At 37.6% G+C, this 72089-nt stretch overlaps 2 protein-coding genes and 2 long non-coding RNA genes across 4 annotated transcripts in view; 2 read left to right on the plus strand and 2 right to left on the minus strand.

Annotated features, from left to right (window-relative positions):
• The first annotated feature begins 19770 nt into the window (after window positions 1-19770).
• On the plus strand, window positions 19771-23203 carry LOC110886045 (purple acid phosphatase 2). Its single transcript, XM_022133804.2, has 7 exons — window positions 19771-20047; window positions 20188-20388; window positions 20612-20723; window positions 20904-21133; window positions 22180-22318; window positions 22389-22731; window positions 22867-23203. Exons 1-7 carry the CDS (start codon window positions 19877-19879, stop codon window positions 23060-23062), a joined length of 1392 nt encoding a protein of 463 aa, XP_021989496.1. The 5' UTR covers window positions 19771-19876; the 3' UTR covers window positions 23063-23203.
• A 7299-nt stretch (window positions 23204-30502) lies between these two features.
• LOC110886047 (chromatin remodeling protein EBS) lies at window positions 30503-32954 on the minus strand. Its single transcript, XM_022133805.2, has 5 exons — window positions 32783-32954; window positions 32345-32690; window positions 31531-31599; window positions 31297-31432; window positions 30503-30796 (listed from the first exon to the last, which is right to left on the minus strand). Exons 1-5 carry the CDS (start codon window positions 32853-32855, stop codon window positions 30761-30763), a joined length of 660 nt encoding a protein of 219 aa, XP_021989497.1. The 5' UTR covers window positions 32856-32954; the 3' UTR covers window positions 30503-30760.
• A 7441-nt stretch (window positions 32955-40395) lies between these two features.
• LOC110882963 lies at window positions 40396-41283 on the plus strand. The gene is made up of 3 exons (XR_002560312.2): window positions 40396-40507; window positions 41072-41140; window positions 41219-41283. It is a non-coding gene; the product is annotated as an uncharacterized LOC110882963 (long non-coding RNA).
• Window positions 41284-66433: 25150 nt separating this feature from the next.
• Window positions 66434-72089, minus strand: part of LOC110882964 — a 7585-nt gene continuing 1929 nt past the window's right edge. Inside the window, exons 2-3 of the long non-coding RNA XR_002560313.2 lie at window positions 67246-67312; window positions 66434-66639 (exon numbers count right to left, since the gene is read on the minus strand). This is a non-coding gene — a long non-coding RNA (uncharacterized LOC110882964). The remainder of the gene's footprint in view (window positions 66640-67245; window positions 67313-72089) is intronic.

The raw sequence follows: 72089 nt of genomic DNA on the forward strand, positions 1-72089 counted from the left end.
TAAAAATATTACACTACACACGCATCATTGGCCATGTTCATTTGAACAAGACATTGTAGAAAAGATACGCATGGCATAAATAACAATAGTAACCATGGAAATAATGCCTAGTCTTCGTGATTTAAGTACGGATAAGTAAGTTTAAGAAGAGTGATTTTAGTTGTAATAATAAGTCCTTGAATGATTATAGTATGCGTATGGTAATATATCGACCCCTCCTATGAGCTTAAAGGTAATCGGAAGTAATGATAGTAATGGAATGTTTAGGATGGCTCATAGTGAACAAAATGAAAGATAGCATATGGTGTATGAGTAGTATGAAATAAATCGATTTATTTCGATTAGTAAATATATGAATGTAATATGTTTAAATATGAAGTTAGAAACAAGCCATAGACTTGGTTTGCACGATTAATAATTGTATACAATTACAATAAATTCGATGAATGAAACGCTAGTGATGGTATGCGCTAGGAGCTAGCATTATAAAGTAAAAGGCACTAATAAGAGCTCTAGATCAGACCCTGACCCTTGTGTGATTATGAAAGTAAATTACTAATTTAAGAAGATAGGAACAATGCGTACGATTATATTTATTCATGAATAAGACTTTTGTAAAGACCCCGAATGAATTATGTTGTAGTGTGCCCTTTCAATGAGTACATGAGAAAGATAAGAGTAGGAATGAGAAAGGTTTCGGGGACGAAACCTCCTTTAAGGGGGGTAGACTTGTAATGCCCCGAAACTCGAATTTATAATTTGATAGTATGCCTTCTTATGTAGGGTGTGAAATGTACTAACTAAGTTATTTAACTTAGTTAAATACATAAAGACTAAGTATAAATGAAATGGTGATGTTGGTTGTAAATAACCAAAGGCCTAATTAGAGGGATTAAAAGTAGCAAGTGGGGCAAACTTTATAAAAATTCAGATTTTATAAGAATGAATGTTTGTGTGTGTGCGTGGAACATCAGGAGAAACACAATGGGAGCCAAAACCCTTGTTCATCAAGAATCACCAAATTGGTGATGAATTTAGGATCCAATCTTATGCATGAATGAAGAATTATCATCATCTCAACCTTACAAACATGTGGTAAGTTGTAATTTTAGATTTGGTGATCTTGTATGAAGTGGGTTTATGTTTAATCCACGAAATTGAATGAAATTGATTATGTATGTGTCATAGAATCACCATATAAAACATGGGTTATGAAGGATTTTGAGTAATTTGATGATTGAAGATGAAACCCACCATTGGTGGTGAAGGTGGCGACATGGGTGAATCACTCATGTCTAATTCTTGTTCAAACTGATGTATTTTGTAGTATGTGACGTATACTTGTTATTTAGATTGAGTATGATATGGAAATTTGCTTGAAATTTACTTGTGTTGATGAATAGAAGTGATAAGTATGAAGGATAGCATGAACTACTTGTACATTAGGCTTAGAAAGTAGTACGCACACCAAGTGTTTGATGAAATGTCTAAATAGAAATGATATGTGAAATTGTATGCAAGTAATAGGTAATTATATATAGAACGTTATAATAATGTATTTTATAGTAACCTATCATGAGAAGTCCGTTTTAGATATAGTTCATGCGGAGACTATGTTGAAATGATGTTGGGTTAGCTTATGAGTTAAGGTGTTAGTTGTGAAGATATGAAAACGCTAGTGTGAAAGGAATGGATTATGTATGTATATGTGTATATAATTAGGTGATCATGTAGTTGAATATGTCATATAATACGATCATGAAATGCGTATAATGTTAATACTATGCTCTACCATATTAAGATGGATACATGTTCATAAGTTGAAAGTGTGTAAGTAAGACAGTTGACTTTCTGAAAGTCAACAATGAATGAATAACATGGTTAGCCTTTCGGACATAATTATAATAGTAGAGAAGTAATGTGTTATGTACTAGATGATCTACATGTCGTGTACGATGATAATTGAGTTGCGTGAATGTGGAACAAGGTGACTTTTAGTCTATGCCTTATGTATGTGGTATTTGGTTAATAAAAATGCAAGTAATGTATGAATGGAAGGAAATGAATGCTATTATGAATGAGCATTTGTGCTAACCATAATGTGTGTAATGACATGAAAGGATAGGGATCACATTAGCATGGACTCAAGAACGGAATGCTAACGGGTCAAGAGGAGGCGAGGAAGCAAGCTTGAATACGAACGCTTAAGATAAGTGATTTCCGCAATCACTTCTTAGTTGTTTACGTAGAGTTATGTGCTAGTTAATTAAGTATTATAGTTATAACATTTGTGTAAGTTTTGGGTTAAAACGAATGAGTAGTTTGACGAAAACATGAACGGGTCGAATAAGTGAAAGCGGGTATATAAAGCCGAGAGCTTAAGTGAATATTTTCCTTAAACCGGATGTTGGATTTTAAGTTCATATGATAGAATGTGAATTTACAAGCATGTAGGAAGAAACGGGAGGTTAAACGGGTAAACGGTTCAAAAGTTATGCGCGTTTTAGTGCGTACGGACGAAGAAACGGAGCTGCAGAAAAATGCATTTTCTAGAGGGCGTCGCCGACGGGCTCTAGAAAGTCAGTTTTTGGCTGACGGGTTATTTGGCTGTCTACGGGAGTTTTGGGCTACGGGCACTAGCAAGGGCCGTCGCCGACGGCCTCCCCATGTTCGAAAACCTGAAATTTGTTATCTAAGTTGATTTGGGTATAGTAGGCTTCGGTTTGTTATCCGTGGACCACGACAGGCCTCCCAAACATGATTTTGATCGTTCCTTTCACGTTATGGGCTATAAATCTAAGTCTAAGTACCATGTAATTAATGTATGGATATATAAGAGGTATGTAAGATCTTGAACGTGTACGTGGTAATGTATGTGCGTAAGTAGATGTGTATTTATGTATATGTGAAGATACGTATGTGTATATGTATGTATGTAGAGACGTAGTAATGAATGTGCGTATGTAGATGTGTATTTAGGAATACATGAAGGTACGTATGAGTGTATGCATGTATGTAGAGATATAGGAAGGTATGTATGTAGATGTGTAAGTATACATGTAAGAATGTATGTATGCATGTAAGAATGTACGAGTAATACGTTATTAATAGTGTGCTTTGAGAATGAAAAGTAATGCAGGTACATTACTGGAGTCTCACCAGGATATGGATACGCAGATGAAATGCTTAAAGATTATGAAGGATAACGAAATGGGAAGTTGTACGAGAATGAATCTTGGGTATATATTGTGTACTAATGTTATGAATGTATGTGGTGAGTGCAGGTTGTACAAATCACGGGTGGTTATCACGAGGAGTAGAGATCGAAGACCGAGTCACAAGATAGATTGTATGGGAATAATTGAGTATGTACTTTAGTAAACAGGACTTATACTTTCTTTTTGTAAAAGATACATATTAAAACGAACTTTCAAGTAAGTCAAGACGTTTGTAATGAAAGAAATTTTATGGCACGAATTTGCACTGCGACTTTTTGTCAAATATGTATTAGGGTCTAACAATTACCCTTATCAAAACCCCCACTAGCTAAAGACTTATATGTGTCCGTGCGGGCACGCGTGAACACAGAGGTCGAATCCAATCTGCCCAATAATGGAAGAGGACTTACCTGGAATATGAGAACGGTATAACAATGCGGCATGGCACCGCATCTAGTGTATGAAAACGGTGTACGCATAGCGATGCGGCCTAGCACCGCATCCTGTGAACACTTCTATCAATACAAGGAATCTGGATAACAGCAACAGTCACCACAAGTGGCGATGCAGCCTGGCACCGCATCCCACAGTCTTTTCCAGAAGGACAACGCGGGAACAATGGCAGTTACCGCAGGTAGTGATGTGGCGCGACACTGCATCCTGCCCACGAGGCAAGTGGGACTGCCACCACAGTGCAAGTGGCACCAATGACAGTCGCCTGTCAGGCCATACGTAAGCGACAGATTGACACTGCAGTAGGACGTGGCTTCACCTCCACAACCGACAAGCCTGACACACCTGCATAAGGGCTGCACGTCGTCAGTCCGTCCATTCAACTCCTCCTTCACTCCTCGGCTATAAATACCGACCCCAAACCAGGTTTGAGGTATCTCTTCACAACTCTCTCACTACTACTACGAACACACTTTGCTTCCTAAGCAAACTACTGATTCTCACGCCGGAGAGTGGTAACAAGGAGCACCCCCCACCCCATCCTCCTTGTTACGAGTCACGGTTTGTTTCCTTGTGCAGGAGATCAACCGGCGGACGATCCAGCCAGCAATCCTCGAGAGGAAGGGATTAACCCTTCTTGACGAGACCAGTGCGTTAACCCTGCCCGGTTAACCATTGTTTCATCAGGTGCGGACGAAAAATTTCAAAGGGTGCGGACGGGATTTTCGATGGAACTTAACACTAAATTTTTTTTCCCCGGGGTGCGCCCGCCCACCTTGGACAACCCTTAAGTCCGCCCCTGGATCAACATGAAAAACCATAAAAATGATCAACACAATCAAACTCCATCTACATTATATATACTATATACTGAATTTATCAACCAAATGATCAACTAAAAACTATAATCTACTATAAACCTAGATCATCAAAACCACAGTTATTGTTAACAACTATGACCTAGGTCTATAACATGGTTGCAAAAGTCGCTAGGCGCTTCCTAGTCGGTCGACCGGGGAGTTGAGAGTACTCGGCATAGGCGGAGAGTACTCGGACATGTTAAATTATAAAGAAATTAGTTTTTGGAAGTTAAATATATGTCTAATAATATAAATTTACTAATATTTATAACAAAATACGTGAAAATCATATTCATTGTTTAATTTGATAGTCATATAAATTATGTTTTATTATTTTTTAAGTCAAACTCAGCCCGAATTGACCTACTAGATCCGATTTTGGTCGAGTTTGACCGTGTTTGATCGATTCCGAGTAATTAGGCGGAGTTAGAGAAAGTCGTCTCGGCAGCCTACCTTGTAGCGACTACTTGGGGAGTCCTCGGCCTTGGAAACCTTGTTTTACAACCATGGTCTACAAGAGACCTAGATTATCTCAAAAAAAAAAACAAAAAACAAAAAAAAAAAAAAAAACCTTTAATGTTAGCATAATTAGGCATCATGACCATACGAAATCTTCGCTCCTACTCGATCCGTTTTTCACTCATGTGTTCCCCGTCACGTTCAAACCAGGCTTTCGGGTTCAGGTTATTCAAGAACCTCAGAACCACATCAAGTGCACCACGAAGTTGGTTAGGGTATCGTTCATCCTAGTTCCAGCTACAAAATGTTCAATTTCAACAAGTATCATGTTCAAGTATGGTGATTATTAAGTAAACTACACTAATCACGAACAAGTTATTACCTCTAACCGTTTGTGTGTCCATGTACACCTCCACGGAAAACGAATAACACATGTTGAATGTCAGAGGTGGTGGTCGGATGACAGATCGTTTGGAGAAACGATGAAGTTGGGCGATCGGAGGTGTGTGGTCGCGTGGATTGTCCGAGGTGGTGGTCGGATGGTGATCGGAGTGTCGCGCTCCGGTCAAAGATAATATTTATATGCCCAAATTACCTTTAACAAATAGTTAGTGGTAGTAAGGTGTCGAACCACGAAGAGTATGTGGTTTGCGAATGGACTTGATTGATTTTATAGGTGTGTCACAATTTATGAAGTTTACTAGCTTGTTTTTATGATTTTTGTTTTATTGAAAGATGTTGAATTAAACTAACAAAGTGGATTGGAGTGATTACTACTAGAAATTAAACAATTGCAAGAAATGTAATTGATGGTTTAAAACAAGATATGTAAACAAGGTTCACACCCGATTCAGTAATTGCAATCCTAGGGTTCTTACACGTTTTAGACTTGATTCAATTGAATATGTTATTAACGGATTTCTATCACGAAGTTTAGGTGCCAATTGCTATCAACGCGTATAACGGACCACAATGCACTTCGTTAATTCGGACAAGAAAACCTTTTGAATGACAAAGCATAAATGCACAAACTTGTTTCGCAAAGTCAAATTTCATATCTCATTCGACAATTCACAAATATAAATGCAAGACAATTATCAAAAGATTCAAATACAAATCAATTTGTCACAAAATCAAACTAATAACATTGTTCAAACCCTAGACTTACAATAACCTACACCGGGGTGAAACCTTCGGGAATTTAGCCGCTCATGGTATGACGGATGCGATCACCGGAAATTGAGAGCTTGAACATCATCGTCTTGAAGCTTTGGAGTTGTGGAGATGGTGGTTAAGGTTTGGAATGGTTGATGGTAATGAATGGATTGAAGGATGATTGATGATTAGGGTTAGGGAATAGGTAGTGATTATGAAATCGAATGATGGATGGAACGATTGGATGGATTAAAGATGGAATGGTGGTGTATCTTGGCTCCAAGAACAAGTTCAAACTTCAAAATGTTGTGTAACTCCCGAAATGGGTCAAAACAAGCTTTAAAACTCGTCACCAACCAAGAAAACAACAAAAAACCCGTCAGGCATCAGGAGGTGGCGTCGCCTACGCCCTTGGTGACGTAGGCTAAGCCTCACAGAAAACCCATTTTTCTGTTTTTGTGTTTCTCGCTTCCGATTGACCCGTTTCGCGTTCCGATGGTCCTTTTCGTCCCGATAGTCCATAAAGCTCCCGAATAGCTCCTTAAACTTCATCAAACCTTCAAAACACAATTTTAATTAAAAGTAGGCTATTCGAAATTAAAACCCATGTAAAAACATCAAGTTACACCAATACGAACACCAGTTTTCGACCACGTATCAGATGGCTGAAGATTTGAAGGGGAAATGTGGGTGGGTCGTGGGCGATAGGAGGTGGGTGGTCACATGCATGGTCAGACAAACTTAGGGGCTATTTGTTTACCTTTTAATTAGGGTTGTAAACGAGCCGAGTCTAGCCGAACTAGACCCAGCTCGAGCTCGGCTCGAACTCGATTCGAGCTCGGCTCGAACTCGATTCGAGCTCGGCTCGAACTCGATTCGAGCTGGCTTGGCTCGAGCTCGAATTTCAAATCGAGCTGAGATTTGAGGCTCGAGCTCAACTCGATTAGAATTCGAGCTAGCTCGCTCGGCTCGGCTCGATCTAGCTCGAAGTAACAAAAAACCGCAAAATTTACTACTTAAAAAGCCCTTAAAAATGAATTTCTTCATAGACTAAGTGCTATAATTGCCATTTAATTTAACCATATGGCTAAATATGCAAGTATAAATAGTTAATTCACTTTGTACATTGTCTTTACCTTCTTTCATAGGGGAAATACTCACTTAGTTTTGGTTTTCTAAGCGATGTGGGACAAAAAAAATGAAGGATGTAAACCTTATCGAGCTAGCTCACGAGCCGAGCCAGACCAAGCTCGAGCTTGGCTCGTTTACAAACCGAGCCGAGCCGAGCTGGCTCGTTAACAACCGAGCCAATTTCGAGCCGAGCTTTCTTCGAACTTTTTTCGAGCGAGTTTCGAGCGAGCTGCGAGCCACGAGTTTTTTGAACACCCCTACTCTTAATGGGGCTCTTAATGGTTCAGACCTCTTATTGGGTCAAGACTTAATGGTTCAGACTGTTTGTTTCGCGAGCACATGTCTAAATGGTTCAGACATTTGCCTCTGAATGGTTAAGCATTATACTAAGTCTGAATGATTAAGACCTCTAATCTGAATTGGTCAGACATTTGCCTCTAAACGGTTAAGCATTATACTGCCTCTTAATGGTTCAGACCTCTTAATGGTTCAGCACTTAATGGTTTAGACCTTTTACTGGTTTAGCACTTAACCATTCAGAAGTTGCCAAACAACCCCTTAGTCGAAGGAGGTGGTGGTCGTTTGGGGAAACGATGGGGATGTAGGTTGTGATTTTGTACAAAAAGTAGTGTTCAGTTTGGGGTTAGGCAGAGGCGGACCTAGCATAGAACAAGGGGTAACCCCCGTTGCCCCTAAACGCTCCGGCGGTAGTGTAAAATTAGTATAAATTTTGGAAAAATTTGATGTTTTTTCAATTTCGTTGCCCTTTTTTATAGAAACGTTACCCCTTTAGTTTTTTTCTAGATCCACCACTGGGGTTAGGGTTGATTCTAAGGTGAAAGGACAATTTTCCCCCGTTCCAGAATATATAGCTAGGCATATAATGAATATATTAATGAAAGTTAACTTGAGGAACTTAGAGTGTAGCAAAATGCAAACTACAGGTAGTGATATTTTTAAATTAGGAATGTAAGTTGATTCCGTCACCATATCATATGAACACAAATTGCATTTTACTCTATTTTTTATATTTTATTACATATGTAATTTTATAAACATGAGATTTGAAAGTTTATTGGTTATCTTCTATAGGCCATTCATGTTTTTTTTTACTAGTTTCATGTTTTTTAACTTTTTTTTAATATGGGATTAGCTTACTTGGTAGAGGCTCATGCCTCTTACTAAGAGTTCTTAAGTTCTAACCCAAACAAGAGATGTAACATTGGAGCTTGGGGTTTTACATAAGGGATTCCTAGATGTTGTTCTCTTTTTCCTATGGGTCTCCTGGTGTTGCCGTTCAAAATGAAAAGAAAGGATATTTTTAGGCTTAATTTAATTATGTTATTATTTCGGATCTATTTTAACTAATTTGAATTTAAAACGAATTCAAATGTCTGAACCTGACTCGATTTTTTAAAATATAATTACATTCCGAATCCAACTTCTTTTAAATTGTAATAAATTGATTCGATTAACTGGAGGAACACCAAATTATATTCAATAAACATCTGTATATATTAGGGATATGCATGGTTTGGTTTTGAGGGTTTTAGATCAAATCATGAGCCAAAGTGTTAGTAATGATTTTTTATTATCGTAAATCGAAATCAACAGTTGGAATTTAAAATCGAATCCATACTAACAGTTTGGTTTCACGGTTGAAAATCATTGGGGCTTAGTACCATTTATCCTAAATAACTCTAAGCTTATTAGTGATGAGAGCAAGAATAGAAATGAATTGAGTGAGTAGCAAAATATTATACACCAATTTCGAAGTTGGATGATACCCGTTATTCGATGGAAGATCGATTAAGCAACAAGTGTTAAATGAACTTATGCAAGGGAGCAATTTAGAATTATTGGTATAAATCCAAATTCCAATTGTCCTCTAATTATTAACGGACAAGAATCTTGCTTCAATGTGGGCTCAAGGCTACCAATTTCAAATCAATTAAACTAATCTTAAGGAATCCCGGATTTATTAAATTATAACATATAAAGTATTATTTAACAAGTGGCGGCCAAGGATTTATTTTTATGGTGGTCAAATGAGAGTCTTAACTAAACTTTTAAGCGGAATGATCAGAATTTTTTTAACAGATACATTGAAGTCTTTAAGGGGGGTGCAGTCCCCCACCTTTACATCTAAGTCCGCCCTTGATATCTACAACATAAAATTTAAAAAACTTAATATATATTAGCAAACCTTATGGTCTAGTCCGGTTTTATATGGTTAGTTTTTGATATAAATCGTGAACCAAACTTTCACCATGATTTGAAATTTTTGAAACCGACCGACCGAAAGTTAAAAAGAAAAATAGGTCATGAAACCAAACTGATAATCAATTTAGACGGTTTCATAGTTTTAAACCAAACCATAAACACCTCTAATAGATACCCTCACTTTGTGTTCCATATAAAATAACCCTTTGTATATGTTTATTATTTTTTCGTATTAACTTGTAAATTATTGTAAAAGCTTTATTAGCTTTCTATAAACATACGTATACAAGTTCTACAAGGGAGTTAATACATAAATTTAACCTAGAGTGTAATCTTGTATGAACTTATATTATAGCCATTGATTATTGATGGAAATTGATATAATTACCATCGTAATGGGTTTGGAAGATTATCCAAGGTTTAATAGTGAAAATGATGATTTTAAATGGAATTATGAGAACCCATATTGAAACATACATGCCCCACCCACGACCCACCTATTACACACACCGCTCGAAGCACGATGAGATAGATTGTTTTAAGGTTTTTATAAAGAAATAGATTGTCTTAAGGTTTTTATAAAGAATTTTAAGTTAATTATAAACCAGCAAAAATATATTTATATACTTACGTTCTCAGACTTGGATATTTTTAGTGAATTTGTTAAAATATACTGTCAATTTATAATCCATATTCATATTATCCTCTAGTTATTTGATTATTTTGTTTTATGCAGGTGGGCTTCTAATGTTTGGGCTCTCTAATCCCAAGTATGTGGGCTTTATTTTGGGCTCCATGACAATTCCATTTGTTCCCATCCTTGCAGAAGACGCCTCAATCTTTTTGGATCTTTCCTAAAATTATGGCCGCCCGTTGTAGGTTCAGTTCCTAATTTCTCGCAAGAAAGAGTGCTCCGCCCCTTATGTTCGTGTATTTATAGATGGTCGTCTCTATGGTCCGATTAATACAAAATCGGTGGTCTCAACCTAGTCTTGCAATCAAGTCTCTCTATTCTATATTTCTTATTTTTCTCTTGTAATTGAGCATTAGTCTTTGAAATAAATTATACCATTTCAATTTTTGACATGGTATCAGAGCTTGTTACTTGTGTGAGTCGGTTCTGATTATATAAGTTTTTTGGTTTTTCGTATTATCCATTATGTCTAATATAGGCTTCTCTTCGAAGTTTAGTCAAAAACTTGAAAATAAAAACTTTTTTAAAACTGGTCCAAACCTGAATCTGAAATGCACACATTGTGATAGATTTGGACATACCATAGATCATTGTTTTGAATTAATTGGTTTTCCACATGGTTCCAAGAGCATATCAAGACAAAATCGGTCACAAAATATAAAAACGGGTAGCTCAAGTAAACCTAATGTGTTTTCTACCAACTCTGGACTACCATTTAGTGCTGAACAAATCTCTAAACTATTAAAACTTATAAATGAAAAAAACTAAAGAAAAAAGCTATAATATTGAGAATAACTCTATATGTGTCTTTAACGATTATAGATACAAAGTCTTTAGTTTTTCAAGTGGATCATGTACCATTGGCAGAAATGGTTGGGTTGTTGACTCTGGTGCTAATCAACATATGGTTATGTCAGATAAGAACATGTTTGATGACATTAATGTTTCGGAATTTAATATAAGAGTTGGTCATCCGAATGGCACCAATGCCAAAGTAGCTAAAATTGGCTCAATCAGGTTAAGTAGTGACATTATTTTGAAAGATGTTTTCTTTGTTCCAGAATACTGTGTAAATCTTCTCTCTGTTTACAAGTTGGCTAGGGATAATCATTTAAGAGTATTATTTGATGAACGTAAATGTTATCTTCAAGATTCACATACAAAGAAAACTTTGTTAACGGGAAACCAATTTGATGGCTTATATTTTTGTGGTGATGCATCTAGACCTGTAAAGGTGTGTTTTAATAGCTATGATCAATTAAACTTGTGGCACTCTAGATTAGGACATCCTTCGGATCAAGTTTTAAAGGAAAATTTAAATCTAAAACCTTTCAATGATTCCCAGCCTTGTGATATTTGCCATAGAGCCAAGCAACATCGTGAACCATTCCCTTTAAGTGATCACAAGTCATCTTGTTTAGGAGAACTCGTCCACTTAGATGTATGGGGTCCATATCGAGTTCAAAGCAAAGAAGGTTTTAAATATTTCTTGACCATTGTAGATGACTGTTCTAGGGTTGTATGGGTGTATTTAATGAAGTCTAAAAACGAAGTTTTTTATAATTTAGAAAGTTTTTATAATTTGATTAAAACTCAGTTTAACAAGACCATAAAAACTTTCAGAAGCGATAATGGTACTGAATTTGTGAATAATCAAATGCACGAGTTTCTAAGAACAAATGGAATAATTCATCAAACTTCATGTTCATACACCCCTCAACAAAATGGTATCGTAGAAAGGAAACATAGGCATCTTCTTAATGTCGCTAGGACGTTACTATTTCAAGGGGGTACCTCTTAGTTTCTGGTCCGAATGTGTCTTAACTGCATCCTATCTTATCAATAGGACACCATCTTCTGTTTTAAAAGGGAAGTCTCCATATGAATTGTTGTTTGGTTTTGAACCCTATCTTTACCACTTGAGAAATTTTGGGTGTTTATGCTTTAGCACTATTCTAAACGAACCTGATAAATTTGCTTATCGTGCTGAAAAATGTATTCTTCTTGGATATTCAAATAGTAAAAAAGGATATAAGCTATGGAGTTTGGATAAAAAAAACATGTTATTTTCTATAGATATGTTAAATTCTATGAAAATGTTTTTCCATTAAAAAACAACAATTTGTTAAATCAGTTTGATTCAAATATGGATAATTCTATTAACAATTTGAATTTTTTTGATATCTTTGAACCCCAAATTGTCTCAAGTGGTGAAAGCTTAGGTCAAGGCCCTATTGAGGAGATGGTTCTAAATGACTCTATCAGTTGTGATCCTCAACCTAACTTAGGTGAAGGTCGTAATGAAAATAACTCAAGCAATGAGGAAAGGGTTCTAAACGATACTATCAATTGTGATCATCCACCCAACTTAAGTGAAAGTCCTAGTGAGGAAAGTAACACGGATAGCTCTAATGCTAGCCCTTCTGAAGGTGTTGCTAAACCAACCCAAGCTAGGAGATCTACTAGAAATATTTTTGTTCCAAAAAAACTTGAAAGATTATGTTATTGAAGGGAAAGTAAAATATGGCTTAGAAAAGGTTATTAACTACTCTAAATTATCTTCAGAAAACCTCTGTTTTGCCACTGTTTTAAATAAAAGTATTGAACCAAAAAGTTTTAAAGACGCTATTTCTGATGTTAATTGGGTTAATGCTATGAACGAAGAAATGGAAGCTCTTAGTCGAAATAAAACTTGGGAACTTGTTGATCTTCCAATAGGTCGGAAGACTATTGGTTGCAAATGGGTTTATAAGATCAAGTATAGGTCAACAGGTGAAATAGAAAGATATAAGGCTAGGCTAGTTGCGAAAGGTTATAATCAAAGAGATGGAATCGATTTTGATGAAACATTTTCTCCGGTTGTAAAAATGGTGACTGTAAGATGTGTTATTAGTCTAGCCGTTGAAAAAGATTGGCCCTTATATCAACTTGACATAAACAATGCATTCTTATATGGTGATTTGCATGAAGATGTTTACATGAGTTTGCCAGAAGGATACTTTTCACAAAATGAGTCAAAAGTATGTAAGTTGTCAAAGTCCTTATATGGTTTGAAACAAGCTCCTAGAATGTGGAATGAAAAATTAGTTGGTGTCTTGTTAGAATTAGGCTTTAAGCAAAGCAAAAGTGATTACTCCTTGTTTGTTAAGTCCACTAAATCTGACTTAATTGTTTTACTTGTTTATGTGGATGATATTGTCATTACCGGTAACAATCCTTTGGAATTAGAAAATGTCAAAAAAAATTTGCAATCTAAATTTCTTATTAAGGATTTGGGCTTGTTGAAATATTTTCTTGGAATAGAGGTTGTGCGGTCTGAACATGGTGTGTGTCTTTCACAAAGAAAACATTGTGTTGATCTTCTTGCTGAATTTGGATTAACTAGGTGTAAACCAGTTAATACACCTATAGAACAAAGTCATCTTATTTCCTCTTTTTGCAAAAAGGATGAAACTGTTTTAGAAAATATAACTGGCTTTCAAAAGTTAATCGAAAAACTTATATACCTGTCTCACACTCGTCCTGACATATCATATTCTGTTCAGTTCTTAAGTCAATTTATGCATAAACCTACTAATTCTCACATGCAATTAGCTCTACGAGTGCTTCGGTATCTTAAAAAATCTCCAGGTAAGGGCATTCTATTGAGCAAAGGTACGTCTTTTCACCTAACTGCATTTGCTGACTCTGATTGGGGAAAGTGTTTAGATTCTAGAAGATCTGTTACTGGATTGTGTATTTTTTTTTTTTTTTGGGGTAACTCTTTGGTCTCTGGGAAAAGTAAGAAGCAAGGGACTGTGTCAAGGTCCTTAGCTGAAGCTGAGTACAGAGCTATGTGTGCTGCCACATGTGAATTATCATGGTTAATCAATGTTTTAAAAGAGCTACATGTGAGTGTAACATTGCTAGTAGAACTTTTCTGTGATAATGATGCCGCTATATCTATAGCAGGAAATCCCGTTTTTCATGACCGAACCAAACACTTTAAAATAGATCTCTTCTTCCTTCGGGACAAAATCTCAGCTGGGGTAATTAAAACCATACCAATTCATTCAGACAACCAACTAGCTGATATACTTACAAAAGGTCTTCTTGTGACATGATTTTTTAACCAAGAAACTTAGAATGCATGACATGTTTGGATTATTTGGATTATCAAATTGAGGGAGGGGGGTGTTAAAATATACTGTCAATTTATAATCCATATTCATATTATCCTCTAGTTATTTGATTATTTTGTTTTATGGAGGTGGGCTTCTAATGTTTGGGCTCTCTAATTCCAAGTATGTGGGCTTTATTTTGGGCTCCATGACAATTCCATTTGTTCCCATCCTTGCAGAAGACGCCTCGATCTTTTTGGATCTTTCCTTCCTCTTCTCCTCTTTCCAGCTGCTGATTTCTATGATGGTCCTTAAAATTATGGCCGCCCGTTGTAGGTTCAGTTCCTAATTTCTCGCAAGAAAGAGTGCTCCGTCCCTTATGTTCGTGTATTTATAGATGGTCGTCTCTATGGTCCGATTAATACAAAATCGGTGGTCTCAACCTAGTCTTGCAATCAAGTCTCTGTATTCTATATTTATCATTTTTCTCTTGTAATTGAGCATTAGTCTTTGAAATGAATTACACCATTTCAATTTTTGACAGAAATTCTTAACAATGTCTTTTCAAATAAGTTTAGTTTTCAAATAAACTAGTGCTATTAAATCCGCGCGTTGCGCCGGAAATCCTCGCGTTGCGTCGTGGGTGGGTATTAGTTCGTTTAACTTCGGTACTGACACTTGTTATAGCAACCAATAGAGAAAAAACTAAAAAAAAATCATGATATGACCAAAAATATACCAACACAGCTGGAATTTGATCGGTATTGGTTTGTTTTTTTACGCCACCTACACTCGTTACAACAACCCATAAAGAAAAAAATCTTGATATGACCAAAGAATACCGACACGTGATTTACATGGATAAAAAAAGCGCAAGTTATATAAGATATATAAAAAACCAAATCTATACTATATAATAAAAGAAACCAATTATGGGACACTTGTCATTCATTGAGACTATCTATTTTTTTTTATTAAATTAAATAATTTACAATTTTGAGGATAAATGTTGATCATCAATTCTCAATTAAAAGATAATATTAAATCAAATCTAATCATTATTATATAATACTAAAATTATTGATTATCATCAATTCTCATTATTTTTATATAAACAAATCATCATCCGTAAACATTTAAACGGAATCATATTAACTTACGTTTTAATATTTACAAAAGTAGATTATTTATTTACTTTATTAACTTATAACTATTATTTAAAAATCAATCTAAATTTTCTGAAATACAGAATCCAATAATCTGTTTTAAGTATTACATATAAACAAATATTAATCAATACATAAAAAATCCATTTTAAGTGTTACATATTTTTATATAAACAAATATTAATATTAATCAAACATAAAAAAACAATAACGGATACATTCAAATTGCTTTTGAAACAATTAATTTACTATTTAATTAACATTTTAATAAGCACTTTTATTTAACTAAATTCCATGTTAACTGGTTAGTAAACTATCATGATATAATACAAAAAGAAAACTATTATTTTAATATTAATGCTTGAAAAAAAAATCGGAGTGTTACAAATTTAAAAAAGAGACAAACCAAAAAGCCAATGAGAGAAGAGAGAGAGAGAGTAAAGAGAGAAAAGTTGTATGCGAGTTATAATTGTAACATTTTATTTCTCATTACATAAATGTAATGTAATACGTAAATACAATAATAAGTATTATATAATATATTTATTTTTGTATTATTTTCAATGACAGTTTGATTACATGTTTTTTGATGAATTTTATAATACTAACATACATCATCTTTATATTAAATCATTTATGTCAATTTAGTATATAAATGTCTTCGTCTTTGATTTGCATTTACAAGAAATATTTATTATAAAGTTTAAATTGTTTAACCCGTGTAACACACGGGGAACTAACCTAGTAATACATATAAAAAACCACTAAACAAAACATATAAAAAAAGCCTTTAAAACAAATAATTATGTTTGTTTAGTTTCTTTATTAATAGGATAATAATTCATTTAGTTTTTTATTAATAGTATAATAATAATAATAATATATACAACTGTTCATTCTGTTTGTCTATTATCATATATGAATGAATTATCAATTAAATAAAAACAAAATTGATATCTGGCATGTATTGTTATTAAGAAAAAAGCCATACATTCTCATCTTTATATATGTCTATGATTTCAAAATCATTTTGTAAAAGCACATATGATTTTTTTTTTTTTTTGTTAGTATCTCATTTTCTAGCCACATCCGCAAAACAAGTGAATCGGTTAATTGTAAAATATAGTTTATTTTTTTTTAAATGCGCATGCTAAGTTGTTAAATGACTATATTCAAGTTCATAACAACCATTAAAATTAATATTAATAGGGGAAGGTTTAAATGAAAACCAATAGTTAACGTTAAAACTCAAAAACTAACTAAAAAAGCCTAAAAAACATACTAAAATTTTTTTTTCATAATAATTTTCGCTATTTTAGGTATACAAAAAAAAATACTTTAAAAAATTTTTTTGTTGTGCATATGTGTAATTGTACACATGTGCACTACAAATTTTTTTTTTTTTTTTGAAAAAAAGGTTTTTTATATATACAAAAACTAGCAATTTTTAATAAAAAAATGGTGTTTTTTTAGCCTTTTTTTAGTTAGTTTTCGTATTAAAAGTGGTTTTTATTTGAACCATCCCCAATATTAATATTCTCTATATTTAAATACAGCCAAATAATCCCGTGAACTACATATTGATGTGCGTTAGGTGTAATATTATTTTTAATGTATATTTAAGCCCTTTTTACACTTTTAGCCAAGTTTTTAATTTATAAAACACGATACTCACTAACACTAAACACACATATGGGCAAGTGCACCCATCGTGGACGTAGTATAGTGTTGGTAAGATACCGAGGTCGTCCAAGGACACAAGAGCTTTTAATACCGGTTTATCCTCAACGTCTAACCAAATCAAAAAGTTAGAAAAATGTTTTAAACTAAGAAAAATAAAAACTAACTAAATGCTGAAAATAAAAATAAAATAAAAAACAGATAGACAAGATGAATCACTTGGATCCGACACGTGTATTAGTATAACCTTTGATTATTTTTGCACTTTTGCACTTGTTTAAGAGATTATCTTAGTTATTGTAGTAGGCCCCTCTTTTGAAGGCGACGTTACCCTCAACCCAGTAGTTTGAGTCAGCAAGGATACAATCCTAAAGGGTCGGATTATTGAAAGATAATGAATTAAGTTATTAATGCAAATTATGGTAGGCCCCGCTTTTGGCGGTGACGTTACCCTCGGCTAAGTAGTCTGAGTCAGCAGGGATACAGTCCTAAATAACCGGGTTATAGTATTAATAGTAGTTAACTTATGAGGGGGTCAAAGAGTTTGGATCCCCGCCATCCAATACCTATGGGCATTGAAGGAGATCCTACTAAATTTGACCCAGGTCCCAAGCAGGACCTCTAAACGCTGAACAAGGGCAAGACCCTTACCAAACCGTTCCCTTAACCCCCGACCAGGTAGCCAACATACCTCCATATAGACCGTGGAGATATGAATGGTGAAAATCTTTTATTTTATATAGACAGTAAAATAATGCCAAGACACCACGGACAAACGATAAGAAAAGATCACCTTCAACATAAGTAACTAGTTATTAAAGTCATTAATACAAAACCAAATAAAAAGTGCAAAAGATTAAAAATAAAAAGTATTATACTAAACACTTGTCTTCACCAAGTGATGTAAGAGACTTAGGCAAACATGGCCTTGATTGTCAAGAACTCTTACGATCAATCTTGGATCCCGAGACGACTCACACACTCTACGATGGACAATGGATGATGGTGGTGGATGATGGTGTTATGGTGGTGGTGGGTGGTGGATGAGGTGTGAGAGAGGTGGTGTGCCAAGGGATGAGAGAGAATGAAGCCAAGCTCCTCTATTTATAGGCTGAACAGAAGGCTGGACACGGCCCCGTGTCCGCTGGACACGGCCCCGTGCCCGCCTGACACTCTCTCTCCTCATTAATTGTAATTGCGAATTACAATTAATGCGCCTGCTGTACTTTCACCACGCCCCCGTGCCCGCTGGACACGGCCCCGTGGTGGGCGATGGAAGCTTCTACTGGTTTGTCTTTTCTGCTGCTTCCTGGGCACGCCCCCGTGTTCGCTGGACACGGGGCGTGTTCAGACTCTGTTTCTTTCTTTTTGCTTTGGGAGGTGTCGATGAGGGTCCGGGCAGTCTACTTTTGTTCCTTTTCTTGTATTTATGGTAGAATTAGTGGTCTTTTTGCTTCTTTTGTGATTTTGAGCTCATTTCATCCTGAAAATACAAAAGGAAGACAAAAACACTCTTTTTTCCAACATTAGTACTAAAAAAGGGTTGGTTTTATGCCTTAATTGATGTGTTTTATATGTTGCATTTTACACACATCACATATATAAAATCACTACAATGCTCAAAATGAAATTAATTTTTTTTAAATATTCCAAAACAATATGTAAAACCAGATTAAAATTTATAAAGCTAACAAATCAGTTAGACAAAAGTATAGCGTTTTGAAAACCAAACAGGAAGGTTGGTCCATCGGATCTTTTATAAGAAAGTCGACGAATTTAAAAGATGGCAAATCCGAGAATCGTTGGTTTGATTATGTGCTAACCGACCATACAAAAACATTTTTTTAAGGGTGACTTTCAATATGTACATGGACCATTGGTCACTGGGTCCCCGTCAAGGACGGTTACCTGTCAGCCCAGCATTCGCAGACGCGATGTTCGATAGGGCCCCGGCTGCCGCTCTGACTGACCTTCGCCCGGAAACCATACCGCCCCCACACGAGAGACTCGTTGGGGTAACAGCTGGATGAAAACCGGGTTGCCCTCAGGACCGCACCATACCTCGGTAGGAACGATCCATCATTGAGACGTCCTCCCCCATAACGCCGCAGCCGTGGATCGAACCGGTGACCTCCAAGGAGGAACCGGGCCAACCCCACCACATGGGACCAACTGGGCTAGGGGTTCGGATGACCATACAAAAACATACCAATTAGTTTTGAAAGCATTTAACAAAACAAGCAAAAATATTTAAGTTTATCTACGATGTTTACTAGATAATCTATTTATAAGACCAGACTGACTAGTTACATTGATGACAATAACTAACAATCCGGTTTTTAAAACATTGATTATATCATTTTACTCTTAGATATGGCAAGCTTAGTTTTTTTAGAAAAAAAAGATGTGAATATCAGATCCCTTAAAAATTAAAGCTAAAAAATCCAAATGTGTGATTTGTAACATAAATAAAAAAAATAAACAAAATTAGGCAAAATAATAAATCATTATTATTGAATGGATGGATCACATGGAAAGACAAAACTCTTTTGTGATTGTCCAACCAAACATATATTCTTAAATTATTAGATAAATTATCAACCTCTTGAATATAATACCAAAAGTGTTGACTCAACTTCTCATCTAGTTATAAAATGCCCACTTCTTGCATCTAAACCTTTGTCTCAAAACCAACAAAAACACCAAATACCATCCACTGTGTGTTTCACTCCCACAAATGGGATTATTATACATCTGTTTCTCCGTCATCGTGTTAACCTTGTACCATGGAGTAGTTGTCAATAGCGGAATTACGAGCTCTTTCGTTAGACAAGAAGCTAAATCCGTCGACATGCCTTTCACTAGCGACGTATTTATTCATCCTCCCGGTTACAATGCCCCTCAACAGGTACTCTTAACTCTGTTTTAGACACGGTTTAGTTCGTTGTAAAACTCTTACATAGCAGAACACGAACCCAGTAAATAATAATTATTTATAACTTGTACCTTGTGTATTGATTGTTGTAGATTTGTTTGCTTTGGTGGTAGGTGCATATAACGCAGGGAGATCACGTGGGTAGAGCAGTGATCGTGTCTTGGGTGACTCAAGATGAACCGGGTTCATCCACTGTGGTCTATTGGGCCGACAAGAGCCACCAAAAACAAAATGCCACAGGCAGAATCACCACCTACAAATACTATAATTACACTTCTGGATTCATTCATCATAGCATAATCAAGAATTTAGAGGTACCATTTCATATCCAATGTTACACGGGCCGTATGTAAGGGTAAAATAGTCATATACGTCGCATGATAGCCAAATCATACAACCCGTATGATATATTGACTGACAAACACATACAACCCCTATGGCATTTTTCACCGGTTTTATGATGTGACAGGTGGGCTGGTGTACATTAACATCACTCATTGCAAATTCATTGGTTTAATTTGATACAAACTTATGCAGTTTGACACCAAGTACCATTACGAGGTTGGAACCGGTCACACGACAAGGCGGTTCTGGTTCATGACTCCCCCAGCAGTCGGACCGGACGTCCCCTACACTTTTGGGCTCATGGGTAATTAAGCTTTAAATTCAAACTCATGATAACCCTTCATTTAGATTGACCAAATTTTATGCAACCTCTCTATTCCTACGAGTAGAGGTAAGGTTGTCTACATCTTACAGTCCTCAGACCCTACCTTAGTTTTGCTATTGCTGGGATTTACTGAGTATGATGATGATAATGATTATGCAGGGGATCTTGGACAAACTTACGACTCGAATCTTACACTCACACATTATGAAATGAACCCGGTGAAAGGGCAAGCAGTGTTGTTCGTTGGGGACCTGTCTTACGCCGATCACTATACGTTCCATGACAATTCGAGGTGGGACAGTTGGGGGAGGTTTGCCGAACGGAGTACGGCTTATCAACCGTGGATTTGGACTGCTGGCAATCACGAGCTCGATTATGAGCCCAGTATAGTAAGTGCCACTAGCAGTAAAATAAGTGATCAATTATTGAAAATACATGATGAAGGGTTTTGTTCTTTTGTTGGAAACTTTAAGGTTGAGATAAATAATATGCATAGATATTTAAGGGTGGGTGGGGCACATTTAATAAGAAAAAACTGATAGAAATGTAAGACTGAAATAATGGGTGCTAGTCAAATAAATTTAGTTAAATGGGTCAGGTCAACCTAGCCTAGTTGTGTGTTAACTTATTCAACATGTCTATTTAAAAAATATATATGCTTTTTGTCACTTAATTGACTGTGTATTTTGTGTATTTTATGTAAAAGTTTAAAAAGTTCAAACAGAAATTAGTATCAGTATTAATCACGTACAAATTTTGGTGTATAAATTTAGTAGAAAAGAGAATATTGGTTGTGAATATTTAGTGCAAAAAGTGTGAGGAATGAATTTTTAAAAGGTGGAAGTTGAAAAGTTTTAAGGTAGCGTTCGTTTCATGGAATGGAATAGAATGGAATTAGGAAGTTTTTCTTTGTAAAATTGATCTTGGTTGGGGGAGGGAGGAATTTGAAATCCCATGAATTTCTTTATTCAATGAAATTTGTGACTATTTCAACATTCCATTCCATTCCTTCATTAGAGTGAAGGATTTCTAAGGAATGTTGAAATAGTCACAAATTTCATTGATTAAAGAAATTCATGGGATTTCAAATTCCTCCCTCCCCCAACCAAGATCAATTTTACAAAGAAAAACTTCCTAATTCCATTTCATTCCATTCCATTCCATGAAACGAACGCTACCTAAATGTTCTTTTATTGAAAAGGGGGTATGAAAAATAAAAATAGGAGGGTGCATTTAGCCATACCCGTATTTTACTACCCATGTATGATGTATCTATTAGTAACAAGTGTCCTTAAGAAGATGTCTTGACGGTGCTCTACAATCAAAAGGTTTAAAATTTAAATTCTGCAACATGTGTAGTGTATTTATCCTAGAAAATGTAAGAATCATGGTTCAGAATACATCTATTGGTAACAAGTATATTTGTACTTTTTAGGGTGAAACCAAGCCGTTTAAGCCGTTTCTTCATCGATACCGAACTCCCTTCCGATCGTCCGGAAGCACCGAACCGCTTTGGTATTCAATCAAGCGAGCTTCGGCTTACGTCATCGTATTGTCTTCCTACTCAGCTTACGGTACGAACTCGGCTCTCTCTTCTCCAAATATAACATGACTTATGAGAAAGACATAACATGGGTTGTGTAGGTATGTACACCCCACAATACCAATGGCTACTTGAGGAGTTCCCAAAGGTGAATAGAAGTGAAACACCATGGTTGATTGTTCTTATGCATTCACCATGGTACAATAGTAATAGTTACCACTTCATGGAGGGTGAGACCATGCGAGTCATGTTCGAGCCATGGTTTGTGCAGTACAAAGTCGATCTTGTGTTTGCCGGTCATGTTCATGCTTACGAACGCTCAGAACGTATATCGAATATCGCTTACAACATTGTGAACGGGGAATGCACACCGGTAGTTGACCAATCTGCCCCTGTGTATATAACCATCGGCGATGGCGGTAACATTGAAGGCTTAGCAAACAAGTAAGAACATACACTACTAGAAAACAGACCATTTTCCTACGAAGACCATTTTCCTACGAAGTATATACTAGAAAGTTTAAAAACATTTTTTAAAATTTTATACGGTCGTTTATTTAACATTTTAACTATTTGTAGCATGACCGAGCCACAACCGAAGTATTCGGCATATCGAGAAGCGAGCTTCGGGCATGCAACGTTAGAGATAAAGAACCGGACACACGCGTATTATAATTGGCACCGAAACTCAGACGGATACGCAGTTCGAGCCGACTCGGTGATGTTCTTCAACCGATATTGGCATCCCAAAGACGATTCGACTTCCAAAACCTAATCACACTAGACAACAAAAACAAACGGGATCAATAGCAACATAGATTATGAGTCAATTTTTATGTATCTTTGCTATAAAATTTCACATAAATTGCATGTTTGTGTTGTTGTATCTCTTGTTATCAAGATGCATTCGCCTCAATTGTATCGTTATCGTTATTTAGGTGGTGTAGAATTAGAGAGTGTGTCGCCGTTAACTAAAAAATCGAAAGAAAAATAAGTTTGACCATGAATGATTTTATAAAAAAAAGAGAGAGAGAGAGAGATGTTGAAAATGATGTGATTAAAGGCACACCACAAACGGCTGAGATAGGTTCGGGTTTGTGGCCCAGGCCGCACACGATTCTGGACCACCGGAGGGTGCACCCTTTTCCCTTCTTTCCCAATAGGAGCACCTTTTGTCCACTACACCATATGTTATAAGCATCTAAAACTTTGATTCTATGCTATTTATATCATCCGATTCTTTTATTCTGATTGCACTTTTTTATTAAAGGGTCAACTTGTGGGTTGTTTATTTGAAAAGAAAAGGAGTATTAATAATGTAACTAAGTTTTTTTTTTATAAAATAAGGATAAATGTGATTTTAATGTAAACTTTATTAAAACAGCAACCAAACCCACAAAACGGGGAGGCCAAACCACAACAACTTTACATAACTACAAATTTACACCAATTTGCCTAAGAAAGGGACATTAACTTAGATCTACTTCTAACCCAAAGGAACCTAATCGACTTGACTTCTGAGATAATGTCTTCTATTCGCACCACCTTACATGAAAACTTCAACTCGTTCCTAGCTATCCAAATGCTCCAATAATCGATCAAAATAATCCCTCGAAACACACTTTTGGCTGGTTCGTTCAACCCGACATGTAGGGGTGAGCATGGTGCGGTTCGGTTCGGTTCGGTTATTGCCTAAATTGAAACCATAACCGCACACTTCGCTTATCAAAAACTCATAACAGTTTCGGTTAATGTGGTTTCGATTAATCAATTATTGGCGGTTAATGCGGCTTCGATTCAGTTATTGGTTGGTTTTTTCAATTTTTTTAAAGTTCGGCTTTAAATGTGTGGGTCATGCAAAATTGATACGCAAACAATAAATATACACAGTTAAAACTTGTAGGATTATCATTTATATTTCACTACCACGTGGTTAAACATTTAAAACGGTGACTTAAAAATCTATGGTCTTATGGATTTGGTCATGTTTAATATAAGAAATTGATCAACCATGTTATTTCTCAATGACAAAGGATTACATATATACAAATTGTAGCTATAGACTAGGAACTAATGAGCTAAAATTAGGGAACTAAACAAGCTAGGATCTTGACCAATTAATTGGTAAGTTACAACAATAGAATTAATTTGAATTTGAAACTTCTTTGGTAGGAGATTCGGTTTTGACCGAATGTGTTCTAATATGCCCCCGCAAGATGGACAATCGTGAGAGGAGACCAATCTTGAAGGTGAGAAGTTGAAACCGTTGTCGTAGTATTTAAGAAAGAGAAGAAGTTGAAGATGTAAACGGAGATGAAGTAGATGAAGCAAAAGAAGATATATTTTGTGGTTTTTTTTGTAGGGTGAATGCAATAAAAGATAGAAGATAGAATGATGGTTGCGGTAGTGACAGGATTATAGGTTTTGCAAAACCTAACTGATATTGACAGAGAAGTTGTGTTTGAAGAAATAACCATGTCTAATGGTGATGTAGGTCGAAGGTTTTATTTTTTATTTTAGGAGAAGATGGATGGAAAATGGATTGTAGGTGACAGCGGGTGGTGGAGATGAGTAATATTTTGATTGTAAGAGATATTACTTGAATATAGAAAGAAGAAAGGGGATTTTGAAATTTACGGAAGAAGAGAAGGGTCGGGATGTTGAAGTGGGAATGGAGGAGAAGTCTTTGCTAATAGTAGAATTGTTTAGGAGTGTTGGCCAAAGAAATGATGGTTGCAGGATCAAGAGCTTCTCGGTGGAGATAAGTGCTCTGATACCATATAAGAAATTGATCAACCATGTTATATCTCAATGACAAAGGATTACATATATACAAATTGTAGTTATAGACTAGGAACTAATGAGCTAAAATTAGGAAACTAAACAAGCTAGGATTTTGACCAATTAATTGGTAAGTTACAACAATAGAATTAATTTGAATTTGAAACTTCTTTGGTAGGAGACGACAATGATAGGATTATAGGTTTTGCAAAACCTATAATCCTATCACTACCACAACTATCATTCTCTCCTCAAACTCCACGACTCTCTGTTACCTACAATCCATTTTCCATCCATCTTCTCCTAAAAAAAATAAAAAGTAAAACCTTCGACCTACATCACCATTAGACATGGTTACTTCTTCAAACACAACTTCTCCATCTGTATCAACCTTCTCAACAACTAAGAGATCCATTCGAGGAACACGGGGACTAATTGAAGTAATGAGCCTCCCATACTTCAATTGCGATAATGAAAAATCATTTCATTTTTTTTATTTTTTAGTTGAAATTGTCGGCAGTTCTCTAAAAAAGATAGCAAAAAAAATATGTGGAAGTATCAACGTAATTTCATAGAATCATTCGGTCCTATAGTAGATGTTAATATGAATAAGAGAAACTCTGTTATAGCCATTTCTGTACATTCAAGGTACTCTACGGATAGAGGAATACATAGAGTTGAACATAGTAAAATAAGAAATTGAAAGATTTCGTTGAAATTGTTCGTTTGGAAATTTCCCGAAAAGCTAATCATAGGTTCCTCTCTCCATCGGAACAATAGGGCCGTTATGCTCATTACTAAACTTGTTGAAGAGATGAAATATAACCAAGGTATATCTTTATCATTCTCTCCTCAAACTCCACCACTCTCTGTTACCTACAATCCATTTTCCATCCATCTTCTCCTAAAAAAAATAAAAAATAAAACCTTCTACCTATATCACCATTAGACATGGTTACTTCTGGAAATTGATCAACCATATTATTTCTTATATTTAAAACACTCGGTTCGGTTATTTTCGGTTACGAAAAAGAAAATAACCATAACCTAACTTCAACAATCAGTTATTAAAAATATAAATAACCGACCCTTTGGTTATTTCGGTTTTCGGTTATTTCTGTTCGGTTATGATTCGGTTTTTCGGGTAATTCAGTTACGGTTCAGTTAAGTCGGCGACATGGTTATGCAACTCCATAAGGTCCCTTGAACAAGAATACAAAGAAGTTGGCAACACGACACCAAACGCTTATATGATACCAGAGAACTGATCAGGTAACCATACAAGACGTAAATACCAGTGATTTTATGAATGGTTTTTACTATTCTCACACCCCTAAATCTTATTTTTACATTCTTTTTCACTCTATCTCGATAGAGAGGAGGAGGGTTGTGAATCTTATGAATATCACATTACACATCTTTGACCATTCAACATATAAAAAAAATCATTATCATATTGATTATAACTAACCAGTAATCACTTAATAAATGTTTTTTTGAAACGTGGTGATATCCTTTGTAGATTTGATGACAACCCTTTTTCCTTTATTCATCATGACGCCTAACTTTTGAATTGTCAATGATTATTGGATCACTTTTAGCTCATGAAACAAGAGTTTATAAATCTTTTTTCTGAAAAACAATTTTATTAGCAAATACTTCAATTCAACCTTTGTAAGTGCATGGCTTCACATGTAGGGTCAAAAATGTCATTCTCCAATTCAACATTGTCCCCATCTCTTGTTGAGGAGCCATTGCCATTACCTGAATTTGAGTTCAGACAACCTTTGTAAGTGCATGGCTTCACATGTAGGGTCAAAAATGTCATTCTCCTATTCAACATTGTCCCCATCTCTTGTTGAGGAGCCATTGCCTGAATTTGAGTTCACACTATGGGGGTGTGGGGCGTGGGTTAGGGCGGTGAAGGGGGTTTAACGCCGGTTACACCACCCTGGCTGGCTCAGTGTTAGGTTTGGCGTTGTCCGCTTGGCGTGAAGATTCTGCCTGCCTTGGGGGGTGACATGGCGGGCTGTGGTTGGTTGGTTCAAAGTAGCCGTTGGGGGTAGCCGTTGCTAAACGCTAGTTTAAAAAAATTATTTACATATTATACAAATATATAAATACCCACCATTTTTTTACAACTTTACCACTTCTCTACTTCTTCTACCATATCTCTTTATTTTTTATAAAATCAACCCACAATATCCTATAATGTATCCTTATAACCGCGGCTACGACCCAAACAACCCCTTTGGATACCAAGAAAACCCGAACCCTAGCCCGCCACCAAACCGTCCATCGCACCATCAACGAAAACCCGAACACTAATTTTATTTTAATTAGTGTTATTTTTATTAAATGAAATTTTAAATAGTTTAAACAAAAAAAAAATCCACATGGCTGGCCACGCCCCACCACACCCCTAATTTTTGAATATTAACTTGTGGGTCTCACCATCGCCACGTGTCAAGCAATACCCCCAACCCAAACCCCATCGTATCCCATAGTGTTATATTCTCGTTTTAGCCTCAAGTGCGTTTCCCACTTTTTCAAATATAATAATTAAATATTGCTTCAAAGATTTGTTTGAAAGATATTTACTTTTAAAAGAGCTAAAATAAAAAAAATAAAAAAAACTCAAATTTGAATGAAATGAATTCAAAATTGAAATTATACTAGAGAAACTGAAATTTGTAGAAAAATTTGCATTTATTTATTTGACAAAATAGTGAGTTTAGTTTGTTTATTTTTGAAAAAGTTGAAAATGGTGATAAGAGTGGTGGCATAAAAACTATAGAGGCAACGAAGGTAGGGGAGATATTCCATTTCTTTATATAATGTTGAACTAGTGGACCGTGTGTTCCAACGGCTCAAGTATGAATAAAAGTTATTTCGAAACGCAAGTAAACAAAAGTATGACGCAACAATAGAAGTAGTCAACTGAGTTTTGAACAAATTTGTTTCTTGATTTGGTAATGGCTTAATATGTAAATAGAAACCCCTATGATGAAAAACTACCACGTCGGGTTTGGAGAGAGATAGGACCGGGTATATAGTAGGGGGAGCATATGCAAGTTTTTTCATTCAATAGCCGACCAAATGACTACAACCGGTTATCCTACAGCTTAATCCTCCAGAACTACAAGAATCCTTAGTTATTATCAGTCGAGGGACCTAAAAGGAGGTGGTTTTGGTTGAATTAAAAGAAACCCCAAAGAAATCAAGGGGAAGGGGTGAAAGTATGGAGCATGGACCACCAGGCTACACCCTAATTTGTTTAATCCGTCTCAATGTATATATAAAGCGACTAAAAATAGACAACCAAATAGTGTCGCATAACACTTTTCATACTATATATAATCTCTTTACTCAAAAGCTACCAATTAAACTCATTTCAATTTCAATTCACTCTCACTCTATTTTGTAACCAAACATGCTCGCCATTTAATTCTTATTCTAAATTTAACAAATTCTTTAAACCAAACAAATAGAAGTTCCATGGAATTCTATAGCCGACCAAATGATTACAGTTGGTTCTCCAGTAGCTTGATCCTCTAGAACCACAAAAATCCTTTGTTGGAATCAGTCGGGAGACTTGAGAGACGGTGGTATTATTTAAATGAAAAGAAAACCCAAAGAAACTAAGGGGAGGGGGATTTTGCTACTGAGAAAGCGAATAGGCAGCACGGAAGTTCAAGACTTAGCCGAACATCAGCGAACCTAGATTCGAGTAGTGGGGCTAAAGCCTTAATAAAAAGGGCAATAATGCTGAGCCAAAGACACTCTGCCTTATCTATATAAGCAATCAACTGACTTCTGAACAAATTCGCTCTTTGATTTGGTAATGGCTTAATATATAAAAAGAAACTCATATGATGGGAAACTACCACATTGGGTTTGGAGAGAGATAGGATCGAGTATATAATAGGGGGCAGATGTAAGCTTTTTCTTTCAATGGCCGACCAAATGACCGCAGGTGGTTCTCCTGCAGCTTGATCCTCTAGAACCACAAGACTCCTTAGTTAGAATCAGTCGAGGAGTCGAGGGGCCTGAGAGGCGGTGGTTTTAGTTAAATTAAAAGAAACCAATGGGAGGGAGTGAAAGTATGGAGCGCGTACCACCAGACTACACCCTAAATTGTTTAATCTATCTCAACATGTATATACAAAATGACTAAAATAACCAACCAAATAATGCCACATAGCACTCTTCATACTATATATAATCTCTTTACTTAAAAGATACGAGTTAAACTCATTTTAACTTCGGTTCACTCTATTTTGTAACCAAACATGCTCGCCATTTAATTCTTATTCTAAATCTAACGAATTCTTTAAACCAAACACATAGAAGTTCCATGGAATTTTATAGCCGGCCAAATGACTACATATGATTCTCCTGTAGCTTGATCCTCCAGAAACACAAATATCCTTAGTTGGAATCAGTCGTGGAACCTGAGAGACGACGGTTTTAGTTAAATTAAAAGAAAACCTAAAGAAACCAGGGGGAGGGAGCTTTTGCTACCAAGAAAGTGATCGTCAGTATGAAGGTTCAAGACTTAGCCGAACATCAGCGACCTAGATTCTCATAGTGGGGCGTTTAGAGTTAGCGAAGCGCTGCAGTAGGGTCGAAGCCTTACTAAGAAGTGCTATAATGCTGAGCCAAGGATGGTCCGCCTTATTTATAGAAGCATTCAATTGACTTGTGAAAAAATTTGCTCCTTGATTTGATAATGGCTTAGTATATATATAGAAACTCCTATGATGAGAAACTACCATGTTGGGTTTGAAGAGAGATAGGACCAGGTATATGATAGGGGAGATGCAAGCTTTTACTTTCAATAGCCGGCCAAATGACCACAGCTGGTTCTCCTGTAGCTTGATCCTCCGGAACCACAAGAATCCTTAGTTAGAATTCTCGAGGAACCTGAGAGGCGGTGATTTTGGTTAAATTAAAAGAAAACCCAAAGAAACCAAGGGGAGGGGCGAAAGTGTGAAGCGCGAACCACCAGACTACACCCTAATTTATTTAACTTATCTTAATATGTGTATATAAAACGACTAAAAATAACCAACCAAATAGTGCCACATAGCACTCTTCATTCTATATATAATCTCTTTACTCAAAAAAAGTTACCACTTAAAAGTTAAACTCATTACAGTTCACTCTTTTCAGTAACCTAACATGCTCTCCATTTAATTCTTATTCTAAATCTAATGAATTCTTTAAACCAAATAAATAAAAGTTCCAACAAACCACCCGCATCTAAGATATGGACAATCTCAATTATCATGGGTTGTATAAAGAGGTTATGTTGGAAAATCTGATGTTTTAAGAATTAAATCAAAATTTTTAAGGTTATACCACAAATGTTAATGAAACAAAAACAACAAGCAATGAAGGGTACAAGAAAAGCCTTACAGACACATTCAGCTACTCAAAACATGCAAATAAATAACCTAATAAAGGTACAAATTTATACATATATATGAGGTATACATCATAAACACAACCATGGATACACACATACACTAGCAACCATAGGAACTACGTGGGAAACCCTCAATAATTTAAACTCTACAGCCAAACGATTTTTCAGAAACATACATACATTAAGATTTACCATCTCATGATGTTGATTTGTAGTGTTACTTTCTGTCATCTCATTACTTTATATGTTGTAACAGCAGTTCTAAGTTTGATTCCTCCGACGGCGCTTTGTCCCCACCTGAAATATTATAAACATTCACCAGCTTAAACTCGGATTCAGATGGACAGTACCCGCAAAATTTTCCATAGACATACATATGGATGACAACAATACAAGATTAAAAAGTTCAAGAAATGGTTGTATATATAAACGATTGTTCATATATCGGTACGCAAATATATAAAAACAAAGCCAATACGCAAACAGCTTCCATATGTCCTTGAGTTTTACGAAACTACCACAAAACTGAAACATTTTACCTCGTATGGGATGCTCCAACGTCAAAATCACGAGACCATGTTAACATTCTCATAATTATCATACATGATACACCAATAAAGAAAGATCGAGAAAGAAAACATACAAGACAATTCAAACGTTAAGTAAATACGCCCATTGTAACTTTCAAAACTCCTAATAAGAAAAAACTTAAAGACTGAAGCTTTCAGTGATGCAAAGTTGCAAACTGGAACATGAGGATCTTTATTTTCATATATTGTTAAAAGACACAAAATTACCTTGGTATCTGTATGTCTGGAAGTAGCATGAGCATTTTGGAGCAGCTTTTGTTCTTCAGTCGAACAGTTTCCACAGTAGAAATGCTCCATCTGTTTAGCCTCCTCTGGTGTCATCTCTATACAAGCAGGATGAAACCTAAACCATAAACAGTGAATAAGGATTCAACGATCGAGAGCACATCAAGCATTCAAACGCCAGCTGTCTTATTTGATCTTCTATAAATAACAACCTACCAATCTGCGCAGCCATCGCATTGAACCATTAGGTCATCAGGATTGTAAGGCATCTCGCACTTACAGTACCTGCAATATAACATAAAACTAGTCTATTTAAACCACAGTTTCAAATTAGTTCGTAGTTTGATTATGAAAAAACTTTATCCTCTAGTAAGCAAGTTTCCCAAGTGTTCTTCTAAGGTTTCCGTTCCTCTAAAGTCACTCAACTTTCATTAGGCGTTAACTTTTTTTTATAAATGTTCAAATTTTCTAAAACTGAGTCAAATGAAACATATAAGAATCTTGAACGTAGAAGGTAACAGCGAATAAATAATTCATTAAACAATAAAAAAGTTTCATAACTGTTAAAATTAATTCAAATTGGAAAAGGAAAATAATCATCAAGTACTAACCAAGATGCATATATGTTTCATTTGCCTCATTTATACTCATCATTTTCCAACATTTATAGAGCAACTCCGATGAGAAATTTCAGACCGAATGCCGGCACTATACCGATACCGTACCGGTACTGACTGAACATATTCGGTAGAGTATTCAGATTTGAATTTAGCTCAGTTTCGGTGTCTGTACTATTCAGTACAGTACCGGTTCGTAACTTTTAACAGTACCGTACCGTACCATACCATTACCAACCAAACATATACGGTAAGGTATTCGGTTTAAATTTAGCTAAATTCTGGTATCGATATTATGTAGCTACCGGTTGTACCAGTACCAATCTCATCCTAGTAGAGTTACAGCTATAATTCTAAACACCTAATCTAAATTACTATAAACACTTAATAATCAACAGAAACGTAACACATACACGGCAACTCTATCAGGAACAAAGGCACCAGTAACCGAATTATACTCAAAACGACAGAAATAATCGTCGTTTCCAACAGCATCAAGCTTCGTATAGCTTTTAAAACTATGAACCGTACACTTTCCTTCAATCGTATCAGCACTCTGCAAATCACGATGATCGGAAAGAAAGACCTCTTTGCTACCGTGAAACTGTCTCCGGCCACCGATGGATTCCTCCGGCCGGTAGTACCACCGCGCGAGCACCTTAACGTTGCCGCCTCTAGCGTCCGATTCGATCTTCTCAACTTTGGCTACGTACGAGGGTTTAGAGGAGTGTGCAGGTCGCATCAACACGCAATCACCGGCTGATTTGAACAAAAACAGAAAAATTGATCGTTAGAAAATGAAATTGAAATTGAAATGAAATTGGAAAGAGGAGAAGTGGAATTGGAGATACGTTTGATGATTTTGTTGGTGGATTTGATGGTGTATGAATCTAGGGTTTTTCTGGTTGTGCGGGTTTTTGCCATTGGTGAGTTTAGATGAACGTGAAAGGGGGAATTGGTATGTAAAATTAAATAAAAAATTAGGTTGGTGGTGTCAAAGTGTGTAGACGGTTTTGTTATTTTGGGGGTTAAAAATGTTTTGAAAAATTGGTAAAGGTCATTTAATGAGTTATGGACACTTAAAATTGGTAAAGTTGATTTAATTGGATATTTTTGTTTGATAATGAGTTATGGACACGTGCACAAATAAGGTAAGCATAAAAAAGGGGTTAGGAGGCAAGAAGCGCTTTATTTGCAAGGAAAATTACATTTATTTTTTCGAATGGAGAACTTCATTAATACCACACGGAGTTGTTGGCGTGGTGATGATGTAGAAGCGGAGGTGGCGTAGTGGTGAGGGCGAGTGATTCTTCACTGGCATGGGGCATTTTGGTGTGATGATATGGAGGCTTTAAGGCTTTTAATTTGTGGGTATAATTTGGGTTTGTTTTGATTGTTTGTTGTTTATTTTTTTAAACGTCATTATCACGTCTTTCACACTCTATGCTTTTTTTAACACGCTTCATGCTGATTTGGTTGCCACATGACGATTCATGCCCTCCCACAACATATAATCTAACAACCCACCACCACCACCACCACCACCACCTCTGCCAAATAGAAGAGCCAGCACCAACAACAGAAAAACACTATATCAAATTTACACCATTTAGTTCAAGTAATGGACTTAACCTTAGATCTGTTTAGCAAGTAGGATGTGTATAGATTTAGTGATATATGAGTTCATCATTGATCATTGTGTATAGATTTGTAAATGAAAATTGTATAAACTGCCAGAAACTAACTTCTATATTATGGTCATGTATTGGACATCATATAAACTTAGGGGCTGTTTGGCAACATCTGAATGGTTAAATGATGAACCAGTAAGAGGTCTGAATTATTAAGTGTTGAACCAGTAAGGGGTCTGAACCATCAAGAGCCTGTATAATGCTTAATCGTTCAGAGACAAATGTCTGACCAATTCAGATTAGAGGTCTTAACCATTCAGACTCTGTATAAATCTTAACCATTCAGAGGCAAATTGTCTGAACCATTCAGACATCTGCTCGTGAAACAACACAGTCTGAACCATTAAGTGCTGAACCAGTAAGAAGTCTGAACTATTAAGAGCCTCATTAAGAGGTAAACAAACAACCCCTTTAATAAACCATCGATGATACTCAGTGGTTCGTCAGTGATCCAAATTTGCCGTTCAAAAAAAAAAAAAAAAAAAACCATTTTATTATGTAAAAGTTGATTGATGTCACGCAACTTGGCAAATTTATTAAGGAAGGCTTTGGTTCATTAACATTTGTCAGGTCAACACTTTGTGTATGCTTTCTAACCAACACAGGGTAGCCAACATCACTAAACTTGTGATTAGCAGAAAGGTAAAGTCATAGAGATATTGGCAAAAGATCAAATACAAATAATCTTAACATATTAAACATACAAATTGAAGGAAAACCCAAAAAGACAAGGTGACATTTTTGTAATTACCACCAACTATCAAAGTTACAACCAAAAATACCTAAAAAAACACAAATTTTTTTTTAACATTTTTGTTAAAAAATCGCTACATTTCGTTAGCAAAAAAAAAAAAAAAAAAAAAAAAATTGGCTGCTACTAAAAGTAGCGATTTTTTAATAAAAAATGTTAAAAAAAATAAAATAAAATAATTTGTGTGTTTTTTTTTTATTTTTTTAGATTTTTTAGGTTTTTTGGGGGGTTTAGTTTTTAGCATTTTAGCTTGGGTTGGGTTGGGGGGGGGGGGGGGGGTTAGGTTTTTTTTTAGGTTTTTGGGGGGTGGGGGGTAGGTTTTTTTTAGCTTTTTGGGGGTGGGGGGTGGGGGGTTTAGGTTTTTTTTGGGGGTGGGGGGAGTGGTTAGGTTTTTTTAGGTATATTTGTAGAGTAACTTTGATAGTTATTGATAATTACAAAAATGCCACCTTGTCTTTTTGAGTTTTCCTTCAATTTGTATGTTTAGTATGTTAAGATTATTTGTACAAGAACTTTACCCTAGAGATATTACTACTAATCTTGATAAAATGTTCAATTAAAAAGCAGATATATTGGGGTAGTTCAATGCAAAATGGCATATATGCTTAAGTCGAGATAGAAAAAACTTGCACTTAACGAAATGGATATCATTTATAAGGGTTCAGATGGACACTCAAAACGCTTAGATTCCATAAAAAAATTGTGTAATTATGTTGGAAAATCTGATAAGTAGAAATAGGTAACCCATTCGATGCTTTAATGTTTAACTCTCTAATACCTTTAATGTTTAAATTGAAAATTTTAGAGTTTTATACTGTTTATATACTTTAAAATATTAAAATAACTAGGGTTAAGACCCGCCCGCGTTGCGACACGGGTACATCGTAAACATTAAATGGATTAGTCCAAACGTTATATGATGCATTAACTATATGAAAACACACATTTCGACGTATCCTGTTGAACTCAATGTAACCTTTATAAGCATTGTGATTGGATCAAACGTAAAGTAAATCAAATTCATATCGAACAATCATAACGTATTATATGTGACCCAACTCATACATAGAAAACGTAACGGGTATGAAGGAAAATATGCACCTGTAATCGAAAGGGATTAGTTAGAGCTTTCGAAAAAAAAAAAGGTAGAAAAAGAAACCATAATTTGACTCCACTCGGTTCGAAACAAACTTTACGAAACATAGATAGAATAAACATAAAACATATTATATTTGACCTGAATCATTTCCCAAAAAAGTTTACGTCGAAACGTAGAACAACTTGAATTTAGGCTAGACGGCACGGGGGACGTCCCCCTCCGTCCCAGACCGGCGACGAACCAAACACCATGCTCCCCCCCCCCTCCCCGTCCTCGTCCGGAGCGTCGAGTAGTGGACGTTTGAGACGGAGCAGAAGAGGACAAAAAAGTGTGGGTTTCGAGAGCTTGTGACCGTTTGAATAAAAAGAAATTAAATTCCTTTTCACATTTTACATTCCAACGGCCATATTTTAAATATCTACCAAATTCATTCCAAATTTTATAAATTCTCACCACTTTTACATCATTTTTCACACCTTTTCACCCACTACAATCTCATATCTTTCTCACATTTTATAAACACTCTTCTCTTTTTATATAAACTCAACAATTTTTATACCATTTTTACCCACTACCACCCCATCTCTCTCTCAAAATTTACCATGGTTTCACCTTCTTCCATTTCTTCATCTTCTTCGTCTACGTGGTATTCATCATCTTCGGAAGAGAATGACGCATTTTTCGAAAATATGATTATGTACGCGGCTCAGATCTTCATGGCGGATGATAAGTGTCGTCACAACGGCTAACTAGACGAACAAAATTAAACCGAGACAAAGAAGGTACTTTACTATTTTATCCGTATGTTTATTTAAATTTGAAACTGTATTTTATAATTAATTTCATATATTTTTCGTTTTAAATATATAGCCGCCCACGATAAACTAATGGCCGATCATTTTGCCGACGAACCCGTATACACAGACGAGATGTTTCGGCGTCGGTTCCGAATGAGTTGTCGACTTTTTTTACGTATCGCAGACGACATGGCCCAGTCTGATCCGTTTTTTACACTGCGATACGACGCTAGGGGGAAAGGGGTTTCACTAATTTACAAAAATATATGTCGGCCATTCGCCAACTGGCATATGGTTACGCACCCGATGCATTAGACAAGTATTTAAGGATGTCCGAAAGAACCGCACGTCTATGTTTGCACAGGTTTTGCGAATGGGTTGTCAAATTATATAGCAAGAGATGCCTGCGGAGACCCAACGCAAACGACGTTCAAAAATTATATCAAGCACACGAACAAAGACATGATTTCCCAGGAATGCTCGGGAGCATTGATTGCATGCATTGGCCGTGGCAGAACGGCCCTACTGCCTGGCAAGGTCAGTATACTAGGGGAGATCATGGTCATCCCACTATTATTCTAGAGGCTGTTGCGTCACAGGATCTCTGGACCTGGCATGCTTTTTTTGGTCTACTTGGTTCGCTTAATGACCTTAACATTATATACCAGTCACAGATAGTTGACGATGTAGTGGCGGGAAGAGGTCCAGACACAAGTTTTACGGTTTCGGGGGTTGAATACAGGCGAGGTTACTACCTTGCAAATGGAATATACCCAACGTACTCGACAATCGTTAAAACTATTCCGCATCCGACAGACGAAAAAAAAATTTGCGAAGTATCAAGAGGGTGCGAGAACAGATATTGAACAAGATCATTGAACATCCAGCACGTTCGGCTACACCAAAGAGGTTATGCCACATTATGTACGCTTGTATCATCCTTCATAACATGGTCATTGAAGACGAAGGTAGAGCGATATGCGAGTACGACGAAAACGCGTCTACCGGAAATTCTGTTCCAGTTAGTTTGGAACAACAAGATTGGAACATGTTCTCTCTACGTAACGAGTACACACATCATAACCTACAAGAGGACTTGGTGGAGTACATTTGAAACAACGCTCAAAACAAACCAGACGACCACATGCAGGACGAAGACTAGTAGTTGTTTTTAATATTTTTTTAATGCTTAGTTTTTTTTAAGTTTATGCTTTTTTTTAATTTATTAGGATTTTTTTTAAAGTTTATGTAATGTTGTTTAATATTAATGAAAACTAGTATTAAGCCCCCCCCCCCCCCCCGCGCGTTGCGGCGGAGGCGAGCACTAATGCCACACTACTGTCAGCGACCACCGACACTGAAGTTGCGGTGTTAATGCGAAGAAATTAAACCAAAACATAAAACATAGAATAAAATAACTAAGTTGATCTAGGACTCGCGCGTTACGACGAACCCGCGTCTATTTTTTCCTGTTTGACAGGTTTATCGTAATCTATATATAATATATATCATTACCGGTATAAAAACCATAAGGCATACATTACAACAACCATTGCACCAATATGTTGCAAATGATATTTATACAAGATTTTGGCTAAATTAATTAGATTATTATAAATAATAATAATCTATACCTTATAATAAAACAAAACAAACTTATGCCATTTGTTCTATTCTTAGGCTACTTGATGCCACGTGGCATGTGATTGATTCCTCTTTTTTCCCTTTGAGCGGCAAACGATTACACTTCCTCTTATTCTAAAACTCTAAATCAAAACACGCATATGGCTCTGTTCCTTCTCCTACAATCTTCTTTCCTTTTGGAAATAGGTAAGTTTTTTTTCCATAAACAGATTACACATTCCTTTCTATATGATGTTGCAGATGAAAAACCCTAGATCTAATTCTATAATTTACCTTGCCGCTTCTTCTTTCATTCGATTCGTCGGCTTTTGTTTCATCTATTAGCGATTCATCTTAAAGTCGGTAATTTTATATCCTATATCCTTATAATTTTTCTATCGAATCGTCTATTTGTATTTCTTAGATGAGATTTGTTTATGTGTACTGCGATTTCATCTATTTTATTGTTTATGTTGGGCGGAAATCCGAATTTTGTGGTTTTTGTTAAAGATTATAAACCCTGATTTGTATCAGTTCATCCCTAATTGAATACTATAAATCTTCTTACTGTTTTTTTTTTTTTTTTTTGTTTAGGAAAGCTGTATAACCAGCAATTTTTTTTATTTTGGATTTGTCGTGGCATCGTTTTACAAAGATTTGGATGTAAAAGATGCAGAAGTTTGTGTCCGAAGGAGCATTAGTGTGGTATATCTCATCTTCAGGTTGATTTTTTTTATTTCCTGAAAATCTTTAGTCTGTACATTTATTAATGAAGTGACACTTTTAACATTTTTTCTGTTGCAGCTGCTTCTAGGATAGATGTTTTATTAATTTGTTATACTGGTCTGGTATATCTTTCGAAAAAAATAATATGAGCACTTTTTTACGTGTAAGTTGACCAGTGATATAAATAGATCTCTTTTTCTTTTGTTATCTGTTTTTTAACATCTCATGGCGTGGTATAGTAGAAAATGTATGAGGAGTTGTGGTCCAGCAGAAGGGATATTTTAAAGTTACCAAAGCAGATTTGAGCCCCAAGGTACCCAATTGGCATGTCATCTGGATTAAAAAAAAATGCTTTAAAGATTGTTTGTGTGACAACAAAATTTCTCTCATTAATATGTTGAAAATGGGTTATTATATATTCATGCTTAATGATAGTTGAATCATAAATTCCTCTCATTAATAGTTAAAATTTATATTAACAAATTTTTGATGAGCTTGGTGGAACGGATGTTGCAGCTTATGTTAGAAAAAACATACTAAAGTTCATTTTTTGAGGATTTTCAGGCATATGTTTGTTTAGACAAGGCGATTTAAATTCACTAAGAAGCTTCTAAAGGCTGGAGCTAATGTTGTTTTAATGACAAAGGGGATTGATGACATGGCACTCAAGGTATAATTTAAACACTCCTTCATGTCTTCTTTGTTGAGGCTGGTGCAATTGCCATTGACGCGCACATAAGGAGGATTTACACCATCTGGCAAAGGGAATTGCTGCAACTCTGGTTAGAATCTGAGCTTGATCTTTGTTATTTATTTATTTAGATCCAAAATTTATCTCTAAAGGTGTGATATTGACACCCGGTGTCACCATTTGTTGATATAGAATGAGAGGAAGCATACGATTCATCATTTCTTAGACATGTTGATGAAGTGGTTGAGGAGTGCATTTTAGATGTTATTGAACCTGCAATGAGCAAATTCAAAATACTACAGGGTAAATGCTAATAACAAAAAGGGAACGGGTCAAATAGGTTGAAATTGGCTCAAAACCTATTTTTAATGCATAGAGCCTCATAATTGGTTTTATTCAAAGATTAAGATATTATAATAATACCATTTTCGTGATCATCCTCAACACATGATTTAATCTCCTAAATTTTAAAAGGATTTGATGATTGTTTTGGTCGGCCAACCCAATGCAGCCTACCCCGTTTTACATGTACTAAAAATGATCCGTTTCGGCCCGGATTGGCATGTGTACGGTTTTGGATTGCTTTAAAAACTGTTGATCTGATTATTTGTAAGTTGGGGTTCAAAGTAGTTTGTTCTGGTGTCCAATTGCTTATGTCAAATGGAAATAAGCAGACAAGATAAGCAGTTTCATAAGTCATTCCTAATCAATGTTAATTTCTGGTTACAAGGGTTGTACAGAACTGAATATTATGCCACTTAACTACTTTCAACCACTTTTGTGAGTAGACATGATACAGTTGCTCTTATCAGTATCTTTGTACAATTGTAAGGAGCACGTTTTTTAGTTTCCGATTATAACTACCACAATTACTACTTTTCTAAAGTTGGCCTAAAATGGTAGAGTTGGGAAAGTTGGAGCTTTCTCCAAGTGAGATACAGTTTTAAGTTACGAGGTCAAAGAGAGCTGTTTTTCAACCTGAAGATAGTGAACTCTTTGAGCTTAATTAGTAGGAAAAATGTGATATAGTCATAAAGCTCGAGACACAATTCAACATAAATTTCCTAACATAGCTGTTGAGTGCCTCAAGTATGGGTTAGATATATAACCCGTGACTCGATTCATATGGTTCCTGCTACTCATTACCTGTGTGGTGGGGTTCAGGCTGTGCTTCAATGGGAGTGGACTTTATGTTCAGGTGAGACTTTCTACTCATATATCTTTTTTCGCGCATTTCGGGTCTACCGAACCACTTTTATGTACATTTTCCGAAACTTCTGATCAAATAGTCAATGCATTAGATGGTATTTTATACGTTACTAATTTACATTAAATATGTTGCTTTTTATGGGTTCATGCCCTTTTAGTTGGGGTTCTCTAAATTAAAAGCATAACATCATTTACACATAATAGTTTTAGTAGAGTTTATTCTTGGTTTTTTCAAGTGAAATCCATGTAAGCTTAAATTTAAGGTTAACCAATATTTAACAAGATGTAGTTCAAAACTTTGATTTCAAATTCGGTAAGGTGTTGTATTTTGGTTTATTTTTGCTCGAAGCGAACTAATATAAAAAAGTCTGGTGATTATTAATTAAGTTCGGGTCCTGTATAACATTTTAAAAAAATGTCTTACTTTTGTTCATTAAACACCCTTAACTTTTTTTCTTTTTTCAAAAATGCCCTTTCTAATAAAAAATTCTTTTAGAAAACCCTTGATATCACCTTCACCTTATTTTATATGAGCATGCAATTTCTTTTGTAGTTATGTGGTGATGACGCTTCTGAAGGTGTGTTTGTCGGGGCCTTTCTCTCCATGTCATCAACAGCAGTGGTAGTTATACATATCATAATTGAACATTCAAGCCATTTATTGAATTTTTTATTTTAAAAATGTCTTGGTATAGCATAGGTTTTGAAGTTTCTGATGGAAAAGAATAGTATTAGCACTCTCTATGGTCAGGTCACTGTTGGTACCCTTATTTTGCAAGTAAGTTTCTTCTTTATTTTATTCGATGAAGTGGTAATAGAAAAGACAACCATTAAGGTGGCATTCTAGAGAGTTTATCAAGGGTAAAATCCAGAAACGGAGTCAAATTGCTTATATTAGACAAGGACGGCAAACCTACCGATAAAACATCAAATGTTGTTTATAAGGAAGTGTTTAACAAATTGTGAACTTTGTCTTCTTTGTTTGTTTTCAATTACGTGTAATGTTGATAAAGATGTTTGTAGTTCAACGTTTATTTAATTAAGATGTTTACTTAGATGGCGTTGAATAATATTAATTATTGTTGGTCCACCCGTGTAACACACGGGTACTTAGACTAGTTTACAAATAAAACAACACAACTTTGAATGGATCAAACCGATTGAATATGGTAAGATAATTAAACCATTATTTGATTAAGGTACAACCACTTAAGCACAATTTATAACCATACATGCATGCAAAACAGATTGAATTTGGTAAGGTAATGAAACCATTATTTGATTGAGGTACAACCACTTAAGCACAACTTACAACCAATATTTGATTAAGGTACAACCACTTAAGTATAACTTACAATCAAACATGCATACTTTGATTAAGGTACAACCATTTAATCATAACTTACAATCAAACATGCATACAAATGTTTCAAATTAATAGTATATAAATATTTTCTTATTTTATTTGTTAAATGTTAAAAAAAAAGTGGAAGATTTAAAAAAAAAAAATAATAAAGTGGTGGGGTAGGATCATCCTCCCATTTCCACTAATTTTGTGGGATGGTGATGTGGCGCCTAGGTGACGGATCATCCTCCAAGGGAGGATCATCCTCATACCATGTAGCCTTATACCAAAACGTACATAAAAATATGCATGTAAAAATGGTTTTTTTAAACGAAAACGTATTATATTTAACCTGACTCGTCTATAAAAAAAAAGTTTACGTCGAAATGTAGAACCAAATCATATTTATACATACCAGTACATAAAATATGCACGTAAAAAATAGTTTTTAAGTAAAGGAAGTATAGGGGTAAAGCGAAACAAAATATTAGTAAAAAATTTAATAGGTTAAAAACGTTCGTAAAACCGTGCCAAGTAAGTAACACCAATGCCACAACAACATCGACTCTCAACATCGTAAAAATAAAATAAATAAAATGGTAAAAATTACACTGAACGAAAAGCAGACGAAAATCATTGAACCACGCATACCCGTTACAGTGTGTTAATGCGAAGAAATTAACCAGAAACGTAAAACGTAGAAAATAATAACTTAGTCGATCTAGGACCCCCCCCCCCCCCGTTGCGGCGAGCTTTTCAAAAGGGAAAAATGGACGCGTTGTGACGGGTTTGTCAAATATGAAAAAATAGAGCAAAAAACGTTGAACCTCACATACACGCTACGAGATGTTAACTCGCAAAATTTAGAACGAAACGTAAAATGAAAAATTTGCGAAAGATAAAAAGTATGGGGGACCAAAGTTGTAAATAATAAAGTGTTGTGTTAAATTATAAAAGATGGAAAACTTTGGGTTAAAAGTAAAAAAAAATTAAAAAGGGTTAAAATACAAAATATGAAATGTTTGGGTTAAAAGTGAAAAATCAAGTTTTTTTTTAAAAAACTCCCGAAGCTTGGAGTACAACTTCTAATGCACAAAAAAGTTGCTTATTTATAGTGTAATAATAATAAATAGTACAAAACTAAAAATAAATAGTTCATTATAATAAATAACTAGATTGTTTATCCGCGCGTTGCGGAGATACGTGATCGTGGGCATTCGATCGGTATCGGGTAGGTTTGTTATAGTTCTGGTATGATACATGCACTCGATATAGAAATCAACACATGTTTTACATGGAGAGAAACGAAAAAACAAACACCATTACCGACATGATGTTATCCGAACGGTATCAATCAGTTCAAATCGTCACGGTTAGGGATGGGCGTGGTACCGGTACCGAAAATACCGATACCGAAATTCACCAAAACTGGGTACCGGTACCGAAATAATCGATACGGTACGCGAACCGGTACGGTACTGGTATTTGAAGGTAAAATTCGGTATTTTCCCAGTACCGATAAAGAAAATCACAAAAAGTGGGTACCGGTACCGAAAAATTCGTTATGGGAAATTCGGTACCGGTACCCAGTACCAAATGCTCATCCCTAGTCACGTACTGGTAATGAAAGAAAACAAAAACCAAAAAAAAAAGAATACATGTACATGTACCAATGTTATTCGGTAGGGTACATCAGTTTTTTAAAAGCAAAAGTAATAAAAATAAGTAGCGGTACTGATACCAATGTTGTTCGGTAGGTTTCGGTTTGGTTAACTAAGATAGCATAACAAAATTCATTACCAAACATAAACCATACAAATGAGTACATGTACGTGTAGCGATGTTGGACAGGGTATAATAGCGATACGATGTCAGTTTATTGAAAACAAAAATAATATAAATAAATAAAAGTTTATCAAAAACAATATAAATAAATATTGGCACCGATACATATATTATTAGGTCGGTTTCGGTTCTTTTTTGGTATGATGGCAGGACAATTCGTTTTCTATACAATTTATACTGCAATGTTGAAAAAGAAAAACAATCGGTTTCAGTTCGGTTTAGTACGATGGTAACACATTATCCGTTTTCAATAAATTTATATTGCAATGTCGAAAAAATAAACATAGAACGTAAGTTATTAGAAAAATAACCAAAACATATGATAAATAAAATATAATAAAAAAATTGAAGACTTTGTTTTAATTATATATATAACTAATTAAATATTATTAAAAAAATAAAACAATTATTTAAAAAGTCAAAAAACACTGTTCATGATGAATTTGTTTTAATATGTATAACTAGTGTGACTCCCTCCGCGTTACGCGGCGGAAATTCGGTTGGTATCAGTTTAGTTCGTTACGGTACTGACACTCAATATAAGAACCAAAAAAAGTTAAGTCATCTTTTACATTAATAGAAAACCCTTAAAATGAACACCGGTTCCGGCTTCGATAGTAGCGATACAGATACTAATGCTCGGTAAGAATCAGTTAAGTTCGTTACAGTACCGACGCTCATAGCCTACGACACCGAAAAGAACTCTATATTGAATGCAAACCTGCGTATTCAATCGAAATACACATATGCATATTCAGTTTTTTAGCTTTAAAAAGTTACTAAACGCAAGCTATTACAAAAAATCAAATTCAATAATAAATCAAATAAGCACAAATACCTAAAAATTATTACTTAGTCTTCATCATACTTCTAAACTAACATATAAAGTTATAGTTATTATTAGTTAATTAATTACCTAAGTAATGAGTGTATATTATCTTTTGATGGTTAGTTAAAATTGAAGACTGTAATCATATTATGTATCAATAATATCAGTAGTATTACCTAATTAATTACTAATCACATTATGTATTCGTAATTTTTTTTTTTGAAATGTCAACTTTCTTTTGTTAGGCCACCACACTCTCTAAATTGAAGAGCCCCGTTGTCCCATGCTAGGCAGACTATGTTGTCTTAACCTGACTCACACTGGCTTCAGAGTTTGGCTTGAGTGTTCTCCCAGGGAACCATACCCCCAACAACCACTTGACAAACGTTGTGCTACCACAAAAGCTGAATACTCTCTGATGTAACATACGATAGGACGAAAACCTGAGTGGACTTAGGATATAAATTATTATTATTGTTATTATTATTATTATTATTATTATTATTATTATTATTACTATTATTATAGTATGTACAGCTCACATTTTCTCCCATTGCCCTTTGACAGCTCTTCTTATCTATTTGTTTTTATATCTCCGCCTATCTCATCTTTGGAATATTTATTGCTTTCTTCCGGTAATTGATATTTTTTCAGTTCGTTATGGGTTTGACACTCATATAGTAATCGAAAGAGAAAACCTTACATAAACCAAAATCAATAAAAACGAATATCAATAACGGTACCAATGTTGTTCAGTTGATATCTGTTCGATTGGTTTGCGTTCTATGTCTATTTTTTCAACATTATAATATAAACTCTATTGAAACGGATATTGTGCCGCTATCATACAAATATGTACCGAAACAAACTGAACAACATTTGTATTGGCACTGCTATTTTTTTTACTATTTTTGTATTTTATAATCTAACACCATATCGCTATGTACCAAATCGAACAACATTGGTACCGGTATGTATTATTTTTATAGTTTATTGTCTACCAATGTATATCATGCCGCTATCGTAATGTACCGTACCGTACCAAAACCGAACGAAATAAATAAGTTCAATAACGACATTTAGATTTATTGTTTTTTCATTCGATAAACTGACATTGTATCACTACCATATCGTACTCAGCACCATTAGTACCGATACATGTATTCATCTTTACGGTTTCCCGTTTTTTATTCATTTATACGAATCTATCTGCAACAATAAATGAATATTGGTACAAGTATCAAGAGAATACAAACATAGTGATACCGTTCGAACAACATTGGTGTCGGTATTGGTGTGTTTTTTTACCGCTATCGGTTGATTATATCGAGTGTGTGTATCGTATCGGTACAATAACGAACCGAATGGATACCGATCCAATGCTTGCGGTAACATATCGTCACCGACAACAATGTTGTTCGAACGGTATCAATATGTTTGTATTTTCATGGTACTTGTAGCGATATTCATTTATTGTTGGCATACAAATGTAGAAATATAAAACAAATATTTAATAATTATCAATTACTTGTAAGATTAAATATATTATGTATTAATATTTAATCTATAGCCATCATAATCATTTACATGATAGAGATCAAAATATATTAGAACCTATTAAATAATTAGTTGGTAATTGTTGATGGACCATATTACCCTTATTAACTAATTAGGGTTTCCTCCTGGGTGCTTATATAAGGAGAGTTATGTGGAGGTTAAAGGGGTTACTCAGTTACACAAATTACACACACCCCATTAGCCATAACATCATAATTCGACCTCATTTCCAAACCGATACCCTTTTCGGTTTTCTAAGTCCCCATCATTAGTCAGCACCCTAAGGAGGAACCAGATCACGATGACAAGCATGTCGAACTCCATTACTGGATTCTCCAACGCACTGTCTGCTATAACAGGTATGTTTTATTGTTTTCCTTCATGTATAAACAGAACTGAACCAACATGTGGTATTAGAGCATATGTTGATTAGTCAGTTCTGTTTTGCATCCGAAAATCTGGATTAAATCTGGAAAACAGACTTGAAAACTATAACAGAATCCGTTTTCTGCCATCCGAAATATCATTCCGGATGGATCACAGATGAAGTTTTCATATAATTGCATCCGAGATGCCATTCCGGATGAATTAGATGTCATTCCGGATCATCTCGGATCCATTACGGATCAGACATTCATCCATTATAACTGATCCGAAATCATCAGTCTTGATTTCGGATGAATGTTTGAATTTTCTGATTTAGGGTTCATCATGAGTTCTTGATTAAATTCGAAAAAATTCCTTTAGTTTTGGAATGAATTCGGATTATTGGGTGTTTTTGTTCCTGTTTGATCCATTTTATCTAATTAAATTTTCGAAAATATGTTTTTCTATTAATGGATATAATTTTCGAAATAAACGGATAAGTATAATTAACATTTAAACAGGAAACTCAATCCCATAATCCCTAAGATTTCGGATTTAAATCTTATCATCATTAACTGCCTAAATTAAGGATATGACAGCTTGAGGAACACATTTCGGATGATCATTACGGATGATCATTCCGGATGAACATTGTTCACCCATTACGGATCAGCAACTATCTGATCATTCCGGATGAACATTGTTAACCCATTACGGATCAACAACTGATCATTTCGGACTAACCATTTCGGACTAAGCGTCCATTACGGATCAACATCTGCCTGATCATTACGGACCATCACGGATCATTTCGGACTAACTATTTCGGACTAAGCATTAATCATTTCGGATGATTTCAAGGCATATTTCATCCGAAATGATTCATCCGAAATCATCCGAAATACATCCGAAATCATGAGTGTTCATAAAATGTCAAGACTTGTCCGAAATCCTATTATTTCATTAAGCAGTTAATATGAACTAAAATTTCGCGCTAACGGGTGGTTTGCTATTAAATAATTGGTTTTGTAATTATTTAGTTAAATAATCAGAATCAGATAATGTAATGTTTTGCAAAACCAAAATAGCTTAACTTGAATGAGCTTCTGATGTATCATTTCTGGCCAAAGCTGACTTGATACATCTACTTATCATTCAAGTATTACGAAAGCTATGTTAAGTGTGCATCATAAGCATGAATGTTTTAATATCTGGCCAAAGCTGATTTAATTCTTTCATAGATGGCATACTTAACAAGTGCATAACTAAAGTGATTGTTACAATTTCTGGCCAAAGCTGATTTGTTACAACCACTTTGCACATATGCTTAAATGATTACACTTCTGGCCAAAGCTGTTTTGTTTTCGTTTAAGTAGAATTTTTAATTAAGTCTATTATTTTGATGTTAGTAATAGACATTATCACAGCTTCATAATGTAAAATGGTCATTATTTATGCCTGCCTTAGTTTAACGTGCCCTTAGATCACATTAGGACTTCTTCCTTAGTATCATAATTTTGCTCATCTTATTTCCACTATCAGCGCCCAATCAGGGGATTCCATCTTTGACTGGTGATAACTTTGCTGCATGGAAGGATGCTTTTATGCTTACGCTTGGGCTGTTGGATTTCGATTACGCTCTTAGGGAGAATAAGCCAGCGGACTTTACCACTCAGAGTACTGCTGCTGAGCAGATACTTCATGAAAAGTGGACTAGGTGTAACCGCATGTGTCTCATGTTTATGAAGCAGTCCATAAGCAATGCTATCAGGGGAGCTATTCCTGATTCTGAAGATGCTAAAACCTACTTGGTTTCTGTGGAGGCGCAGTTCAAGGGGACGTCTAAAGCACACGCTAGTACCCTTATTCTCAAGCTAGTGACTACTAAGTATGATGGGAGGAGCGGCATTCGCGAGCACATCATGATGATGAATGACATGGCCAATAAGCTGAAGGGGCTGGAAATGGAAATCAGTGATGGTTTCCTTGTTCATTTCATCATTACTTCGCTTCCTTCGTCCTTTGAAGCATTCAAGATCAATTACAACACTCAGAAGGACAAATGGACAATGAGTGAACTGGTCGCTATGTGCGTACAGGAGGAAGGGCGTATGAGGATGGATCGCCATACTGATGTTGCAAACTTCACTACCTCCAATTCTAAGAAACGGAAGAACAATTATCAGAGGAAGGATGTTTCAAAAGTCCAAAGGCCTAATCCTAACTCTAATACAAGTGCACCTTCCAGCTCTAAGAACTCCTTAGGCAGTATCCGCTGCAAGTTCTGTAAAAAGACAGGACACATGCAGAAGGAATGCCCTGACTTTAAGGAGTGGCTGGCTAAGAAAGGTAACGATTATTTTATGATACTTGAGTCCTATAATTTAAGTGTTCCTACTAATTCTTGGTGGTTTGATTCTGGTTCTATGGTTCGTGTTACCAATTCTACTCAGGGATTCCTTTCAATCCGGAAGCTGGAAAGAAACCAAAGAACGCTTAAGGTTAGGGATGATCGAGAATTAGAAGTGAAGGCCATTGGGACATTACAATTAGTTATGAAAATTGGTTTATGTATTAAACTTTATGATACCTTATATGTTCCTGAGGTAACTCGGAACCTTGTATCAGGACCAAAGTTAGACATGGACGGTTTTATTGTTTCCCATGGTCATCGCAAACTCTCTATCCTCTATGATTCTGTTCTTTATGGTACTGGTATTCTGGATGGTGGTCTCTATAGATTAGAACTAGAAGATAACTTTTCCAAATCTTTGTTGTCATATAACATTAATGAATCACTCACAAAGATGGAAGAGAAACGAGACTTAGAGACTTCATCCATGTTGTGGCATCAGCGTTTAGGCCACATTTCAAAAGAACGATTAAATCGTCTCGTAAAGGATGAAGTCTTACCTCCTCTCGATTTCTCTGATTTTGGAACATGTGTCAAATGTCTTAAAGGTAAAATGACATTAGCGAATAAGAAAGGTGCCACTAGGAGTTCTAATTTATTAGAACTCATTCACACTGACATTAGTGGTCCCTACCAAATCGCTGGCATAACAGGACATACTTCATTTATCACTTTTATTGATGATTATTCTCGTTACATGTACTTGTATCTTATTAAGGAGAAATCTGAATCTCTTACAACTTTTAAAGATTATAAGGCTGAAGTTGAAAAGCAATTAGATCGTCAGATTAAAGTTGTGAGATCAGATAGAGGCGGTGAATATTATGGACGACATACTGATGTGGGTCAAGCTCCTGATCCATTTTATGAGTTTTGTAAGGGCCAGGGGATTGTAAACCAATACACCATGCCTGGTACACCTCAGCAGAACGGTGTCGCTGAAAGAAGAAATCGTACCCTTATGAACATGGTGCGCAGTATGTTAGCCAACACTAATTTACCATTATTCCTCTGGACTGAAGCGTTAAAAGCAGCTGTTCATATACTCAATAGAGTTCCTTCTAAGTCTGTCCCTAAAACTCCTTATGAACTTTGGACAGGAAGGAAACCGAGTCTTAAATATATGAAAGTATGGGGCTGCATTGCTGAAGCAAAACTTTACAATCCTTTCATAAGGAAACTTGACCCTAAAACAGTTACCTGTTTCTTTATCGGGTATCCTGAGAACTCTAAGGGTTATCGTTTCTATTGTCCTTCCCATGTCACCCGTATTGTTGAAACCAAGCGTGCCGCGTTCCTGGAGGATTTCAAGGTCAGTGGGAGCAGTACCAACCCTTACGAAGAATTGCAAGAAGTACAAGACGCGGGGGGGAGAGACTCGTCGCTTACCATTACTCTGATTACTCCTCTTGTACCCAATGCAACTACTGCACCTGAAGCTACTGCACCACAAAATGTACTTTTAAGTAATTGCCCCATAGATCCTATATCTATCTATATGAAAAAGAAATCATGTAACGATCCAAATTCACCTCCACAATCAGAACCCATTATACCTCATGACGAAGGCACATCAAACACTCCAAACCAAGACAACGCTGAACCCGATATTCCACTCAGGAGGTCATCTAGGCAAAGAAGGTCTACTAATTGGGATGATTATGTTACCTACCTAACTGAAATGGATCCCGGAAAGCTCAATGATCCTATCTCTTACAATGAAGCCATTAGCAGTGATCAGTCTTCTGAATGGAATAAAGCAATGATTGATGAGCTTGAATCCATGAAGAAAAATGACGTTTGGGATTTGGTAGAATTACCCAACGGAGTCAAACCCGTAGGATGCAAATGGGTGTTCAAAACAAAACTGGATCCGAATGGGAACGTTGAACGCTACAAAGCGAGATTGGTTGCAAAGGGCTACACTCAGAAAGAGGGAATTGATTATCAAGAGACGTTTTCACCTGTCTCTCGTAAAGATTCATTAAGGATCGTCATGGCCCTAGTAGCTCATTTTGATTTGGAGTTACATCAGATGGACGTTAAAACCGCTTTCCTTAACGGAGATTTGGACGAAGATGTTTACATGAAACAACCTGAAGGCTTTAAACCTGAGGGTCAGGAGCATCTAGTCTGTAAGTTGAAGAAATCCATTTACGGGTTGAAACAAGCATCACGTCAGTGGTATCTCAAGTTTGATGAAGTCATGAAGAAGCAAGGTTTTATGAAGAATCAAGTGGATCAATGCACCTACCTCAAGATGAGTGGGAGTAACTTTACTATACTTGTCCTTTACGTAGATGATATTCTATTGGCAAGTAATAGTTTAGACATGTTGCATGAGTCGAAGCGGTTACTTTCGCATAACTTCGACATGAAGGATCTTGGAGATGCTTCTTACGTCATTGGCATCGAAATTCACCGAGATAGAAACAAAGGGATCTTAGGATTGTCCCAAAGGGCTTACATAGATCGTGTCCTTACACGATATAACATGCAACAGTGCAAACCCTCCGTCGCTCCAGTAGTTAAGGGAGATGTTTTCGGTTCATTCCAGTGTCCGACAACAGAGGTTGAGAAGGAGCAAATGAGCCAGATACCTTACGCGTCAGTAGTCGGGAGCTTGATGTATGCTCAAGTCTGTACTCGCCCAGATATCGCTTATATTGCTGGAATGCTAGGCCGTTATCAGACTAATCCTGGCCTAGATCACTGGAAAGCAGCTAAGAAGGTACTTCGATATCTGCAAGGGACGAAAGACTATAAACTGACTTATAGAAGAAGTGATCATTTAGAAGTGGTGGGCTATTCTGATTCTGACTTTGCCAAATGCAAAGATGACAAGAAATCCACTTCGGGCTATATCTTTATGTTAGCAGGCGGCCCAATCTCTTGGAAGAGTCATAAACAACAGTTGACCACAACTTCCACAATGATGGCAGAGTACATTGCTGTTTATAACGCAACCTGTCATGGAATGTTGCTTAGAAATCTGGTCACTGGACTCAAAATTGTTAATTCCATTTCTAGACCATTGAAGCTTTACTGTGATAATTCAGCTGCCGTTAGTTTCTCGAACAGTAACAGTTCGACTGGAGCTGGTTTATATCTCGATACAAAATATCTTTTTGTACGTGAACGTGTTGAGGAAAATAATCTTTGTATCGAGTATATTAGTACTAAGGATATGCTTGCGGATCCGATGACTAAAGGTCTCCCTCCTAAGGTTTAAGAAGAACATGTTCGGAATATGGGATTTAGTAAAGACCTTATTTGAGCATATTGTACTAGCTTATGTTTTATGATTAATGAAATTTCCTCAGTTTGATTTTGTATATCTGTTAGAATATGTTCAACCGGTATAATGGCATATAGACAAATAAAGTTACAAGTCAAACAAAGGGCTTACGCGTATTTTGATCATGACGATTAGGTTTTAAATTAAGGCTATAGTATGATTAATGGGGGTCCTGAGTCGCATAATGATTCAACGGCTGTATTTTTCTGCTATAGTACTTGTTTAAGGCTAAAATGAGTGTTAACTCCTGATCAGGCTTATCTAATACTCATAGTAAATGATTACTCGGCTAAGTGGGAGAAATGTAAGATTAAATATATTATGTATTAATATTTAATCTATAGCCATCATAATCATTTACATGATAGAGATCAAAATATATTAGAACCTATTAAATAATTAGTTGGTAATTGTTGATGGACCATATTACCCTTATTAACTAATTAGGGTTTCCTCCTGGGTGCTTATATAAGGAGAGTTATGTGGAGGTTAAGGGGGTTACTCAGTTACACAAATTACACACACCCCATTAGCCATAACATCATAATTCGACCTCCTCTCCAAACCGATACCCTTTTCAGTTTTCTAAGTCCCCATCATTAGTCAGCACCCTAAGGAGGAACCAGATCACGATGACAAGCATGTCGAACTCCATTACTAGATTTTCCAACGCACTGTCTGCTATAACAGGTATGTTTTATTGTTTTCCTTCATGTATAAACAGAACTGAACCAACATTACTATTTATTATTTATTAAAAAAATCAAATAAATAATATTTAGTATACCACTAAAAACAAAAAAAAAACTATTATTTAAAAAATAGCAAACACTGTTCATCACAACTTTCAATTCATATGTATAATTTGACTATAAAAATAAAGGTAAAAGACAGTGATGATTTGGAAATGAAAGGAGGAAAGATTAAAGAGGAAATTAATGTTTTTAAATGAAGTATACATTGTTAGACTATTTCCAACTAGATGGAATCCCCATCGCGTTGCGGCTCGGGACTTTATATTTGTCCATTGGGTAGTTGTTGGTTCTGGCTTGTTTTCATCATCCACCAAATCCAATCCCACCACCTACAATTATGATTCACGATCCACCTCGCCAAATTCTCCCACTCACTTTGGTTTCTTCCACATGTAGATATTCTGTATTCAGCCATCTATCAAAGGATATATGTTAGATGTAAATCACATTTATAGCAAGATATAAAGGAAGATAAAAAGATGTGCCACTTCTGTCAATAAAGTTAGCATGTTAGGAAGTGACTGCATTGCATTGGCACCCTTGCAATGATTCTTCTACAAAGGAAAACAAATATAAGACAGAAGAGGAATGAAATAACATGTAGGCAAAGTATAGTGACATAATCATCCTTCTACGGAGACATGTTCAAAGGGTTCGAAACCTATTTTTTAGCAAAGATGACATCAAAATCACTTGATACTTATTTGCAATAAGATCTGCGATTTTGCAAATACTTTTTTTGTCAGTTGAGCAAGAAAATGGTCTGGATGTGAATCGTCACGCAAACATTTATCTTCTATACAAAATATGTATCAAGCATTAAAAATTAGAATTTGAGAATATCATTGTCACACCCCAACCGATGGCGGAATCATCGGGGCGCGGCACTGAGCGAAACAGATTGTTCAGAAGTTTCCACAACAACTATCATACAATTCAGTTATATAACACGTCCCATACCGTGTCCCAAATAATAACAAGTTATCATAGAAATCAACTAAACAATATGGGAACTGTTCCGACAACTCAAATTTAATTATTACAAACCGAATGTAAATATTGTTCTAAGACTTCTAGACGGCTATCCGTAAATCTTACTGACTACAGGTGCCAGTACAAGATCTACAGATAATTATGGCCCTGAGGCAGGTACGTGGACACTGTCCTAAGGTCACTGGCTCCTAGAAGCTTATTATTGCCTCGCTTCCCTAGCACGCTAGTAGCTTAAACACCTGTCACATACGTTAAAATAAAAGTCAATACATATAATGTAAAGGTGAGTACACAAGTTTGATATAGCATATAGAGTTCGAATAGTTTACGCATAACCAAGCACGTACACAAGGGCAAACGATGCATGTAAATTATCGACATGGGACCATCGATACCAACGACTGCGGGTTGACTGTCCGAGACAGTTCGCAATACATGATTACCACTGTAATCCATGCAAGAAATTGTCCTTAGCAACCCCCGTGTGAACGGGTGCTGAGTCCAAACTATAGTACTACGTTGCTAAAGCAGGTAGATAGCACTCCACGTGTAAACATAATAAACAGCAATCATTTAGTCAAGTAGCACATGCAAATAGGTTAGCGTTCAAATAGTTTGTGTTGATTGTGATTTTGATAGTTTACGTATGTAACACCCAAAAGTGCTGAAAGCAAAAAGGGATCGAGTATACTCACAGTGGTTGATTGTGGGTTGAAGGGAGCACTGAGAATAGGTTAGCCTGAATAGTTCGATAACACAACGATGAGTAATGCGGAAAAAGTGAACAATGTACTTGGATCGAGTAGGCCATTCGATCGGACAGCAGTTCGATCGAGTGGGCTGTTCGATTGGTTTGAAAGTCCGTTCGAACATCCATTCGATCGGCTGGCTGGCTCGATCGGCTGGTTCCTTCAAGTGGATTGTTTCTTCCTTTGATGTGAAGGATGTGTTTGTGTATGATGGTTTGTACTACCTTTCAAGTTGGCCGATCGAACAGCTGTTCGATCGGTTAGCCCAACCGATCGGTTAGCACTTCATTGTTTTCAAATATGTCACTCGATCGGTTGGCATGTCCGATCGGGTGACATTCCAATGTTTCGAAAAGTCTAAGTGTTGAAGTATAGTATCTCATGATTCGAGCAGTAATGACTACAATCGAGTGGCGTAGTCGATCGAACAGTACCTCGTCAATACTACACTTTGTGAGTTGGTGGGTCTAAGTGCTAGTCGATCGGTTAGCCTAGCCGATCGGCTGGCATAGTCGTTCGGTTGGGCTGTTCGATCGAACAGCCTAGCCGTTCGGCCAGCTTCTCGATTCGGTTAACCTATCACTTAACACTTGGTTATTCCCGTTGTTTGTTGGTGTTTTAGAGATATTTTGACTACGAGTTGAACCACAAAGCTGAAGTCCCTACTTAGTCTACTGACTCGAGCAGGAATCACCCAAGCTCGGCCAGAGACGGCTTGGAACCCAAGTTTAACGTTTAACCCGAAATCGGTATATCTCTCGGTAGAACCCGAATCTTGAACCATGTGTTTGTTTAGAATGGTTTGTAAATCGGTTCGAGTCTCGTTTTCACCTTTTTGAGTGTAAAAGAGTTGAAAGATAGATGAAAACCCATCTTCCAATCCTTTCCCACCGTGAAATGTTAAGATCTTTGGTAGATTTTAAGTTATTGATGTGGAAATCGGTTAGATCTAGCTTATTCATGGTTGAATGAAGTCAAGAACATGAAGTTCTTGATGAACACCAAGAACACCATGATGACATCACTCAAGAACACCTAGATCTTGGTGATTTCATGGATGAAATTCAGATTTTGAAAGATAGAAAGATGGAGAATCGATTAATGAACAAAAACGTACAAGGATTAGAGTGAAATACTTACCGGTTTGAGAGAAATCTGAGATTTAGTGAGAAGAAGAGGCTGGTCGGTCAGAGCTTTTCCAAAAGTGGAAAGGTTGACAAAGACAGCCCTATTTATAGGCTTCCAAAAGAGGAAAGGGTCAGCTGATCGAACAGCATTCCTGATCGAGCAGCTGCCCGATCGAACAGCCTGTTCGATCGGCTAGCCTGTTCGATCAGGTTGCCCTGTTCGATCGGCTAGCCTGTTCGATCAGGTTGCCCTGTTCGTTCGGCTTGCCTGCTTTTGAGTGTTTTGCGACGATTTTTGATATTTCGACTTAGAACGATGATTTGAGAATGATAGAATTCCTAATCAAATTACTTTTAGTAGTAGTTGAGACTATGTTTAACATACAAGCATCCTTACAACCATTTCGGGTTCGATTTCCATTGAGTTTGATTCACCTTTGAGTCTTGATTGATTTGATTGATTCACCACACACTTCAACACAAAAGTAAACATGCACAAGTAACACATAAGGCACACACACACGTATAAAAAGTACTAAAATCCCCACACTTGAGTTTGATGATTGATTCGATTCACCTTTGTTATTGATTGATTAGCTTTATTGCATTGTTACTTCCTATCATTCACAGTCGGTCGTTGATTCACAGTTCGATTATCGGTCGATTAGTTTGATTATACAACACTTACTCCAAATAATATGAAAATCAAAATGAAACTAAAATGAAATTAATCTTTATTAATCTTTAATTCCAATAACAGTCAACTCTTGACTTTGACTTTGACTTTGGAAAACACGGGGTGTTACAGTCTCCCCTCCTTTAGGGAATTTCGTCCCGAAATTAGGCCGAGAACCGTACATCGCCGTGTGATTTTTACCAATTTGATGCTTCAGATCTAATTGAACAACTGCGGGTACTTGGCCTTCATGTCACTTTCGAGTTCCCAAGTGAACTCCGCGCCTCGTTTGCCTTCCCATCGTACTTTCACAATAGGAATGCGAGAGCGTCTGAGTTGCTTGGTCTGTCGGTCCATGATTTCGACAGGCTTTTCCACGAAGTGTAGGGTCTCATTGACCTGAAGATCGTCGAGTGGTATTATCGCGTCGTGGTCGGCTACGCATTTTCGAAGGTTTGAAATATGGAAAGTCGGGTGGACATTGCTGAGTTCCTCCGGTAATTCGAGTTTGTAGGCAACTTTACCGATCCTTTCCAGAATCTTAAAAGGTCCAACAAATCGAGGCGCAAGTTTCCCTCTTTTGCCGAATCGGACTACTCCCTTCCAAGGTGATACCTTTAGGAGCACGTAGTCGCCAACTGCAAATTCGCGGGGCCTGCGTCGTTTATCGGCGTACATCTTTTGTCTGTCCCGGGCCTTTACCAAGTTTTCCCTTATCTGGTGGATCTTGTCAGTCGTTTCTTGCAGAATCTCGGGCCCAGTCAATTGTGAATGACCGACCTCGTGCCATACAATAGGCGAGCGACATCTCCTACCATACAAGGCTTCGAAAGGTGCCATTTCGATGCTGGAGTGATAGCTATTATTGTACGAAAATTCGACCAACGGTAGGTGTTTGCTCCAACTACCACCAAAATCGATAACACACGCACGGAGCATGTCTTCAATAGTACGAATCGTTCTTTCGGTCTGCCCGTCGGTTTGCGGGTGGAATGCGGTACTCAAATTCAGCGTCGTACCCAGAGCTGCTTGAAAAGTTTCCCACAATCTCGATGTAAACCGAGCGTCGCGATCCGAAATGATGTCTCGAGGCGTACCATGATTCTTAATGATCTCGTCGGTGTAGATTTGGGCTAGCTTGGCCACCTTATAGTCTTCTCGTATTGGCAAAAAGTGGGCTGATTTGGTTAGACGGTCGACTATAACCCAAATACTGTCGTGACCTGATGGCGTGGTCGGAAGCTTAGTTATGAAATCCATAGCTATGCTTTCCCACTTCCATACGGGTATCGGCGGTTGTTCGAGTAAGCCTGACGGTCTTTGGTGTTCAGCCTTGACTCTTGCACAAGTTAAACAGCTACCAACATAAAGGGCAATATCCCTTTTCATCCCAGGCCACCAGTACTTGTAGCGAAGGTCCTGGTACATTTTATCCGCACCGGGATGAATGGAATATCGGGATTTGTGGGCTTCGTTCATGATGATCTTTCGCAAATCTGTCCTCCTCGGAACCCAGATTCGGTCCAGATAATAGAATATCCCGTTGGCTTTGCTCACGAGCTGAGTTCCATCGTGATAGATTCGTTCTTTCTTCAACGTACGCTCGTTAAAGCAAGCATGTTGTGCTTCACGGATGAGAGCTTCGAGGTTATACTGAGCCTGGATGTTTTGAACACCTATCACGTAATTCTTTCTGCTGAGGGCGTCTGCAACTACATTCGCCTTGCCTGGGTGATAACGGATCTCACAGTCGTAATCGTTGAGAAGTTCTACCCATCGGCGTTGACGCATATTGAGTTCTCTCTGGTTAAAGATATGTTGTAAGCTCTTGTGATCGGTGAAGATCGTACACTTTGTACCATACAGGTAGTGTCGCCAAATCTTTAAAGCAAAGACAACTGCGCCTAGCTCGAGGTCATGGGTTGTATAGTTCTTCTCGTGGATTTTGAGCTGTCGAGATGCGTAAGCTATAACCTTGTCTCGTTGCATGAGAACACAGCCAAGTCCAAGGTTTGAAGCATCACAATAGACAACGAAGTCATCGCTTCCGTCCGGCAGTGTAAGAACTGGTGCATGGCACAGCATGTGTTTGAGGGTTTGGAAAGCAGTCTCCTGCGCGGTTCCCCACACAAAAGGCTTGTCTTTATGAGTAAGGGAGGTAAGTGGTACAGCAATCTTTGAGAATCCTTCGATGAATCGCCGGTAGTAACCAGCTAATCCGAGAAAAGAGCGAACTTCTGACGGATTCTTTGGCGTAACCCATCCCTTGACTGCCTCAATCTTTGCAGGATCAACGTGTATACCCCGACTATTCACAATATGACCCAGAAATTGAACCTCCTCCAACCAGAACTCACACTTGGAGAACTTGGCGTAGAGTTGGTTTCCCTGAAGCAACTCGAGAACCAATCGCAAATGCTGCGCTTGTTCGGCCCTCGATCTGGAATAAATCAGGACATCGTCGATAAATACAATGACGAAACGATCTAGGAACGGTTTACACACGCGATTCATCAGATCCATAAAGACCGCGGGTGCGTTGGTCAAACCAAAAGGCATGACAACAAATTCATAGTGGCCGTATCGGGTTCGAAAAGCGGTTTTGGGTATATCTTCCTCTTGAATCCGCAACTGATGGTAGCCTGAACGTAGATCAATCTTGGAGAAACACTGAGCACCTTGTAGTTGGTCAAACAGATCATCGATTCTTGGTAAGGGGTATCGGTTCTTGATGGTCAGCTTGTTCAATTCCCGGTAATCGATGCACATTCGGAACGACCCGTCCTTCTTTTTGACGAAAAGGACTGGTGCGCCCCATGGAGAAGTGCTCGGGCGAATGAAGCCTTTTTCAAGTAACTCTTGGAGTTGGTTTGAGAGTTCTCGCATCTCAGATGGAGCGAGTCGATACGGAGCTTTGGTCACTGGGTCGGCTCCTGGAATAAGGTCGATTCGAAAGTCGATATCACGACTAGGAGGTAATCCAGGAAGATCATCAGGGAACACCTGAGGAAATTCTCGGACAACAGGAACATCCTTGACTTCAACTTTCTTTTTCTTGTCCGTCTCAGCTACAACAATGTTGGCCAAAAAGGCTCGATATTCCTTGCGGAGATATTTGCGAGCTTGAAGACAGGACATGAGCTTGAGATCTTTTGCAGTAGTTTCACCATAAACACATAGAATATCACCACTAGCTAGGACAAAACGAATCATCTTATTAGCACACACAACTTCAGCATGGTTTTCACGAAGAAAGTCCATGCCTACTATGACATCGAAACTTCCGAGCTGCATTGGAATGAGATTAATCGGAAATATATGATTGTTGAGCTCGAGAGTACAATCACGGAGCACAGAATTGACAGCAATGGTTCTTCCGGTAGCGACTTCTACTTCGAAAGGTGACGAAAGATAAGAGCGCTTACGTCTAAGAAGCTTCTCAAATTCAAATGACACAAAGCAGTTATCGGCTCCAGTATCAAACAAACATGATGCATATATACCATTCACAAGGAACGTACCATTGACCACGTTGTTATCAGCTTGAGCCTGGCGTGCGTTGATGTTGAAAGTTCTGGCGTGAGCGGCTTGTTGTTGAGGCTGTTGTTGTTGTTGCTGGGGTTGTTGAGCTTCTTGTTTCACCACCCTGTTCGGGCACCGGTTTGCGAAGTGGTTAGGGTCACCACATGCAAAGCAGGTCCGAACATTGTTTGCCGGGGCCTGTGCAGCTTGAGGAGCTTGAGGAGCAGGTAGCAGGGCTTGGTTAACAGCGGCTTGAGCTTGCGTTTGACGGGGACCATAGCGACAACTCGCAGTGAAATGCCCGTAGACGTTACAGTGAGCGCAGAATCGGCAAGCCACACCCGCTGGGTGATGATAGGAACACGTAGCACAGAGTGGGTGGGGGCCGGTGTACGCACGCTTCGCTGGCGGCGCATTGATCACTGGCGCAGTGCGCTGTGGTTGTTGCTGTTGTGGCGGTACTGACTGAAGAGGAGCAGCATTGGTTGCGGCGGCACAACCCTTGTTCTTCTTTCTTCTTCTCGAGGACTTGGAGGCTTGAGCAGTAGGGTTGTCGGTTGATGCGGCAGTAACTTGATGCAACGACTTGGATGGCTTATCCCAGACACCAGCCTTAACTCGCTTGTCGTTAATCTCGGCAGCGAGTAGGTAGGTTTCCTCGATTGATGCGGGTTTGGCGGCGAACACATAATCTGCAACACAATCCGGAAGAGCACGGATGTATTTCTTGATGGTCATCTCGGGAGTCTTGACCTGGTCTGGACAGATAATGCTCAGTTGTTTGAAACGGGCGGTGAGACCAGCGTTGTCGCCCTCCTTCTGCTTGATGCTCCAGAACTCATCCTCCAACTTTTGGCGTTCGTGGGGAGGACAGAACTCGTCCAGCATGATCGCTTTCAATTCTTTCCACGTCAGCTCGTATGCAGCGTCGTTCCCGCGCTTGTTCCTTTCTGCGGTCCACCAGTCCAAGGCTCGCGACTGGAAGACACCGGTAGCATTGAGAGTACGGAGATGATCTGGGCATCCGCTTTGACGAAGGGTGACTTCTACCGAGTCAAACCAATGAAACAGAGCCGTAGGGCCATCTTCACCGGTAAACTCTTTTGGCCCACATGCCTTGAATTGTTTGAAGCTAAAAGTAGCTTTGTTGGAGTCTTTGGGCGTGAGGGTTCGGGATTCCTCAGATGACTTGCTTGCGTTCTCGAACACATCACTGACGGCTTTTGCCACAGACCTTGAGATGATCGCGGCGAGACGTCGATCTCTCTTTTCCTGACGGGTAAGAGTTTGGCGAGGCTTTGATGATGACGACATGGTCTGCAATAGACATCGCCATAGGGCTCAACACAACGAATTCGAATCCCGCACGTCTTAGTTTACTAAAGCTTAGAATCACGTCGCATCTCACGTCACGTAACACATATAAACACATAAGCACATAATCATAGAGGCACATAAGCACAGAAGCAATTAGAGCACATAAGCAATTAAGCAAATAGAGCACTTAATTTCCTAAACACGTACGAAATTTTATCACAGAGGTAGTCAGAAAACAGAAACCTATAACCACAAGTCGAGTGTCGTTCGTTTTGCGTATCGGATAGCATCACATTGTATCGTCTAACTTAGTCGTATAGCGTAGCATAGCACACTGGTTTCGTTTAGATCACATCAACAGGGATTTGAATCGAGTTAGGATAGCAACAAAAGTCACGCAGATTGATAACAAATGGGGTAACCAACGAATCTTAAAACACGTAAACAGGTAAATCATATAAAATCAACGAAGCAACACTCAAAATCGGAAAATGGATTGTCTGCGGCTACTAGACTTTGACTAACCACGGCAATTTAACTATTCACAGTTGACTTGTCGTCACTTTCGACTCTAGAGGACATGTTTCTGCCTCGATTCTTGGGCATTATGCATGCGCATTCTAGGTCATACTCGTGAGTTCAGGTCGTTGGAGTCCGTCAATTGCCTTGGCGAGATGAAATAAAGTTATTCCGACTTTATTTTAAGAAAATTTTAGAGGAAAGTTTTCATCAAATTATGGGTTTCAGCCCTGATTTGGTATAATTCTCCTCCGTTTATTGATAGAAAATCGCACAAAATAATTGGCAAAATTTGTAATTTAGGCAGGAATTTGCGGGTTTCACCCCTAATCCCGTCCAAATCACAAAATTTGGCTCGGAGTTCGGATGTAATGATAGAATAGAAGGAAACAACATAAAATAAGCACATAAACTTGGTCTCTTGGTTCCTAACTATAGTCTAGGTCTCTAAGACAGCGATCCGGACTAGATCGTGTCTAACCTAATTCCCTATAGTTATGGCTCTGATACCAATCTGTCACACCCCAACCGATGGCGGAATCATCGGGGCGCGGCACTGAGCGAAACAGATTGTTCAGAAGTTTCCACAACAACTATCATACAATTCAGTTATATAACACGTCCCATACCGTGTCCCAAATAATAACAAGTTATCATAGAAATCAACTAAACAATATGGGAACTGTTCCGACAACTCAAATTTAATTATTACAAACCGAATGTAAATATTGTTCTAAGACTTCTAGACGGCTATCCGTAAATCTTACTGACTACAGGTGCCAGTACAAGATCTACAGATAATTATGGCCCTGAGGCAGGTACGTGGACACTGTCCTAAGGTCACTGGCTCCTAGAAGCTTATTATTGCCTCGCTTCCCTAGCACGCTAGTAGCTTAAACACCTGTCACATACGTTAAAATAAAAGTCAATACATATAATGTAAAGGTGAGTACACAAGTTTGATATAGCATATAGAGTTCGAATAGTTTACGCATAACCAAGCACGTACACAAGGGCAAACGATGCATGTAAATTATCGACATGGGACCATCGATACCAACGACTGCGGGTTGACTGTCCGAGACAGTTCGCAATACATGATTACCACCGTAATCCATGCAAGAAATTGTCCTTAGCAACCCCCGTGTGAACGGGTGCTGAGTCCAAACTATAGTACTACGTTGCTAAAGCAGGTAGATAGCACTCCACGTGTAAACATAATAAACAGCAATCATTTAGTCAAGTAGCACATGCAAATAGGTTAGCGTTCAAATAGTTTGTGTTGATTGTGATTTTGATAGTTTACGTATGTAACACCCAAAAGTGCTGAAAGCAAAAAGGGATCGAGTATACTCACAGTGGTTGATTGTGGGTTGAAGGGAGCACTGAGAATAGGTTAGCCTGAATAGTTCGATAACACAACGATGAGTAATGCGGAAAAAGTGAACAATGTACTTGGATCGAGTAGGCCATTCGATCGGACAGCAGTTCGATCGAGTGGGCTGTTCGATTGGTTTGAAAGTCCGTTCGAACATCCATTCGATCGGCTGGCTGGCTCGATCGGCTGGTTCCTTCAAGTGGATTGTTTCTTCCTTTGATGTGAAGGATGTGTTTGTGTATGATGGTTTGTACTACCTTTCAAGTTGGCCGATCGAACAGCTGTTCGATCGGTTAGCCCAACCGATCGGTTAGCACTTCATTGTTTTCAAATATGTCACTCGATCGGTTGGCATGTCCGATCGGGTGACATTCCAATGTTTCGAAAAGTCTAAGTGTTGAAGTATAGTATCTCATGATTCGAGCAGTAATGACTACAATCGAGTGGCGTAGTCGATCGAACAGTACCTCGTCAATACTACACTTTGTGAGTTGGTGGGTCTAAGTGCTAGTCGATCGGTTAGCCTAGCCGATCGGCTGGCATAGTCGTTCGGTTGGGCTGTTCGATCGAACAGCCTAGCCGTTCGGCCAGCTTCTCGATTCGGTTAACCTATCACTTAACACTTGGTTATTCCCGTTGTTTGTTGGTGTTTTAGAGATATTTTGACTACGAGTTGAACCACAAAGCTGAAGTCCCTACTTAGTCTACTGACTCGAGCAGGAATCACCCAAGCTCGGCCAGAGACGGCTTGGAACCCAAGTTTAACGTTTAACCCGAAATCGGTATATCTCTCGGTAGAACCCGAATCTTGAACCATGTGTTTGTTTAGAATGGTTTGTAAATCGGTTCGAGTCTCGTTTTCACCTTTTTGAGTGTAAAAGAGTTGAAAGATAGATGAAAACCCATCTTCCAATCCTTTCCCACCGTGAAATGTTAAGATCTTTGGTAGATTTTAAGTTATTGATGTGGAAATCGGTTAGATCTAGCTTATTCATGGTTGAATGAAGTCAAGAACATGAAGTTCTTGATGAACACCAAGAACACCATGATGACATCACTCAAGAACACCTAGATCTTGGTGATTTCATGGATGAAATTCAGATTTTGAAAGATAGAAAGATGGAGAATCGATTAATGAACAAAAACGTACAAGGATTAGAGTGAAATACTTACCAGTTTGAGAGAAATCTGAGATTTAGTGAGAAGAAGAGGCTGGTCGGTCAGAGCTTTTCCAAAAGTGGAAAGGTTGACAAAGACAGCCCTATTTATAGGCTTCCAAAAGAGGAAAGGGTCAGCTGATCGAACAGCATTCCTGATCGAGCAGCTGCCCGATCGAACAGCCTGTTCGATCGGCTAGCCTGTTCGATCAGGTTGCCCTGTTCGATCGGCTAGCCTGTTCGATCAGGTTGCCCTGTTCGTTCGGCTTGCCTGGTTTTGAGTGTTTTGCGACGATTTTTGATATTTCGACTTAGAACGATGATTTGAGAATGATAGAATTCCTAATCAAATTACTTTTAGTAGTAGTTGAGACTATGTTTAACATACAAGCATCCTTACAACCATTTCGGGTTCGATTTCCATTGAGTTTGATTCACCTTTGAGTCTTGATTGATTTGATTGATTCACCACACACTTCAACACAAAAGTAAACATGCACAAGTAACACATAAGGCACACACACACGTATAAAAAGTACTAAAATCCCCACACTTGAGTTTGATGATTGATTCGATTCACCTTTGTTATTGATTGATTAGCTTTATTGCATTGTTACTTCCTATCATTCACAGTCGGTCGTTGATTCACAGTTCGATTATCGGTCGATTAGTTTGATTATACAACACTTACTCCAAATAATATGAAAATCAAAATGAAACTAAAATGAAATTAATCTTTATTAATCTTTAATTCCAATAACAGTCAACTCTTGACTTTGACTTTGACTTTGGAAAACACGGGGTTGCGGTGGAGTAGCGAATGCCGACTAATTAGCTTGTGCCTGTAGCAAAGCTTGTTGTGCGCTGAGCTGCGTATAGACAAGGTTTATAGAGGCCATTTGTTCAGCATACCAGGAAGCCAGAGTTTTTCCTTCGGGTAGCCCTAGAAGTGTAGAGAAATTTAGTTGTGCTTGGTCCAATGGGGCTGAGGGGCCAGCTCCATGGCTTGGTGTTTGCACTGGTGGGGGTGTTTGTTGGACTACCCCTGGTGGAGTTTGAAAAGTGGCTCCGTTTGTGGTTTGAGTGATGATCCTAGCGGGAGCTTGGAAAATGGGCCCAGTTGTGGTTTGGCTAGCAACCCTGGACGCACTTCCAAAAATAATAGGAAAATCGTTGTTTGTCTGCCCTTCCTGGATGATTTCGTTCCTTTGACCCCTTTGGACGTGTGCTGTGTCCGAAACGAGTTCAAATGAAGAAACTTCTCCATCTATGTGGTGTGAAGAGTTTTGTTCGGCCATTTCTACGAGTATTTTTCGAAAAGAAAAGAGATGAGATTGGTTTTGCAAAAAAGCGGATGGCGCCAATGATGAAACACAGGTTAACACTGAGGTTAATCTGTGGGGTTATTTCTTCTGTGGATTCAATCTCTTTTCTTACTCGCTGAAGTGACCTAGATCCTGCAAAACAGCAACACCGTTAGTCTCGTTAAGAGGGGAATATGGGGGTTTCCCTCTTAACCAGGCTCCGGCGTGAGAATAAGTACTGTTCTAAGGGAGAATAAACAGTGTGTGTTTAGTGTGTGAGAATAGAGAGCAAAGATCCTGAACCTGAATGATGAAGGGTCCTATTTATAGCCGGAGGGTAAAGGAGGGAGGAGCAGCTGTGCCAGCTGTGGATGCGCGCCAGCTGTCTGATCAAGGGGAATATCCTCTTGGTCTGCTCTGCCATGGCCGGTGTAGTGGTACACGTGGCGCGCTTACGTTTTTCCATGCTGGAAACCTTGTACTGGAGTTGTCAGCTCTGCCCCCTGATTTGTCGCAGGCCTATGTGGCGTTCTGCGACTGGTGACACGTGTTGTCCTTTTTGTCGGGTAGAGCATCTTTGGTGCCACCTGCAGATCTTCCAGAAGTTTCTAGAAGCTTCTGGATGCTTTGCTGATGTAGGCGCCATGTATGCTCAAAAAGTGGTGTGGTCCCTGCCATGTAGGCAGGGAATTGTAACACCCTTAATTTTTTTTTCACTTGATTGTAGAAATAAAATACACCATTTCAACTAAAATATTGGTTACATAACAAAACATTCCTTAATGGAGTTCATAAGTACGTCAACTTTAGTCAAGTAATGACTAAGTTGGAATGTTTTAAAAGTTGATTAAGAAATAGTTTACAACCCATGAACAAAGTCTAAGTAAGATTAAAACATTGCGGAAGCTTCAAAAGTCGTGTTCGGTTCTTCTACGTTGCTTGACCGTCATCCATACGATCCACCTCATCACCTAGGATCAAAACCGTTAAAATATTAGTTTTCACATTTTTATACGACACATAAACATGAGACCCGACATCAAATATTAGATAAATAAAATAAATAAAAGTTTTTCTGGTTCCACCGTAACTTACGGTGTCACCGTAAGTTACGGTGAGTCCTGGAAATATTTTGGTCCACCGTAAAACAGGAGTGAACCACCGTAAGTTCCTGACTCTACCGTAAGTTACGGTACCACCGTAACTTACGGTAGTACCTGGAAATTCATGTTTTTGTTTGGTTTGGTCATTACACTAAAACCCAACTCTCGGATTTCAGTTTCTAGGATGCCAATACATTAAATCTCACAATTCTAATATGTTATATATTATCCATTATCAAAGTTTCAGTCCATCTTAATCCGGAGCATTAACCATGCCGTACTTGATTATTCGACCCGTTTGGCTCGTCTAAGGAATCCTCCATTGTGACGACTACCAACGAGTTCCAACCAATTTGATCCATTATTCAATATAGCGACATCACCGCTTAAATTCAAAACAACCCTTATTCTAAAATCCAATTACGCATTTAATAATCATCCAATCTACTTAATGTAACGGGTCAAGTTACATACCTTTAGAGCAAACCCTTCAACCGCAAATCACCACCAGCTTGCCCACTTGACGTTCCGGTATCCTTTCCTATAGAGTTCAATTCAAGACATGTTTAGAACTCTTCTTTAACCTTATTTCGCATAGCACACCGAAACATCATAATTATGCGTTAAATCTTTAAATTCCTGCTATAAGCCTTCTTTGGGGCATTTTTACAAACACCTTAAGGGCAGATTTTTCACATGATTATATGACAAGTTTCTAGCTTATCATTTAGCCCTAATTTCATCTCAATCAACACTTTACAAGATGGTTAACTTCTAAATTCCTGAATTCACTTCAAAATAGTCAATTTACTAGTGTTTATCAATTTACACATAGTTTCACTAATCACCTACAATGGTGATCATAGTTTCCACTAAAATTTCACATAATTTCAGCTTATGTTTCTCTAGGGTTTGTCCTTAGACACTATAGTTGTTCCTAGATCATCATAAGACACACATGCAACTAACAATTCAGATTTTCCCAATTACATGAGAAATTCAAGTTGAGAGATTTCATGAAATTTTACATACCTTGTAACCCCCTTGTGATGAGGATCACGAATCTCTGTTCAGATTTCAATTTGGGACAATGATTAACCTTCAATTGATCAAATTTGTGAAACTAGGGTTTTGAGAGAGTGGGGATCGCCCCTGGCGTGCTTGTTCGACCAGACACCTCCTTTTGGGGGTGTTTGGTTTGTTTTACTAACTTAATTAAGCTTAAGTTTCAATTTGTTCAACTTAAGCCCCTCACTTAGGTTAATATTAAGTTTAGTTGCATTTAACCCTCCTTTAAGTTATTTCTAGACTTGTAACTAACTAGGTTAAAATTTCTAGTTAGTAATTTCTTTGTTTATTTATACTTTATAATTCTAATATAAAGTTTTTATAGTTTCGGGGTGTTACAAGTCCACCCCCCTTAAAAAGGTTTCGTCCCCGAAACAGAAGTACGTACCAAATAGTGTAGGGTGGAGACGTCGCATCTCCTCTTCGGACTCCCACGTAGTATCCGAACCCTTCCTGTGCTCCCATTTGACCTTGACTTGATTAATCACCTTGTTCCTCAAACTTTTCTCTTTACGATCTAAAATCGCAATTGGTTTTACTGCATAGTTGAGGCTGTTATCCACCTCGATATCTTCGTAGTGGATATAAGCAGTTTCGTCGACTAAACATTTTCGGAGATGTGACACGTGGAATGTGCTATGAATCCCACTCAACTCTTCGGGTAATTCAAGACGATAAGCTACTTTACCAACCCGTTCAGTGATTCTGAATGGCCCAATAAATCTCGGGCTTAGTTTCCCCCTTTTTCTGAATCTAATAATGCCCTTCCATGGGGAAACTTTTAGCATAACCATGTCGCCAACCTGAAATTCGATTGGCCTATTCCTTTTATCCGCATATGCCTTTTGCCTGTCTTGAGCCGCTTTCAAGTGTGCCCGAACTATGTCGATTTTCTCATTCGTAGTTCGGATTATATCAGTAGGTGCTAACCCTCGTGGACCCACTTCTCCCCAACATACCGGAGTTCGACATTTTCTGCCATATAACAGTTCATACGGGGCCATCTTAATGCTCGCGTGATAACTATTGTTATATGCAAATTCGACCAAGGGTAGATGGACATCCCAACTACCTCCGAAGTCAATAATGCAAGCCCGCGGCATATCTCCTAACGTTTGTATTGTTCTTTCACTCTGTCCATCCGTTTGAGGATGGTACGCAGTGCTGATGAATAACTTGGTTCCCATTTGCTCTTGGAAATCCCGCCAGAAATTTGAAGTAAACCGGGTATCCCTATCAGACACGATGGATACCGGCACTCCATGACGTGCTATTATTTCATTAGTGTAAACTTCCGACATCTTTTCTGACGTATAAGTCTCACGAATCGGAATGAAGTGAGCACTTTTCGTCAACCTATCCACCACTACCAATATGGCATCGAAACCACGATTCGTCTTAGGCAACTTGGTTAATAGGTCCATTGTAATATGTTCCCATTTCCAAACCGGAATTTCTAACGGTTGTAGTTTGCCGTATGGTTTCTGGTGTTCCGCCTTGACTTGTAAACATGTCAAGCATTTTTCCACATGCCTCACCACGTCCCTCTTCATTCCGGGCCACCAATAGTTTTGTTTCAAATCATTGTACATCTTGGTCGCACCCGGATGAATTGAATAACGGGATTTATGAGCTTCATTAAGTAGAAGCGCCTTTACTCCACAGGTATGTGGGACCCATATCCTTCCGGATCGAGTCTTCAACCCGTTATTCCCATCCGACAAATCTTTCAACTGACCTATTATTCTTTCTTTCTTCCAATTCTCTTCTTTCATTGCTTCTAATTGCGCCTCTCGAACACGTTCAAGTATACCCGAGGTCACCACGAGTTGCATCGATCTTACTCGTATTGGGACATAGTCCACTTTTCTGCTCAGAGCATCCGCCACCACATTAGCCCTTCCGGGGTGATAATGTATTTCACAATCGTAGTCTTTCACCATTTCCAGTCATCGCCTTTGTCGCATATTTAACTCCTTCTGATCGAAGAAGTATTTCAAGCTTTTGTGATCGGTGAATATGGTGCACTTTACCCCATACAAGTAATGCCTCCATATTTTTAATGCAAATACCACCGCTGCCAACTCGAGATCGTGCGTGGGATATTTCTTCTCGTGTATCTTCAACTGTCTCGAGGCATAGGCTATTACCTTGTCCCGTTGCATCAACACGCAACCTAGCCCTGATAATGAAGCATCCGAATAAACCACCATGTCTTCAACTCCGTCCGGCAATGTCAACACCGGAGCTTGAGTTAACTTTTCTTTTAGCGTTTGAAACGCTTTTTCTTGATCGACACCCCAAATGAACTTTTCTTTCTTTCGCGTTAGCTTTGTTAGCGGTGACGCAATCTTGGAGAAATCTTTAATGAATCTCCTATAGTATCCCGCGAGCCCCAAAAAGCTTCTAATTTCCGAAGGGTTCTTCGGGGGATTCCACTTTGACACAACCTCGATCTTGGACGGATCCACCAATACTCCGTCGGCGCTTATGACATGGCCAAGAAATTGTACCTCTCGTAGCCAAAAGGCACATTTAGAGAATTTTGCGTATAACCTCTCTCTCCTAAGTGTCTCCAATACCTCTTGTAAATGATGTGCATGCTCCTCTTCACTTTTCGAATACACCAAGATGTCATCGATAAACACGATGACCGACTTATCCAACATTGGTTTGCAAACCCGGTTCATGAGGTCCATGAAAGCCGCGGGTGCATTCGTCAGCCCAAATGACATTACGAGAAATTCATAATGTCCGTATCTCGTACGGAAAGCCGTCTTCGGCACATCTTCTTCTTTGACCTTTAATTGGTGATACCCCGATCTAAGGTCAATTTTTGAAAACCAGTTCGCACCTTGTAGTTGGTCGAATAAATCATCTATCCTCGGGAGCGGGTATCGGTTCTTTACCGTGAGTTTGTTTAACTCCCGGTAATCGATACACATGCGCATGCTCCCGTCTTTCTTTCTCACGAACAATACCGGTGTGCCCCAAGGTGACACACTCGGCCTTATGAATCCCTTATCAAGCAAGTCTTGAATTTGGGACATCAGCTCTTGTAATTCCGACGGTGTGAGTCGGTACGGGGCTTTTGCTACGGTTTTCGCGCCCGGAATCAATTCGATCCCGAACTCTACTTCCCGTTCAGGCGGTATCCCCGGTAAATCCTCCGGAAACACATCTTCATAATCTCGCACTACCGGTACCTCTCCAATCTTTCGTGATTCTTTTTCGGGCTCATTAGCGTATATTATGAATGCTTTGCATCCCCGCTTCATAAGCTTGTGAGCTTCCAACATTGAGCATACTATAGGGTTGCCTCCTTTTTCGCCATAAATGGTGACATGTTTCCCGCTCGGAGATGTTAGTTTTATCTCTTTACGAAAACACACTACCTTTGCATGGTATTGAGATAACCAATCCATCCCAACGACTACTTGAAATTCTCCCATTGACATCGGGATTAGGTTTATCAAATATTCTTCGTCGTCAATGCTCAGTTTGCAGTTTTTACATACATCACAAACAATAAAACTCTTGTTATTACCTATCTCTACTTCTAAGGGTACATGTAATTTTGTTAGAACAAATGAAGGATGTCGAATAAATCCATATGATACAAAGGATTTATTCGCACCCGTATCAAACAACACGTGTGCAGGAATTGAATTTACAGCAAATATACCTGAGACCACGTCAGGTTCAACCTTTGCTTCTGCGGCGGTCAGTTGAAAAGATCTTGCCTTTGCTTTCGGGGCTTCACCCTTCGGTTCCTGCCCATCCTTCTTTCCAACCAGTTCCGGGCATTCCGACTTCTTGTGACCCGTTCGATAACAATTGTAGCAAACCGTCACTTTCTCCGGGCACGATATAGCCATATGTCCCGTTTTCTTGCATATGGGACAAGGCTTATCCTTGTAACGGCATTCGCCTTTATGACCCTTCCCGCAGATCCTGCAACTTGGCGACCCGCCTTTCGTATCAGATTTCTTTGCGCTTTCGTTTGTTCGTGCCTTCTTAGTAGGGCTTGGGTTTACATCTTGTGCTCTCCGTTCACCCCTTTCGATGCTCTTTTTCAGTTCGATCTCCCTTTCCCGAGTAGCATTTATGATCTCGGTAAGGGTCTCGTATTTGGAAGGGGTGATAAATTCCCTATATTCGGCACTCAACATGTTATGGTAGTAGTATATCTTTTGTTCTTCATTCGTCACTAGATCGTCACAAAACTTCATCTTATCCATAAACGTTGC

Source organism: Helianthus annuus, chromosome 10 (assembly GCF_002127325.2).
Source record: "Helianthus annuus cultivar XRQ/B chromosome 10, HanXRQr2.0-SUNRISE, whole genome shotgun sequence".
Classification (NCBI taxonomy): domain Eukaryota; kingdom Viridiplantae; phylum Streptophyta; class Magnoliopsida; order Asterales; family Asteraceae; genus Helianthus; species Helianthus annuus.

What these genes read in the sequence shown, in the direction of transcription:
- LOC110886045 (XM_022133804.2), top strand. Translation starts at nt 19,877, where the DNA reads ATGGGATTATTATACATCTGTTTCTCCGTCATCGTGTTAACCTTGTAC. An exon ending in CTACACTTTTGGGCTCATGG is followed by an intron (nt 20,724 to 20,903) that starts GTAATTAAGCTT and finishes ATGATTATGCAG; the next exon opens with GGGATCTTGGACAAACTTAC. An exon ending in GTCTTCCTACTCAGCTTACG is followed by an intron (nt 22,319 to 22,388) that starts GTACGAACTCGG and finishes TGGGTTGTGTAG; the next exon opens with GTATGTACACCCCACAATAC.
- LOC110886047 (XM_022133805.2), bottom strand. Translation starts at nt 32,855, where the DNA reads ATGGCAAAAACCCGCACAACCAGAAAAACCCTAGATTCATACACCATC. An exon ending in CACCAACAAAATCATCAAAC is followed by an intron (nt 32,691 to 32,782) that starts GTATCTCCAATT and finishes TGTTCAAATCAG; the next exon opens with CCGGTGATTGCGTGTTGATG. An exon ending in GTTCCTGATAGAGTTGCCGT is followed by an intron (nt 31,600 to 32,344) that starts GTATGTGTTACG and finishes GTTATATTGCAG; the next exon opens with GTACTGTAAGTGCGAGATGC.